The sequence below is a fragment of the Sphaerodactylus townsendi genome, linkage group LG04 (genome assembly GCF_021028975.2).
Source record: "Sphaerodactylus townsendi isolate TG3544 linkage group LG04, MPM_Stown_v2.3, whole genome shotgun sequence".
In the NCBI taxonomy this organism is placed as follows: Eukaryota; Metazoa; Chordata; class Lepidosauria; order Squamata; family Sphaerodactylidae; genus Sphaerodactylus; species Sphaerodactylus townsendi.
In genome coordinates this window covers 45,043,547-45,113,502 of record NC_059428.1, presented here as the reverse complement: position 1 = coordinate 45,113,502, position 69,956 = coordinate 45,043,547, and the positions used below count along the sequence as shown (strand labels likewise).

General features: G+C 42.3%; 1 protein-coding gene across 2 annotated transcripts; it reads left to right on the top strand.

Moving 5' to 3' along the window:
• The first annotated feature begins 15,703 nt into the window (after positions 1–15,703).
• IFT57 (intraflagellar transport 57) lies at positions 15,704–45,264 on the top strand. Of its 2 annotated transcripts, XM_048493158.1 has the most exons (11): positions 15,706–15,940; positions 20,701–20,863; positions 22,915–23,033; positions 24,571–24,661; positions 25,759–25,827; positions 27,215–27,334; positions 33,638–33,709; positions 36,820–36,951; positions 37,417–37,479; positions 40,301–40,367; positions 41,178–45,264. In XM_048493158.1, the coding sequence occupies exons 1-11, from the start codon at positions 15,780–15,782 to the stop codon at positions 41,357–41,359; spliced, it is 1,239 nt and encodes a 412-aa protein (XP_048349115.1). In that variant the 5' UTR covers positions 15,706–15,779; the 3' UTR covers positions 41,360–45,264. The 2 variants fall into 2 exon arrangements, with proteins under 2 accessions (XP_048349116.1, XP_048349115.1); XM_048493159.1 differs by lacking the exon at positions 37,417–37,479 and having other exon boundaries at positions 15,704–15,940.
• Positions 45,265–69,956: the final 24,692 nt, after the last annotated feature.

Genomic DNA, 69,956 nt, shown 5'->3' with positions numbered 1-69,956 from the left:
TCCCCAGACTGAGAACCAAGGCAATCAGTGGTATGGTCCATTGATTTAAGTCAAATAGGTACCAACCTGCTACTCAGATTCAAAAAAATGTTGGGCATCAAGGCTTTCATGACAATGGTTGTGGCACATGTTAGATTGCACATGAGGCCATAGCAAAACTGATTCTTGTGGATTTTCAACCCTCAGTGGGACCACTAATATGTTAAACTTTCCATTTCTAGGTCCATTATCAGACCCCTCTCTTGGTGGGAGGGGTGGAAAATTTGTTCTGTTTGGAGTTCCGTCCTATGATGTTTATCTATTTATGGATGCTTCCCACTTAAGCTGCAAAGGGCAACTGGTTAAGGAGGCATGTTCCCTGCAAGAATACACCCTACATATTAATCTTCTAGAATTATGGGCAGTGAGATATGCCTCTGTTTTATTTGCACAGTAGGTGTTGGGAAAGAACATTGTAGTGGCTACAGACAACACAATGACCAAATTTTATATACTGAAGCAAGGTAGCATGGGATTCTTCTGACTGAACAAAGAGGTTTCCAGGATACAGACCTGGGCAACACAACACTGCTGTTATCTGTCAGCGATTCACATAGCAGGCCAGCAGAATGTGTGGGTAGATTCCCTGAGCAGAAAAGTCCACAAACACCAGGATTGGGTCTTAAACCCATATTACCTAAAATAAGTGTTTCATCAGAGAGGAGTACATAAAATTGACTTGCTCACTTTGTACTGAATGCAGTGGTCTGGGCTTACTGCTCCAGAGTGGGCTTGAGGTCGAATTCATTGGGAGATGCATTTCTATATGAATGGAGCAAGGTGTTTTTGTATATCTTCCCCCTGTTTCCCCTCCAGCAGAAAGTGGTCGCAAAGATTCAGTCAGACAAGATCACATGTATTTTAATTGCCCCACATTAATCCAGATCCCCTGATTCCTCACCCTTCAGAAGCTGGTACAGACCAGGGTTTACATGTTCCCAGAGAAGGAAAATCTCCATTCCTGAAGATGCATCCCAACAAGGTCATTCTGGTCGAATCCCCACTACTGTCTTAGCCAGGTTTCAGAACACAAACTAACCAGGTTTGAGGGACGACCTCCCCATTGCTTGTGTGGCAGATTCCGTTTCTGGCGCTCGTTCTCCCCGTTAATCCGCGTTCCGGCAGGACCTGGTTGCAAGTGGCATAGACCCCATTAACACGGTTCAGAGCTGATCCGAGGGGAGGGATAAGGGTTGAAACCCTGACTCGTTTCCCGCCCTGGAGTGTGATGCGGAATTCAGGCAACCAATCAGCGCTGGGATGCGTGCACAGTCTTTCCTTGGTTTCGTTTCCGCTTTTGAGATCAGCCAGCAGAAGGGGACACAAACGTTAAACAGGCAAATGTGAAACTTTGAATCGTTAATAGTTTACACAGGTAACGATTAACTGTTGGCACAATCAAACAGTTAAACGTTAAACTTTTACATGCTGGTGTTTTTTTTTATCATGCCCCTACAATGTACATTTCCACAGTGGGAAAAGGTCCCGCGCCATCAAATCGGGAGAGACTGGCGAAGCAAGCTCACCTGGTATTGGGGATTGCTAAGAGTTCTGCAACCGGGTGTGTCTGCTGTGTGCTTGCTGCGGTAGGGAGGGAGAAACTCCGATGAAGAGGACACAGTTTCACAACAAACAGGTTTGCATCTGCATGCAAATTTCAAGTGGGGATTTGACCACTGAGACCTAGTTTGGACCATCTGCCTAAAGTAGTTTTACCTTCTCACATGGGTCAGGATGTAGTGTTGCCCACTTTCTTTGCAAGCCAAAGTCAGAAGCTGAGAAGGCCCTCCATACTTCATATGTGTGCAGGGCCATTCTCTTTTATCTAGAAAGAACTAGGCATATATCTACAAAAATTGGTGCCCAGGGCAAGCACTGAAATTGTGCCCCCCCTCCACATGACTCACAGCCTGATCTATAGCAGGGATGGGATGAGAGTGCATGGGGGGGGGCTTTGCCACAAAGGGGCCCAGGGCAGGCAGCTGGGGTGGGGGGCTCACCAGATGAAGCTGTCTGCATTTCAATTTCCATTAATGTTGCAAGGAGCAGGCAAAGGAATCCCACAGTCGCACAGATCCAAAAGCTGGAGATATGTGTGCAACTTACACCTGAAAAGAAACAAAAAGTTTCATTCTCTGCAATCTTTTCATCCTTTAAATGAAACAACCAACCAGCAAGTTAAAAAAAAAACCCATAACTCAAGGGAGAAACAACTCTTATATACAAACTAACAGAAACTGACATAATAAACATTACTGTGCAAGCAACTTTGGAAAAGAGTGGAGGACGTGGGTAAGAGCTGGACATTCAGCAGTTGGACTTTTCCCTCCCAAGATACGGGTGCCTGGAAATGTAATCTTGCCTGCTTGCTTAGGAACGAAGCATACAAAATAGATGCTTTGAAGGCGAATTCATAATGGTCAAAACAACAAAAGTGAAGGAAGGCAAAATGCCCCTTCACAAAAAAGGCAAAGGACCCTTTCCTCCAACCTAATTACCTGGCCCAAGAGAAGTTCCCAGGCTGCTGGTGTTGCTGCCACCCCCCACAGAGCTTCTTTCTCAGCAGCCGGCAAGACTTGTCCCACAGGGACTTCCCACCCTTGCCACTTATACCACTTCTCCTAGCCAGTCTTCTCTCAAAGACCAAATAGCATAGATAGAGGAAGTCATGTAAATCTTTCTGGATAGGGAATTCCATAATATTGGGGCCAAAACTGAGGACTTTCCTCAAGTTTTTTCCCATATAGTCTTTGATGATGGAGGGTACCTGAAACAGACCCCTGAAGATGTCCATGGTGGTCACGTAGGTTCATATGAGATTAGGAGGTCCTTAAAATATTCTGGTGTAAATCTTTCTGGATAGGGAATTCCATAATATTGGGGCCAAAACTGAGGACTTTCCTCAAGTTTTTTCCCATATAGTCTTTGATGATGGAGGGTACCTGAAACAGACCCCTGAAGATGTCCATGGTGGTCACGTAGGTTCATATGAGATTAGGAGGTCCTTAAAATATTCTGGTACCAACTGCATAGAGTTTTAAAGGTCAATACCAATACCATCGGGACTCAAGACAAAGCGAGTGCTTGTATAGCTGGAACAAGACTGGAGTGATATGGTCCCTGCGATCCACTCCAGTTAACGTTCTGGTCACAGTATTTGTATCAGTTGTAGCTTTTGAATGCTCTTCTAGGGCAGCCACACATAACCTTCCATTTTTCCTTCCCCCTTTCTCTGCCCTTCTCATCTTTCCCCCTCTCTTTCCTCATTGTTTCCCTGTATCCACCTCCTTCTTGTTACTGCTGCTTCCCTCTGCTAGACACCCACTCAATTTAAACAGCAAATACTAGTTCAAGAAGTATGGCCTGAGTGTAGATGAGGCAAAAACCCTTCTGAATTTCTGTGCCATACTTTTACACTTAATTTTTAATTGTAAGTTTTAAACTATTTATACTGCATTTATTATGCACTGTTTTATTAAAGGTTGGAAACCACCCTGAGCCTGAAAAGGGAACGGCACTATAAAAATCTCTTATTTTATTTTATAAGATTTTTACACTGGTTCAGTTGCCCGTTTTTGCCATTTATCTTTTCCTAGAGCAGGGAAGCAGTTAATTTCTTTATTTCACCTGAATTTGTTAAGAAATAAGACCATTTCTAGTTGGAAGTCATTTAATTTCGTATCAAATCTGAAATACAGGATATACTGTGAATTGTACACTGCAATTAAAGTATCTGTGACAAGGTATTCAAGGTGGTTAATAAATAAAAGATAATTTTAAAACTGGAAAATGATCTCTGTTTATCTCTTGCATTGAAAACCTTATTGGGTGTTGTAAGTCAGCTGTGATTTGATGAGACTTTCCACCACCAGTTAGTACTTCAACACCGATCACTGACTTTGGATTCTTTCATTAAAAAATCTTCATTTCTCTTCCCTCTTTTTTTTTATACTGAACTTCTAGCCTGAAAAAGAATCATCAGAATCACAAAAAGTGTGCTTGCTATTCTTTGATATTTTGGATGAGTTTGGTAGTGTTTGTAAGGAGAAAATCTTGTTTTTTTGTTTTGTTTTTAACAGTGTAGATCATACACTTCATTGCTTCCCCAAGTCCTTTTTATGAAAATATAATGGTCTATTATTATTTTGGCCTGATTAAGAACAGCAAACATGTGCATGTACAACAGTATGAGCGCAGGCTTGATACAGCTTTCTCTCCTTCATATGACAATAGCCATTGAGAAAGATGTTTTGCCCAGGGGCTTCAAAATGTCATTCTGCCTCCATGGAGAAGTTTCCTGATTGTTTTCATTCAAAGGTTATTGTTCCTCTGATCACTTTCTGAAATACAAAGCAAGGGCTGTTAGAGCTAGTACTGTAGGCTATGTCTCCAGGGGCATTTAATTGCAAATCTCTGTTCTGCCTGTTTGGAAAGAGTTCAGCCAGCTATACTTCTTTCATAAGATTTCATTGCAAACCATTTGAAAAAAAAAAATGAAGGCAAAATTTTCAAATAGCTTATTTCCTCCCCCCTCCAGAATGTTTCAGCTATCCAAGTTACCAAAATTAGTAACAAAAACAATAGTCTTTAAACTAACTTTGCAAGAAATAATGGAATAATTTGTAAATATGAAATACATTTATTTCAAACAGCACCAGCTACCAATACAAATAACACTTTCAAGCCAAGTTTCAGCTTAATATTAGTTATCACATTAAATCTGTATACATATCATGAACTTCTCCAACATAAGAGGTTCCATACGAGACTGTATGCGGTCCTTAACATTCTAAGCCTGAAATCCACTGGGCATTATCCTGCCATACCTAAGAAGGACTGTTCTTCATGCTCTTCATGCAAGAACACTAGGGGGAATATCTAAGAAAGGTTTTCAACCATGTACACATAATCATGCAAAGCATTCATTTCCTTTCTGAGACATGACTAATATGGAAACAGGGAATTAGGATAATTCTTTGGACACACCAGACACTCTGCATATACAGTGGAAAGACCTAGTTCAAAAAGCTAGTAAAATGTGGGCCAGACAATTCTACAATTAGGTGGATTTGTAATTGGTTGACCGAAACCAAAGGGTGCTCACCAATGGCTCATCTTTATTCTGGAGAAGTGACTAGTAGAGTTCCATAGGGTTCTGTCCTGGGTCCAGTGTTATTCAATATTTTTTATAAATGACTTGTATGATGGAATAGAGGGCATGTTAATCAAATATGCAGATGACACCAAATTAGGAGGGGTAGCTCATACCCAGAGGACAGTGACAGAATTCAACATGATCTTGACAGATTAGAGAGCTGGTCCGAAACTAACAAAATGAATTTCAAAAGGATAAATGTAAGGTATTTCACTTAGGCAGAAAAAAATGAAATTCACAGATATAGGATGGGTGATCACCTGGCTCAACAACAATACATGTGAAAGGGATTTGGAAGTTTTAGTAGGCCACAGGCTGAACATGAGTCAATAGTGTGATGCGGCAGCCAAGAAAACTGACATAAATTGGGACTGCATCGATAGGAGTACAGTGTCTAGATCAAGGGGTGTAATAGTACCACTCTATTCTGTGTTGGTCAGACCTCACCTGGAATACTGAGTCCAGTTTTGGGCATCACAATTCAAGACAGATATTGACAAGCTGGAACAAATCCAGGAAAAATGGTAAGAAGGTAAAAGTTCTGGATTCCATGGCCTATGAGGAGTGACTTGGGGAACTAGGCATGTTAAGTCTGGAGAAGAGAAGGTTAATAGGTGATGTGGTAGCCTTGTTTAAATATTAGAAGGGATGTTATGTTGAAGATGGAGCAAGCTTGTTTTCTGCTGCTCCAGAGATTAGGACAAGGAGTATTGGACTCAAACTACAAGAAAAGAGATTCCACCTATACATTAGGAAGAACTTCCTGACACTATGGGCTATTCAACAGAGGAATACAGTGTGTCAGAGTGTGGTGGAGTCTCCTTCTTTGAAGGTTTTTAAACAGAGGCCGGATAATGGCCATCTGTTTGGAATGTTTTGATTGCATGTGAAGTTAACTTAATCAAATACCTGGGCTTAAACTTTCACTCTAGGCCTGGGTGGACATTTCACAGGAATTGAGTTCTAGTAACTACAAGAATAACTATGGAGGCTATTGTGCAATAAGAGGCTTTAATGCTAAAGTGTGCCCACAGCTCCTTTATGGAGCCCCATTATGGATACAATCTTGGAATAGAGATATGGAGTGCATCCAGTCCATCTTCTTGTATAAGACTATGGGTTTGCTTCACTCAGTGCCTTATGCTGTACTTTACCTGGAAATAGGGCAACACTTATTTGAGACAAGAGCATGGTGTATAACGTTTAAATTCTGGTTACATCTCTGCTTTAGGCGTGGAGATCAGAGTCTTTCCTCTATGGCCCTAACCAATCTGCACTCTACTGACGGGTGGGCCTATATTGAGCCAAAGCTCTGCGCTCTTGACCTATCGCTTGACACTCTGGCCATGTTCTCACCAAATGAAATTCTTAAAAGCATCACAGCCAGATTGTATGAGTCTAAACAACAATACCTGCTTGTCCAGGCCCGTAAATTATTTTGTCCAGGCCCCTTTTCCTAGGTATCCCATATGGTCCTGGCATGGCTGAATATTTATCTCTCCTTTCTGAGCCCAAACTTTGCTGGGCCCTCTCTTTAGCCAGATGTAGTATCCTGATCTCTTCTTTCAGACAGGGAAGGGTTAAAAAAGTACCACATTGTGAAAGACTGTGCACTTGTGAGATGCATTGTGAAGAATCTGTGGTCCATGTTTTGCATCACTGCCCCCTCTATGCAGAGGCAAGAACGTCGCTATTATTGCCGTATTTGAGCGGCACATATAACTGGACTGACCAGCAAAAGACAGTATGCTTATTAAATAACAACTCTGGAGCCATCTTAGAACAGACTGCAAGGTTTCCTAAATTGGTTGTTACTAAGTGATCTCAATCTAATTATGTAATATATAGTTTTTACTCTTTTAACCTTTTTATATTTTTTTTCCTGTGTATTAATTAACATGCCATTAATAACATGTATGTGTGCCATATTACTCGGTATGTACTGTTACTACTGATACGTCATGAGATTCAAGTATATTAAGGGTATCAGTTTGCTCAGCTTAACCACTGGTCCTGTTGTATCCAGACTTCTATCCCAATAACAGCTGTACAAGCTTCTGTCATTCAGCCAGTGGCTTTGCAGTTTCAAGAAAGTATATTCCTGTGGGGATCTCTTCATGAAAAAGAGCTGTTCAATTTTTGTACTTGGAGGTTTTGATCCAGCAATTGATCTTGCTTGTTATAGTGGCAACATGCATTTCTTCCAGCGAATTGCTTTTGCCATTACCAAGAACAAGGTAAGATACCGTCTCCAGAAAATTGCCCGGTTAGTTCTCTGCAGTCTTTAAAAGGCAACATATAAGGTTATAAATATTTAGGAAGTAAATGGTGCCTTTCTTTCCCAGATTGCAAATGCAATGTAGTAGAACCGTTCTTTTGGATGTTGCACAGGATGTGCTGTTTAAGTGTATATGCTTTGATAATGTTTTTGAAGGATACATGAACTAAGGGGCAAGTGCATCATCCTTGCTTCACTACATATGCTCATTCTCAGTTGTGCTGCACTTCCTTATTTCTTACATCAAACAGTCCAGGTCAGGGGCAAAAATCCAGATGCTCACTAGCCACTGATGCCTAACAAATTGGCCTGCGAAAGACTGTAGCTTCCAGGTGAACTTGAGACTTGGCACTATTGCTCAGTTAAGCACTGTCTGGAAGGGGTGCGTGCGTCTGTGTGAACGTGCACGGAGTGGTGACAGGCCAGAATGCACCAATGACCTCTCACAGGCTTTCTCAAAACGCTAGTTATCCATCCCTTCCCTCTGGCTTCTAGAAAAGCTCAGAAGTTTCATACATTTTGGACCAAGAACTCAGTGAGTCAGCAAAAGGAAATAAAGCTCACTTCTCTAACAGTTGTAGCTTTATTTGTTAGTTATGGGAGTGGTATGGTTGTTTGCTTCATTATAATGTTATCTGGTAAGCAAATCAGCTCCTTTGTGAAAGAGATAAAACTAGAAACGTGGCCTATTGGAGATGAGCTTCTCTGACCTTCACTTAGAAATAGATCTGCCAAGCCCCCTATTGGAAGCAGGAAATCCCTGGAAGATATTGGAAGATCCATGATCTAGTTTGACCCACATGACCATGGTCGCCAAGCAATGTATGACTGTTCACATTTGACAGAAAATATAATGCTAACATGGCCTCCCTCATTTCCTGATTCTGTCTGTGTGACAGTGATATGGTTATGCCCATATAATCCTACTTCCCCTATATATTTTTAACATCTCAAGAAAAGTATGGACAACATCTCAAGAAAAGTTTACCCTGTAGCAAAAAAAAAGGAGAAAAAGTAGTTGTTCAGGATTTTTGCACTTAGATATACGCACAGTCATGTGTCCTTCCCCCAGCTGGATATGGTTTGGAGAAGAGGGTGGCATTGTACATACCTGCAGGGAAGTAGTGCACACTAAGCTCTGTAAGATGCACCTATACACATACAGCCACTAGGATGCAAAGTGGGAGAAAGGTTTGAAAGGGAAACCTTCTTGGTGCTTTTTCCAGGCAGCTCTACAGCTATTGATTTACTGAAAAGCTGAAATACTAAGATACAGAGTGATTGCAGATAAAGCCAAGGCAATGAGTACAAACAGTGAACTGAGATTATACAGCCATGGTTGGAGACATTAACAATCTCTCGGGTTGTTCGATAGACAAGATTCACATGCTGCCATGAAGATAGCAAAGATGCCACTGAGTTGGAAGGCAGTGCAGTTGGACCTGGCTCCTCCTGCGATTGTTCCAACCAGAACAAGGATCTCCCAATGCCTTTTACAACTAAATATCAGCTATTAAACCACTCTAATTTGTTTTGAACCCAGACCTGGATGGTCCAGGTAGGCCTGATCTTGTCTGATCTCAAAAGCTAAGCAGGGTTGATCCTGGTTATTACTTTGATGAGATTCCACCGAGGAATACCAGGGTTGCTATGCAGAGGGGGGCAACAGAAAACTGCCTTTATTGGTCTCTTGCCTTGAAACCCTTCTTATGAGAACCTGAGCCCCCCAGCTTTCATGTGTGACACAGTATCAGTATATTTCAAATATCTATGAAAAATAGGATTGCCAACTCCATGTTGGGAAGTTTGGGGGGGAGGGGTTGACCTGGATGAGAGTGGGGTTTGGTGAGAGGAGGGACTGGAATGGGATATAATATAGTCCACGTTCCAAAGCATCAGTTTTCTCCAGTGAACTGATCTGTACTGCCTGGAGATCAGTTATGATAGCAGGATATTTCCAGCTACCTCCTGGAGGTTGTCAACTCTAGAAATGTTTTTAGTACCACAAGGTAGGGGTGGAGTAAATGCCCTAACAAGACTTCAGGATCTGCTAGGCAACCAAACAACCAAACAAAATGGAAAAGACTCAGTGCAGCCAAAGCCCAGATAAACAGTAGGAGTTTCACATAATAGGTCAGTAATCAGATCACTGATGCTTTTGGACTTGTCAGTCAATAGGAGGCATTTTCAGTTCATCTCCAGTTTTTAAGCTAACTTTAATATGTCCTTTTGATGCAAACTGAAGTAGCCATGCAGTAGAAATGTTTGTTCCTCTAGTTATTTTTCAAGCCTCACACTGCAGTCTACACCTTCCCCCTTACTCCCCGCTTCCTTGTTGCCAGCTCTTTCCTGCTTCCTACTCATCCAACTGGCACCTTCGGGTAGCCAGCAAATGGAGGTCAAAGAAAAGAAGCTCAACCACATGGGCTTATTCAAAACACACCAAGTTCTAAATTCTCATATTGATATACTGATATCTCAATATAATAACAGGCAGTGCTTGGTCCTGCCATGCACCCAATGTTCCCATGCACTCACCACCACCCCCATTTCCAGGGATGGTATGAGTTCCCCCCAGTGCACTATAGGGGTATCAAAGAGCAGATGCGGGGGTAGATCTAAAGCAAGAATATCATAATAGCAAGAAATATTAAAATAACAAGCCCCTCTCTCTTCTTATGGCAGCGGCAGCAGCAGCAGCAGAAGCAGCAGCAGGAGGGTGTGGGGAGAGAATATCAGTTCTAGGACACAGTTCTTTTTTTCAGCAGAGTGTGGTCCAGGGAACTGCTTTGCCTCCTTCATTTTGTAGGGGAAATCATTTTAGGAAAAGGGCTACAATATTGACATAACTGCAATAACAGCAATATCGATTGAACAGCAATTTAAAGGACTTTAGCAAAGCCAGCAGTCTTGCGACTTTGTGACTTTAAGAATCAGTTTATGGGCAGAGTTAAGAGAACCAGGAAAACTGCAGAGGCTGAGAGAATTCAGCAGGCAAGCTGCGTAGTAGCAGTGACGTGCCTCCACAAGTGTGAACAGAGATATGTGAGGAGACCCTACTACAACCCCGCTGTGCAGCAAAGAGCCCCAAGCTAAGTGTTTCATGCATATGTTGCATTCTATGTTGCATTTACATTCATCACACTTTTCTAGGCCAACCCAGATCATAGAAGAGCATGAAAAGTCTTCATGGTAACACTGCAGAGACAAAATGAGAGCAATGGTTTGCCCTTAAGCCTTCGAAGGGCAGAGGTGACTGTTATTCTTCTAAATCTTTTTGACCATGCATCCAATTATCTGAATCTTCTTTGACGATGCTTTTTTCCCTCTCAATATGGACTTAAGGGGGAAAAGAAGTCACTGAACGTTTGGGTTTACTTTTTCTTTTTTTTAGCATGTGTGTAGATGTGGGAGTAGAAGGAACAGAACAGCAAAGAGAAATCTTAAAGGAAGTAAAGCAAACAGATGCCTCTTTCTCAGAGTTTGGGAAATAGATGAAATATACATTTCTTACACCTTCTCAGTTGAGCCACTGTCCTAAACAGCTGACTGTAAAACATCCATTGGTGTCTCCAATGTCTTTTTAAGAAAAAGGAAGATCAGATTGAGAATTGTGAACTCATGTTGGGAAATTCTTGGAGATTTGGGGGTGGAGCCTGTGGAGGGAATTGGGATGGGGGTTTCAGCAAGGTATAATGCCATAAAGACCACCCTCCAAAATAGCCATTTTCTCAGGGGAACTGGTCTTTGTCATCTGGATAGTGAAGAGACCTCCAGGCCCCAGAGGCTGGCAACTTTACCTATTTAATTCAAACACACAACAGGTGAGCATTATCACAAGGTCATGTCAAGGCCAAAGTCCACATTTCTTCCTACTCTTTCAATTATAATATATGGGAGATGTCTGGGGTGTTTTTTTTTCATAAACACAGTGCAGAAAAGATGGCCCTTGATCTGATCAAGCTTGATAATGCTGATGATTTCCAACCATTTTGGTGGGCGAAATCGTGAAAAAAAGAGAACAAGTTACCAAGGCTACCATTGTGCTTGCCATACCATATACATTACCCTATGCATCAGAGATGCAAACCCTTCTATGCCTCCTCAGGAATTTACACTGCTGCATGTTGAAAGAAGTTTCTAACAGAAAAGTAAAATTAGCTAATTGGTCAGCTGGGATTCAGCCTATTGGCACCTATTCGGTAGAACCGGTAGCTAATTTTTAAAATCTAATTCAGAGAATGGTTGTAATTCCACCATTGAGTCCTTTCGGAACTGGTTGTTAAATTATTTGAATCCTACCACTGGTTGTACTAGGGATAAAAGAACCCATTTTCCTGTTTTTGTATTCACATGTATTCGTGCAGGCAGTAATGGAAGTGCATGGAAACAATCTGGGTTGCTGCCATACCTTCGCACGGAGACACATCTATTTTTTAAAAATTGCTTCCCACACATGCGTAGCTATGCAGTCATGCACAAATGAACCACCACAGCCATGCCGAAGTCCCACAGTACGATGAGCTTCACCTGTGTCGCTATACAGATGCAAGCCACAAAATTTTGAGAAAGGAAAATGGTGGCAAATAATGTGCCCCCTGCCTGGAAAGGAAAATGGTGGCAAATAATGTCATGGTGGCAAATAATGTCCCAGGGATTTTTTAAAAGGATTGCTTGTTAGGTGATTTTTTTAAAAACCCAGGTTGTGGGAAATAACACAGGGCAGACTCATTTTGGGGGCAGGATCTGTGTGAAGTCTCCCCCCAAAAAACTGGCTTAATAGTATCCTACGCCTGTGTTTATTGACCCATGCGGAAGGGGCCTATGTGTATGTGATTCGATCTTGTGAGTATCAAAATGTAAGAGACAATTTGGAGCTACACTGAAGCCGAAATATTTTGTTACATATTCATTCATCCTGTCTATTTTCTGGCACACTATTTTCCAGCTGAAGTTGCGAAGAATCTCTTGAGGGCTGAAGTGGTTGGAAAAGAAGCATTCAAAACCTTTGATCACCAGAGGATCGTTGACAAATCTGTCAAGTTCCATGTACCTCTTCTAAGTCTGTCTGTAAGACTTTTAGTTCATTTGGAATAGTAGCAAGGAGTCTTAGGAAATGAGGCTCATTCAAATGACAGCACAACACAGTTCATCTTTGTGGGTATTCTGTACAGTCCCACATTGGGACTGCACTTGTGCAGGCCTGCCACGGAGTCATTACAAAGCTTTTTTTCTTCACTAGCTGTAGCTTTACAGATCACTCACTTCCCCTTTTCTACCCATTTAGGCAGAAACTTTCCCACCAAAATGGTCAGGTGAGGGGAGGGGAGGGGAGGGGGAGAAGTGCTTTCCTCTCAGTTCTTCTCCCCCTGTCACAGCTGTACAGGTATGATAGAGAACAGGTAATGCAGTAGTCCAATCACAGCCCACAGCATGGTAGGAGAGAGGGATATATGTCTGCACAGAAATCCACTCAATGAGCTACAGTTACAAGTAAATCCAACATTGTATTTCATCTTTGTGGGTATTCTGTGTAGTGCCACATGGGGAGAACAGCAAGCTTAATTACCTTGGAGGTGGGCATGAGGCTGTCTATTTAAAGAACGCCTGCAATACTCCTATCCCTACAGCAGAGTCCTGATGAGAAACCACATCAACTGAATAATGTTTGGTAAAAGTCATCGGGGAGGACGAATGGCTGCTCCACAGAAGTTGAGGATGTCAGCATTGAGGATCCGCACAGCTGATGCAGCAAGCGCCCATGTAGAGTGAGCATGAATGGAAAGAGAATTGTGTCACATGCTGTGGATATCATCTTGGTGACCCTCTCAGAGAGAGTCTGGGATGCAAGAAAGATCTGATGAATAATAGCAGTCTCACAGGATTAAATTACTCAGTGATAGCAGAGTGACAATTGAACATGATTAATGCTAATTTTGAACTCACCCACAATAGGAATGCATTGCTTGACTTTACATGATGGCATAAGAGCTCTGGGAATAGTTCATAAAGTGTGGTTGTTCTTCCTGGAGCATGATACAAATTTCCCTTGTGAAATATTTGCAAAGTACATGGCATTGGGTTTTCAGACTGTCCTTAACAATTCTATGAAAGAGATCATTCTTTTATTGCATGAGAGTCAGGTTCCACTGCATTACCACTACTAGGTCACAGTGATAAAAGATGTATTTAGGGATGGGAGATGGAAATGACAAAAACAACGGGTGCTTCTTCCTTTCTAATTCTTAGGTTTCCAGTCTTTATTTCCATTTTTATCTCGCCCTACCCTTGCCAAATGCTGGGCTCAGGGTGACTCACAGCATATATGTAATCCAATATACAAAAATAAATTAATATAATATAATAACCAACGAATCAATAAAGAGTTGTCTTAAAAATACAAGTGTTTGGTGCCCATCAAAATCCTACATTCCAACAGGGTCTCATACAACACATCCATCTACATCACTGCAGCCCATCCACTCTTAATTGCAGCCCATTCATTAAAAGAAAAGAGGAGGGAAGGAAAATGACAAAAAGGGGAAAGCAATGAAAAAGGGAGGAAGGGGAGAACAGGAAGAGGCAGTTGTAGCAGTTGGTTTCCTGTTGACATCTTGCCCTTGCTATTGTTTACTCCCAGCTTTCATTTCATGGGAAGTTGCATTTCAGTATAGAGCAAAACAGGGCATTTCTGTGTAATGATTACCATCTAATAAGTTGCCCAATTTTAATTCATTTTTTCAGGGGTTCGAGATTTTTTTTGTTCAAGAGCAAATAGCATTGAACCAGAACTCAAATCTATACACCATCATCTAACACACCATTTGTAATAGAATAATTGTGGCATGTGGTTATATGTCTAAGAACTCACACACATTATAAAGTTTACATGTCATCCTTGAGGACTTTTTGATAGATGTGTTCCCAAGGAGAACCTAGTTCCTAGTCAAAGACAGTCCCAATTCTCCCCCTTGCCCCATCTTTCTGCTCTGAAACAGCCTGTTATTTGCCCATTGGAAAAACTTATATTGATGGCTATGTGCATGTTGCCCCAATGGGGCCACCAGTACCTCACTAGAACTAGTTCTGGTAAAAAAAAAATGACATGGGGGAGCCTTAAATCCTTTCTCCCTGAATGTCATGGTCTTGATTTGAATTGGGATCCTGATCATCTGGAAATTAGGTTCCTAGCATGGAATTCCAAGTGTATTTCTGATCCAAAGTTAGGACTGCCAACCTCTGGGTGGTCCCTGCAATTAAAATTATTTTCAGACTAGAGATCAGTTCCCCTAGAGAACATGGCTGCTTTGGAATGGACTGTATACCCTGCAGAGAACCCTGCCCCAAACTGCCCTCCACAGACTCCATCACCAAATTTCCAAGAATTTCCCATATTGATGCCACATAGAGTGTATAGAGGCCAAGGAAGTACCTTGGAAGTACCCCAGCACGGCTGAAGAGGGAGAAAAGGCTTTATTGATCACTCCATGCATGATTTAGAAACCTCACTTAGCCATGTCACCCCTATGGACTTTGTAACATTACCTGGCTCTCACCACTGATGATTATAAACAGAAGTGTTAAAAGCAGTTTTACTTTAACACAATTTTTATCTCACCTTACTCCAACCAGAGGCCGGGCTCAGGTCAAGTTCCGTTTTCATCTGTGAAATATCCAAAGACTAAATATTGGAAAGGTGAGTGCATACTGCAGAATGTGAGATGTGTTTTTTTGTGGAATAGATGAACCTATGCCAGGGCTTTTCTGGACACATTATAGACTTGATGCGTGGTTATTTGTTTGCTTGCTAAGCTGTGTACATGAAAGTAACCATGCTATTGCAAGTACTTTGAAAGAAAACTCCCCCTCAAATGACTTTAAAATAAAATGTACTGGGCAAATGCTAATCATGTTGCAGCTGTTAAGTGGGATACTTTTTTTGGGGGGGGGGGACTTTTTAACGTGCCAAGCACTTTAACGTGCCCATTCTTTTTATAACATTTGTTTTTCCACTGGTGGTTATCCTTCCTTTTCTCTTGGGCCCAGAAACTGCATTGTTTTGTAACACTGTTCCAGTTCGAGCCGAAAAGGACGAATCAGAAAGCAACCTTAGATCACAGTTCTACAACCTCACGCATGCGCATCCAACAGGGAGGGAGGCTCTGATGAAGGACGCGATTGGCGAGAGACCATTTGCAAGGCGGGGCCTGTTTCCGCGGTTACGCCGCCGCTGACGTTTCTGCCTAGGCGTTGTGGTGGCAACTTGGAAGCGGCGGAGACCGGCGGGGTGCGCTTAGGGTCTGCGGGATGGTCATGGCGGCCGCGGAAGAGGGGGACTCGGTCGCCGAGCGGGGTCCCGGCGCGGTTTATCGCATGTTCGTCATGATGGAGGACTTGCTGGAGAAGCTGAAGTTGCTCAATTACGAGGAGTCGGCGCTGCGGAGTCACAACATGAGACCCCCTTCCAGGTGAGGCGAGAAAGCAGGCCTCGCTCTTTGCCTTGCCCTTTTGGGCCTCCTCCTTTCTGGATACTGAGTCGAGGCCACGAATGACTGGGGCGGGGTGGGTGGGGGATGGGGGGTTAAGAATGTCGTGGATCTGGTAGATCATTTGCTTGTTCCTCACTTGGTGTAGTTTGGAGGGTTGGAGGGGTGAACGTGTGAGCTAACTCGCGTGTGCAACCTCATGTCCAAGACTGTCAGGTGATGGGAAAGTTCTGTGATAGTTCATTTGCACATGCAGGTTCTCCTCTGAGTGCAGGTTCTCCTCTGATATCTTTTGAGGTTTATCAATATGGTTCTCTCCCACATATGCATACACAAATGCTGCATGGTAGGTTACGCTGAGGAAAAACCCCTGACTCAAGGTTAGCTGTAGACTTCATCACCAAGTGGGGATTTAAATTTAGGACATACCCAATCCTAGCTCAGTATTCTAGCCAATGCACCACTCTGCCCCTTAACCATTGAAAGTAGCCCCGTACAGTAAGTCCAGTGGGACATGCTCGCTTCTATGTGTGTTTAGGGTTGTAGCCTGAAATAGCAATAGGATTTGCAAGGCATGTGTATTTCATGTTTGTTTCAGCTTCTGTGTTCTTTATTTATTTATTCATAAAACTTGCATGAGTTAGTGTACAGCTACAGTGCAGTACCCATCTGCTTGAAAGAAAGTTCTGTTAAGTCAGTTGTCTTTCTATGACATGGTTAAAAGATTGTGCTGGAAGTAGTGTCTTGCATTGAATAGGTTGAATGTATGTGTTTTGGAGCGCCCTTGAAATGTGGGACATCTGGTATTCTTGGTGGCAGAAAAGTGCAATAGCATGTGATTTTGGGAGATGAGGATTACTCTGGACCAATGTGCCAAGTGCTGGTGCTTGCTTTTCTTTGTGAATTAGTAACTAGGGTCTTCATTGGGGGTCATGAGACCTACCTCTCAGTTTCATTGTGTAGTGGAAAGTAATAATGTCAGTTCTTTGTGGATAAATGGGGCCTTTAAAAATATGCAAAGTATTCTATATATTGTTCGATTTCTCTAGTAGTGTTTGTGTCCTAAATGTGTGGACATCTGTCTGCTTATACATGATTTTCCTGACATAATGATTGTCCCTGTGGATGGCTGAGTTGCATCCTTGGAGGAATTACACCCCTTAAAGTCCATTGACTTCAGTGGACTTAGAAAAGTCACATTTTGCTTAGGATGGCATTGTGAGACTGCAAAATCAAAGTTGGTTATGAAAAGAACAACAACAAAGTATGTAATATTGGACCTGTTCCTAGTTTCACTGTGTGTATTACACCGTAAGTTCTAGTGGAGCTGCATATGACCGGTAAGAGGAGTTATCAGTTAAGTTGCCAAAGAAATATCTGCCAAGGATTGTGCTTTATCACTTTTGATGTGTATGGCAAGAGTTTAGATGTTTCAGAGTCGCACTGAGAGTCTTAAAGGTTGAAGTTGTCAGTAATTTGAAATTTTCTTCTTGAGAATTTAACTACAGTCCATTGCATCTAGGTCTGTGAAGTATGGACATTCTATTCTAAATCTGTTTAATTTTCCTTGTCACTAGCACTCTTCCATTTGGAGGCAGAAAAATAAAACAAAGTATTAGTTATATTAATTAGTTTGATCATACTATTATGCTTGTAACTTTGTCATTGTAGCAGTAAACATGGAATAAATTAAAGTATGGCCACTCAGGCTTTCTGCAAACTCAGCTCTTAAATATCAATCCTCTAGTGGTTCAAATCGAAGCAATATTCAAGGAACAGTGTGCATTATTCATATGATGCCCAGCATTGATTACAGGCTCTTGACAGTTTGACCTTCCACTTTTTAAAACAGCCTCTAGACCTTGTCCGGGAGGGAAAGGGTATGTTCAATTCTCTGAAACTAAAAGTACCTTAGAACATGGAGATTAACCTGGTCAACTTTTCCTAACATTTGAATACATCAATTGCTTCTTGATTTGTGTTTTATAATCTTTCTGATCCCCTTCACCAGTGCCATCCATGTCATCATTTCAAGTTGAATGGATGCTCAAATATAATAAAAGTAAGTTGTATCATTAGTATACGTAATTCTCAATATGGCCAAATCTGGGCATTCTTCAATCCGGAGACTGGAGATGTGAACAGACAAGTCAGCTTTTTCTGTAAACCTGGGAAAAGCCTTAGGTTTACAGAAGGCCTGACATCTAAAGTATACACACACTATCACACTGGGGGGTGGTTTAAGACCCCCTCCCCCCAGTAATAGAAGCCTGCACCTGTAGCCTTAAGAAACAAATGCCCTCTGTGGCTGTTGTAGGCTTGCTAACTGAATCCTTGGTTTGTGTCAATTCAAATCAGAGGGGAGGAGGCAGGCCCTTTCCAAGGGTGTTTTGACTGTTGAGAGAGACTCTTGGGTACAGGCCTTCCAACAATCATGGGCAAATTGTACATGTGACTCACCTAGGCCTGGCAACTTACCACTGTTTAACAGCAGCCACCACTCTAACGCCAGTATGATTGTGGTTAGATGTTCAAAGCAAGGATCTGGGAGAGTAGGGCTCAATTCCCAGTGATCATTGAGTGACCTTGAGCCAGTCACATGCTCTCAACCTAATATATCTCACAGGATTATTGCGAAAATAACATGGAGGGGAAGGCTGTTAACTGATTTGTGGCCACATAGTGGAGAACATAATGGTTCAAATGAAGTAAATATAGCTGAAAATGGGGAAGCAGAAAAAAGCTGGAATGGTTGGTGAATGGATAGGAGAGGAGGAAACAGGGGAAAGTGAGGATATGGAAGGGAAATTAGAACTGGAATGGGGTGCTGGCTACAGGGGAAAGAGAGGTATGTCACCTAAATCTTTGAGGGTTCCCCACCATGCACATGGTCCTGACCTGGAGGCAGGCACCATACCACACATAGTCTTTTGGGGACAGAGGCCACCAGGGGAGAGAAAGAGAAAACTAAAGGTAGGAAGGCAGATAATTTAGGTTGGCTGGTAGCTGGAAAGAAGCAGGAAAAGTAGTGACACTATGGGGGGCTTTCAAGCAAGTGAAAGTATGGGAGGGGGGGAAATGAGATGCCTTCCACAAGTGCTTGGAGATGCTCCCCTTATGTCTGTCTTGTTTATATATGTAGATACAGAACTTACAGGTTTTGCGCAAATGTCACTGCATGCAGTATGTGTTCCAAATGCTTCTTTATGAGTCATTAAGGAGAATGCCAAATGGGATTTTTGTATTTTGGGGTAAACTGCATTTGTTTTAGTAGTAAACAACTGGTGACATGATCAAAAAAATTATCTCATGACTGGTCTCCTTGTGGGTTCTGTAACACTGAACTGACCAACATAAAAATCATCCCTTCTCCTTGCAACTTGCAGTTTTCCAGTTCACAGAAATTGTGCCTTGATCAGTGATGTTACACTGCTCATGTAAGTTAAACTGCTCACATGAGCAGGATTTTTTTTGAAGCAGTCGGTCATGGAAAATAACTGACTCTGCAGAAATGTGTTAAAAAAATATTCGTATTAGAGCCACAAAGTATCTCAGTACATCAGTTAACAGCCCCAAGGTACCATAATGTTATTCTTTCATTATCTAGCAATATTGTGAGAATTTAGAAATGCTATTTATGAAATAGTAACTTTTTGTAAAGTGTGGAGGTAAGGCTATCACTTAAACCATAAATGGGTTTTAGACTTTCCTGTGGCCTGAGGAGGCAAATGTAATGTGTTTTGTTGAGAAAAATCTTTTTGTGAGTTTTCATCTTGGTGTCAAGAGTGGCGAAAGATTTCAGACTTTCCCCAGAAGATATAGTTTCATTGAATGGTTACATGTCCTTATGTAGAGAAGGTATATATAGAATTAACAACATGGAGTGTTCTTTATGCAAGTTTTCTGGCTTTGTGTCAGTATTTCAAGTCTAAGGCCAAGAAGCTTTTTAAAGAATCCTACCTTCACTTCCTATGTAACTTTAATTATATAAGGATCCTTAACAGAAATAAATACTATCCATGGGAAAATGTCTTCTCAAGGGGTTATGGCTAGCTAAATGCCAGAGGTGGTACATACATAAAGCTTTGAGCAACCAGCTATCCATCAAAAAAGCCCTGCTTTCCCAAAGACATCTGAAAGAGAACAACTCTAAAACATTTCAAAAATTGTTGTTTGGCCACAACATATGTAAGTGTACTTTTAGACAAGTATATATTTTGTTTCCTGTCTCTTAGAGACTGAGTGGTAAGGGAGGTATAGTTAAGAATGTACCATTACGTTGTACTGTTTTTATTTATCGATTTTGGTTTTGTATCACTTGTAAAAAGCCTGCTTTTTTAACGATATAAAACTGTGTGAATCTGTGCAGCATTCTTCCACAGAAGGTGGAAGAACTCTACAGAGATTTATAAACTATCAGATAATAGGATTCTTTTTTGTCTGTCAAGTGTTTGGCTAGGGTATTCTTGGGAATTGCATTTTTAGCCTTTGAATGACACTCATTTTCAGTAGGTTTTACATACGCAGTAGAAGGCATAACCAGTAGTGACATAAGATCCTGAAAATACTGCAAAGAAATGAGCACATCTGTCAGTGAAATGTCACCCTAGAATGTCATCCTTGGAGAAAGCAATTTGGGGGAGCGGGGATCAGCATACAGAAGCACTGGTTTAGCTAGAAAAATAAGATTTTTTTTTCTAGTCTAGGCAGACTAATCCTTGCTCCTTTTTATTTTGAAACAGGCACTACTTTGCATTGCCCACTAACCCAGGTGAACAGTTCTACATGTTCTGCACTTTGGCTGCTTGGCTGATTAATAAAGCAGGACATCCCTTTGAACAGCCACAAGAATATGATGATCCAAATGCAACCATATCCAGCATACTCTCAGAACTGCGATCCTTTGTAAGCTGTTACTTTAAGTAAAAAACAATGGTTCTGAATTAATGTTTGGATTCTCACAGTGTTATCAGTATTTTTGTGGGCTCAAGGCTTATAATGCATAATGGACGTATATCTTCTTTTAAAGGCCTCAGACCTTGTGGAGGCTTGATAAATTTCAAGTTGTTACATTTAGACAGAAATGCTTGAGAATGTTAAAATTGTGCATAATGTAAAATGTAAAACTGATGAATCAAATTGATAGGCAGTGGGGTTTAAGAGAAGCAAAGAGAAGTTCTTCCAAGGACACCTACTTAGCTGTGGACTCATTGCCCTAAAAATGTTGTAATAGCCCCTAGTAAATGGCTTTCTGAAAAGATTGAATCTGCTAGTGTCAAAATCCTCCCTTTACAAGGCTAACATTAAATGATATTGCACATAATATTAAAGGTTAGGGAATTTTCATCACTGTCTGCTTCAGGTATGGAAGACTATTGAGAGCCAGTGTGGTGTAGTGGTTACGAGTGGTGGACTCTAATCTTGAGAACTGTGTGAGTGACAGAATGTTATCGGGTGAACTGGATTTGTTCCCCTACTCCTTCACATGAAACCTGCTGGGTAACCTTGGGCTAGCCACAGTTCTCTGAGAAGTCCCACTTAACCTCACAACTTGTCTTTTGTGAGGAGATGAAGGAGTTTGTAAGACTTTTTGAGATTCCTTTCAGGAGAGAAATCCAAACTCCTCTTCTAAATGGGCTATCAGTTTGACACGACATTTCATACATTGTTAGAAATAAAACTTAGCACGCACACTGTATGCCCAACAGTGCAATTTTGATCGCTGTGGCAGGCAGAAGTGGCATGGCAAAGGATGTGCCGCACCACCTCCAAAGGAGCTTTCAGGCAGCGGGGCAGGGAAGGAAACTGGAAATCCCTTCCACCACCCGAATTGCCCCATTGACTTGAATGGCTTGTTCTGCACAAAAGTGAGGCATAAGACCCAGAGCCTGGGACTAGCATTCCCAGCTGAAACATTGACTCCACCTCTGGCCTGCCCCTCCCCAATGCTTGCATCTGCTCAAGATGCCAGCATGGCTCAGCAACACCTCAGACTTCTGAGTTTCAAACAGAGGGGCAGCCAGCTGCTGGCACATTTGCCCCTATGCCAACTTGGCTGCCCCTTACACAGCAGAAGGGGCAAATGCTTCAGCGCATCCCTCCGCCATTTCCTCTGCAGTCCCCCTCCCCCATGTGGATTGGCTGCCTATGACTAGGACTCAATTCAGACATAATGCCGAACTATGATTTGCGCTAGCCCGTAGCGTAGATCTCAGACTGTGGTTTTGAGATTATGTATGTATGATAAGCTAATCGCTGTTTTTGGAATGGTTTGTCAGCTTTTGCTTCTGTTCTCTGATCTTTCCCTTTACTGAATTCATTCCCCTGATGCAGAATCCTATGGACCTTGACTGTATATTAAGATACTGTGCTAAATAACAGTTTGCACATGTTCTGCAAACTTACTTCAGACTACTGCGTTTTCCATTTTCAGCTCTGTAGCTGATCCTGCACCATTATTTGTCAGTCAGACATCATATCAAACCAAGATTAAGCTGTTTCTGAAGAAATTAGCTCTGATTCAAGAACGTGAAAGGAATGTTCAGAGAACAGCATCCTGTGACTTGTTGCCATGACACATTACTAAAAGGCTATGGAGAAATGACAAAGTGTCTTGGCTCTTATTTGAGCAGCACATTCATGTGGAAAATTAAAATGTAAATCTACATGAATGGCTTTTGAATGTTATGGGCGTGGTTTGCTCATCTATGTATATCTCAATTTTTTATTGCTTGAAAGCTTACAGAAGGATTTGTGAATGGGCTTCATTGAGCATCATTGTTTTTCAGGTGATGTGACAATACATAAATTCTGTCTTGTGACATTTCATTTGTGGTTTCTCATTCACACAAGCACATATAGTCCCTGAATGACTAACAGGAACACGTGAAGCAGCCTTTGGTGAAAGAAGAAAATCTAGCTAGTAAGCTGATAATCGTGTGTCCTTTTGTTTTCAGGGGAGATCTGTGGATTTTCCTCCTTCAAAATTAAAGGCAGGGTATGGAGAGCAAGCTTGTTATGTTCTTGATTGTCTAGCTGAAGAAGCCTTGAAACGCACATCCTATAACTGGAGAAGGTACAGTTGTTTATGAAAACACTACTGTTTAGATGAGTCAGGTGCTAATTGTACAAAATGAGAAAACAGAACAGCATGAGGAGGCCATATCAAAATGCTTTCATTCGATCTGGGTTTTCCATTCAATCAGAAATTCGTTGAAGTCCTTCAGCTTGGTAATATAATTTAATTTTAGACATGGCTAAAACTTCTCTTTTTCACCCTAAATCTTATTCTTGGATTGTTATTGCGCCAAATACATTTATTTAACACTGGCAAATTTCCTAGCCAAGGTAATCTCAGTTTGGGGCATCTTTGTAAATCTTCTTGTATTTCTTTCCATGTTACTGCATAATTCTCTTTGTATAAGGTATCATTTTGTCCATTCAGATTGACTTCCAGATATTTTACCTTATGAGATAGGACATCATGTCCAGTAGCTTTTCAATATCTGTTTCTTCTTGTTTGTTTTCAATCTATTAACTTTATATCCTGAAAAATAACCAAACAATCCAAGAATATTTGGTCCATCAAATATTTTGCTGATAGTTAAGAGTTACTTATAGATAATACTACATCAACTGTATAGCTTTTTATATTGAATTCTTCTCCATCTATTTGCAAACTTCCAATTCTTTGGTCTTGTCTGATCTTTGTCACCAAAAGTTCAAGTAAGCCAAAATAAATAATCATGGACATTGGACAACCTTGTCATGTTCCCTTTTCAGTTCCTCTGTAAGAATGCTGTTAATTAATATTCTTGCTTTTTGCTTGCTGTATATTTTCTGTTTCCAACTAAAAATCTGAGTCCACATTTCAAATGCTCTAGTGTTTGTAACATAAAAATCCTTGAAATTTTACCAAAAGCTTTCTCCATGCTCCCCAAAATGAATGCTGCTTTCTTCTTAGATTTAACAAATTCAGTAGCATCAAGTACAAATCAAACTATCTTTCATGCATCTTTTAGGTACAAAACCCATCTGATCTTCATGAATCAGTTTATATATACACTGGTTGCCATTGTTGCAAATAACTTGTAATCTGCATTTAATCACAATGTTGGGCTGTATGATTGTGGTAATTCTGGGTCTCTTTATGAATCAGTGTTGCAGGTGTTTCTTGCCATGATGGGGGGAAATTGCCATCAAGACTAAGTTCATTCATCATTTCTTGTAAAAGTAGGATTGGTTTTATTTCAAGCATTTGTAATATTCTGGAGTTAGGTCATCGGGTCGTAGTAAGGTTTAAAGTGAAAAATGAATCTAAGAGTCTTGACTTCTAATAGCTCATCAACTACTGTGTATGGGATTATTAAACCAGTAATTTATTCACCTCTCAAAATAATGGAAGCTAGTAAGGGGAGGCAAGGTCCAGTAAGAGGTATTGCATAGGAAATGGGTTTGTGTACTATACCTGAGTATAGCCTGCATTATTTCCTTTCCTGGCAGAAGCACAAAAGTTAATCACTACCAGGTTATGTTGTAAAAGATCTGCGGGTAACTGAAGCTCTACCAGTGCCTTGAAAAAATGCTGTATCTCAGGATTGTGTTGATTTTAGGCCAATATATCCAACAGAAGAGCTAGAAGAAGAAGCAATAACAGAAGATGATGCTGAACTGACCCTAAATAAAGTGGAAGAAGAAATTGCGGTAGGTATGCCTAATCATCTGGTGTTGAGCAAATGTTAAATCATTTCCTTTAATAAGTTAAGGAAAATCCATATTAAACCGAGTCAGAAGAACAAGGCGAAGGAATTATTTTGTTCACTTGTCCAAATGCACCTTGTGTCAATGATGGGAGAGTTTATGAGCTTTACTCATATCCATAAATACAGTGAGATACACATACAGTGAAACTGGGAACATCAAGCTATGAAAATGGAAAAAATGCTCTTCTAGTGCATACAACCTGTTGGTACAAACGTTGCTCAGTCGGGCTGTCAGAAATCTGGAGGTACGTGTGTAGTGGACAGATAATCTTTTTTTAAGGATTCAAGCAGATTAAAAAAAATAGCACTGTACAAGACTGGAAAGCAAATCGAGCCAGCTATACTAGAATCTGTCTCCTTGATTTGCTGATTTTTTACTTGTATAGAGTGCTGTTATTTAATAAAAGGTGTAAAACCTTTTATATAATTTCTTAACCCCTCCCTCACAGCCTGAAGACGCGCAGCTGACTCCGTGACACCCTTCTGTTTCATGTGGCCTTCGTCAGAGGATAGAGATCTGCAGGTCAAATCCCATTGACTTCAAACTGACACTTGGTTAGGCACCTGTTATGTTAGAAAAGATGTTCAAAAGGTGTTCATAACAACTGGTTCATAAGATATATATGACAGCTGTCCCAACTGACCGCAGACACGTAGTGTTCATGAAATGGCAATCCTGGAGGCATCTGGAAGCAATTCTCCAGCTGTCACAACAACTGGAATTTCAGATGGCTGTATTCAGTATTGTTATTTCTTATTGTAACATTTGTGTACGCACATACATACCCATGGAACAATCAGGCTGGTGTGTGGAATAAACATCTTTGGAAATGGCTGTAAGTGACCTTTAAATGCAATGAAGGGCAAAGCAATTGCCTTGGTCACAGCTAAAGGCATGGTGTTCATAAAAAGCAGGATATTGTAATGTTAGCTCATTATGTTGTCCTTCACTGATGTGTTTTTATGAAATATTTCAGGAAGTCTATGATTTTGCATTGCTTTATACATCATAGGTAATATGTTTTATATGTTTTTAAGGAAGAAGAAACAGACAATGAAGATAACTACATTGATCTGAATGTTTTAAAGGCACAAACTTACAAATCAGTAAGCATTTTTCGGTTCAGTTAGCAATATGAAATGTGGTATTTTTGCACTGAAAAAGTTCAAAACAACTACATTGGATGTAAACTAATTGTGGCTTAAGCTAGCCATTTAGAAAATGCAAAAACGCAAATTAACTGTAGCTTCAGAATTATAGAATGCCTGTTGAATTATGAGGAATGTTTGACTACATTTATTTTGAAGAGGACAACTAAAAACATGAAATGACATCATCCCAGGGAGTCCCCATCCCAGGGAGTCCCCACCTCTCCTGTTACTTGTTAAGTAGTTTTTGAAGTGGGTGGGGCTTGTGCCCAGCAAAGCTTCTGAATGGCCAATGAAAATAAGATTGGCTGTACAGATTTTTAAAAACATTGCTTCAGCAGCAGCTGACACTTCAAGGATCTTCACTATATATGTATGCAAGAAAGGATTTTTAACAGTATGCACCATTTGCAGTGATGTATCTCCCTTCGATGCTTCTGTCATGGTATTTTCCATAACACTACAATTGTATAACTGCTGTTTTCAGCACAAATGGTGCCACAGGTAAGAATTACGATATTGTGCACAGTATTACTGTTACTACAGGGTAACGGTTTAAATAATAAAAGCTTAAAGAAGCTCAAGTTGAAATAAAATAAAGTTCTGAAAAACTTTATTAGCCAACTCCGGGCAGAGACAGGATCAGGGGAGCTCACACAAAATGGCAGTGTGTTCTCACTTTTATAGTATTAATGACAGGTTACATCAAAATGGCAGTAAAGAATACACCCCAAAATGCCACATCATCAATCAATCATACAAAAGGTGGAGATTTTCCCTGTTCCCACAGTATTTTGGGGTTGTCCAAAGTCCCCATTGGAAGATGTCAGTATTTCACCCTTTGACGTAAAGTGAACTAGAAACCCTTGTTTCCTCTTATCATTAATGTTTCTTGTTGCCCTGTTCCTTTAACAAGGAATTTGATCATTCCCATAGGCCTTTCTATGGTTTTAGGAAGAGGGCAACTTTAAAGTATCTTCTGGGTACAACAGGATCTCAAAAACAGTTTAGTTTGCACATTTTGTATAACTGTGAACAAAGAGGCATCTTTGGAGCTTATTTGGCTGAGTTAGCATTATTAGTGAAAGAATAGGTTTGAGGCCTGCATGATTTCTTTGGTTCGCAGCTTTTATGGCTGCCATCTCTCCATTATAAGGAAAAATAATGGAGGGAAAGAAAAGTTATCTTTCCTTTATGAATCAAAAATCTTTTCCCTTTCTCTTATATTTTCCTTATTGCTCTCACCTTCTATCACTTGCTGTTTCTTTCTTTCACTCTCACTCTTTTTCCTTCTGCGCTTACATTACTGAGCATTGTAATTAGCTTTCTTGCCATATTTTGATAGGATATGAATGAATCAAAACAAGAAGAGATTTTAGAGTCCACAGTAGATGCAGCTGAGTGGAATCTCGAAGTGGAGCGAGTCCTTCCTCAATTGAAAGTAACAATAAGAACAGATAATAAGGTAGGTAGTCTTACCTCCACTTGTGTGTGTGTGTGTGTTTGGCAGTCTGTCCTGTTTTTTGTTTAATATATTGCAAGGGTGGAGCACCTCCACAGTCTGTAATCAACCCACAGAACTTTGCAATGAGCTAGAATCCCAAATCTACTTAATTTGAATTCCTTCTCAATGGCCTTTCCTCTGAAAAAAAATCAGTTAAAAGTGAAGTGTGATTAAAGCATCTTGATTGACAGGAGAGCATTTAAAAATAGATTAGCATCTATAAATTATGTACTTGTTTTCCAGCATAAACATGTTTTCAAATTGAAGGGACTTCCTGAGCAGCAGAATAAATGTATAAGCAAATAGATCTTTGAGAGTTATGTTGTGGAAGACTTGGGCTCTCCAAACTTTATTGATTACTTTGTCTAGCCTTAGAGACTGCTTTACTTCAAGAGCAGTAAATCAGAGTAGAACAGGGTTTTCCTAACAGTGCAACTGCTGGGTAATTTCCCGTGAGGAAGAAATTTATGTTAGAATCACAATAGGTATTGGCCTGGCATTGAATCATTTTTGCCCCCATGGCTTTCTGCATCATGGCTTTCTGCATCATGGGATGTTGCCCCCTCTACCCCCACTCCCCCATCTTTGTGGTATATTCTGCCCACTACTTAGTCTTATCTAGATCCCCATAATCTTTTCTGCTGGAAAATGCCATTAGAAATTCCAGTCCTATAGAGTATGGCCGAATCTAAGAGAATCTTCTCAGCTTTTATTTTTTTTGAACACTGCTGTCTTTGGCAGACACCTTGTACAGCAAAAACACATGTAGGCAGAGAAACTGGCCCATCATGCATGGAACTCTTACCCCGAGCCTGTTCCCTGTGCAGTAGGCTCTCCTAGTGTTCCCTGTTTACTCATGAGGAGGCCGCTCAGTGCCTTGCAGCTGCTTGAAAGTCTCAAAGGGGCCTCTGGTTCTCTTGACTCTGCTTTTTAACAGCATTAAAGGCATACAGCTGATATTTTCTCTTCCCCCTCCCCCCATTCCCTTCTGCACACACATGCACACTCTCTCTCTCTATGTATCTCTGCAACCATTGCAAGATAAGAGAGAGGCTTTTTAAAAACAGAGCCTTGCCTGAAATATAGTTTTGAAAGCCCTCCTGACCATCAGGGAGGGTGGGGGGAGGTGGGGTAGAGCCCAAAAGACACCTGCTTTTTCTTTTCTTTGAACAAGCCCTTTCTGTTGTTACTTTATATCAAAAGATTGATCTCTAAATATGTGCACTTTAGAGAATCAAGAAGGAGCCAGCAGCTTGGAGTAAGGCTGGTGGGGGTAAAGGGGAAGGATCCAGGGCACCTGCCAACTGAGGCTGTGCTGGTGGAGGAGAGACTGAACACAGATGTTAGACAGGGATTAGCAGGGATGGGTTCTTTTTAACAAATCCCCACCCCCATCACTAACAGGGTGTTTCCTCTCATTTCCCCCATTCCTTATCCATATTTCATCTCTGTGCTTAATTCAGTGATCTTTTGTTGTTGTTTTAAAATTTACTCTGTTAAATGGTTTTCTTTCTCTTGCCCAGAGTCACATAACTTAGCATTCATGTGTCCTGTTTGAAGGGGAGGAGGGGGCAGATGACCACAAAAAAGTATGCTGGAGTCCCTCCCCCCCCCCCCCGAACTGTAAAGCTGTTATGGATTGTTGCTTCCCAGACTGTGGATAACAGCTGTAGTTCTCTTGATCTCTCAATCAGTACACTTAGGGAAACAGGAAGGAGCCGACAGTATGGAGGGGTGACGAAGGGGAAGGTGAGCAAAGCAGTGCAAGCGAGTAGGAAGACTAGCCAGGGTGGAGAGATGTCCAGGGCAAAGCTGTGCCTACTGGCAAATCTCTCTGCTCTGGTAGCAAAGGAAAAGTTAAAATTGTGCTAAAAGTGGTCTTGCTTGCTGCAGACAGAATGAAAAGTGAATGTGGGGCTTGAAGAAATATGTCCGTACAAGAAATCTTGCTGTGACGGACATTTGCCCCACCATGCACCAAACACATTTTGTGTAATTGGCCACTGTTTTCTTCTTTTTGCTTGTAAGATTGTTTGTTGGGTCCTCTAATATTCTCTGTTGGTTCTTTTCACTTGCTTGGGTTCTCTCAGACTTTCTTTGGCTGCCTGCTATTCATATTCATGGGTATAGTTTTTGCTTCCAAGGCATTGACTCAAATCTATCTCTCTGACTGTACCATTTTGTCTAGTGCATGTTTTAAAAGTATTTTTGATATTTACTCTTGAATTCTTGCTGCTGTTTCCCATTGAATATGTTGAAGATGGAACTATCCTTCTTTCCATAAAATCTTCCTTTCTTCTGTCAGCAGCACTGTGTGTTTTTTGTTGGTAAGCCATTGAAACCTTGGCAGTGTCTTCAGTGTCTCCCTGCACATCTGGTACATTGCCAAATCATTCCAAAATACGCCCTTTCCTCTTGAAATGTGTTATTAATTTCTCAGATCTGCCTTGCTTAACTAAACTAATGCAAATATGCTTGAACTGAGAAGAAATGTAGACGAAACAGACATAATTTTAACTAGTGCTGAAACCAGTATGCAGTGAGGCTGTTAGCTGCTCATCAACATATGAGAATAACTTCATCTTAGCTACTAGACTGATTAGGAAGTCAGCATAATATTTAAGTCATCACTAGCATGATTATGACAGTAATCAGTTGAGTGTGCTCAATATTGCCTAGTGCTGTTGTAATATAAAACTCATAGGGTTTGATTCTATGATGCCTTTCACTAAGTCTTCCAAAGTCTCATTGATGGAAATTTTTCTATTGGAAGGGAGTTTGATGGAAGGGTGTCAGGAACTAAACCATAATCTGGGAGGTAACAGTAGTCCCCTGTGCGAGCACCGTGTCATTACTCACAATGGCAACTGAAGTGTTTAACTGCATGTAGACTGTACCGCTATATTCTGTGAGGAGTGTGTGTGCGGGGAGGTATGTTATTGAATATTGCTCTATTCCAAAAAATGCAGCATATTAAAAACTGAGAGAAAGCGAAGTTAAAGTCATCTTTACTAATCCTAAAACATAATTCAGTAAGAATGTAATGCATAGTGGCAACTAACTCCTAGCCAGTGTCATGGCCCCTTCTGCTGTAGCTGACAGGTCATCCAAGGAAGAGTTAACTGAGTCTTGCAGAGAGATGCCAGCTGAATCAGCAGCCTGAACTAGCCCAGGCTTCTGGCTCAGAGCAAATTAGCAGGGCTAAGGAAGATTCGAGCAGCTCTGGGTCTCCAGATGTAAGTCAGCGTTGCAGACGGAGATTGAGAGTGGCCTTAAAGGAGAGGCACCACTCAGCAAGACTGCAGGCTAGACATTACCCAGAATCTTTGCAGGAGCAGACCCAGGCAAGTAGCTCTGGGGAATAAAAGGCCTTTGGCAGGAACTGCAGCTATGGTTGCGAAGTGGATTTGTCCGGGGCCGCTCCGGCTGCCACCCTATTCCTGGACATTGTGAGGGCACCAATAGGGTGAGGGGTCCTACTCATCAACGGTCCCTCAGCCCCGCTGGCGACAAATTGCCCTGCCGCGCCTCACGGGTGGTAGAAGACGCCCGGCCCCTCAGCCCTGCCTGTGATAAACGGCCCCACCATGCCTTGCGAGGGACAGAAAACGCCCAGTTCTTTAGCCCCATTGGTGATGAACAGCCCCACTGGGCCTCGCAGGGCCAGGAGATACCAGCATCAGAGGCAGGCAGGAGGAAGGGCTGTGGGGCCGAGCAGCTGGCGGCAGGCACTCTGGAGGTGCAGATAGGCTATGCGCGCATTCGGCAAGCCGGGGCTGATGCGGCGTCCCTGCTTGCAGAGCAAGGGGCAGGGCCCCCAATTAAGAGCGGGGCTGGGGAGAGCAAGAGCGGGATTGGTGGCAGCTGTGGAGATTGGGGTGGGGGCAGAGGTGGGATTCAGGGGGTTCCGAAGGTTCTGTAGAACCTGTTGTTAAAATTTAAAATATCACTTTTTAAATACTTAAAATATTTTTATTAAGTATTAATATTTTTAATACTTAAAATAAAAAAGTGATATTAAAAATATTTTAAATACTTTTTAACAGTCATTATTTGAATCCCACCACCATTGGAACCTGTTGTTAAAATGTTTGAATCCCACCACTGGGTGGGGGTGAGGAAGATGGGCAGGGAGGATAAAAGGAGGAAGGGAGAGAGTCCTGAGAAAGGTAGTGTGGAGGTGCTTGGAGAGGGGGAGAAAGGAGGGAACATGTTGGAGAACCAAAAAGAGAGCGGTGCAGAAAACAAGGAGGTGGAGTGGTGGAGAGCCGGTGTATGACCAGTCAACGTGTATTTCAGCTGGAAGAGTGTCAAAGAGGTTTCCCTTCAGTGCTAGGGATAGCGAGACCTATCCTCCACCCTTTGGCTGCAGAAGTTGATTGAACTTACAAACTCCCCTGCTATCGGGGGCGAGGATGGGCAGGCTGTCACCTAGGACAGCACAGGTGGGTTGGGACCCGAGATCGAAGTCACCCCCAGGGAAGCAGGACACCAAAGGATTCTACCTGACCTTGTCTGCACGTCACCGCTGTCTCCAAATCCGACTGACAACAGATCGGTTTCTGACCGTAATTCCTGGATTCTCCTGGCTGCTGTATGTATTCCCGGCAATTGACTCCTGGTCTGATTGACTTCTATTTGGACTCTCCCATTGACTTGGCAACCTTGGACATTATCTTTTGTTGAACTGCAAGCAACCCAGCCCTGAACCTCTTCAGTACTGCATGTTGCTGTGGCAACACACCAGCCCCACCAAGCCTGCACAGTTTGCAGCCACCCCTCAGTACAGCAGGAGGCCAATAGGACATACCTCTTCCAAGATGGATCAGGCAGTTGCTGATGCACTTGCTGACTTGGCTACTCAAAGAGGTGGGATTGAATGGGAGATATACAGTATTTGTTGTAAGCAAAGCAGGGAGCAGACTTTATGAAGGTCCTTATAATTGGAATAACCTTTCTAATAGTGGGATGGTATTTCTGGAGGGATTGACCGTTGGCGCCTTGGGTTTTTTTGCGTGAGTTTGGGATTGTTCAGTTCCATTAAATCAGCAGCGGGAAGTTGGTTTCTGTGGGCTTGGTTTGAGGAAATTTTGGGCTTTCTTTTGGCTTGGTTTGATGAAAGTCTTTATATGGAAAGCCTGGCAGCTTCCTTTTGCAAGCATCTGAGAGGGGATGGGTGGTTTGCAGTAAGGGCCACTTGCCACGTCAAGAGCCCCTGAAGAGTCCTGAGGAGTGTAAGTCTTCCACAACCTTTCATTACCACGGGCCAATGGCAAGATGACATGGTAGGGCTTAACGCTTTGGCAGGTGCTGCAGCGCAGGCTGGAATATCAGTTGGGTCTGTGCAGAAGAGACTGGGGGAAGGGACTTTGACAAATCAGGCTTGAATCCTCTTCTGTGACCCAAGGCCTGATTCCACAAGCTAATTAAAGTGATGTTTGAATAAAGCCTTTGTCACTCTGTCTTGAACTGTTTAGTAATGAATACAAAGGTTTTGTTGTTTGCAAAATCAGTCCCTCACCATCTCCAAAAGAACAAAGTAGAATTGGAAAGTTGGAATCAATAGTACAGCCCAGGGCATTCTTTTAAAATGGTTTGTAAAGCAAGAATATTCATAAGCAACAAACCGCTTGCAAACATTATTTCATTTTCCCAATTTATACTTTGCTTTTCTACCTTCACCAGGGCCACCAAGGTAGCTAACATATTAAAAATATGTGTAATAAAAACATATTTTAAATAATTAAAACCCAAACAAAAACACATCATGACAATGGGTAAAATAAAGTTAAAGACAACAAAGCTAAAAACAACAAATTAAAACAAGGGAGGAAGGAGGTATCACTGAGGAAAATCTGGACAAAACAAAAGACTCTTCTCCCACTGGTAGAAGATGACAACAGAAGAAGGCAGATGAGTCTTCCTGGAAAGAGAACAATGGATACCATGCTCTGATACCATGATCAAGAAGGCCCCATCTTGGATCACCACCTGTCTATTATTAAGGGGGCGGGGGGAGCATCTAAAGTAGAGCCTTGGATGAAGACTTTAGTGGTTGGGTAGGTTCATAAGGGAGTAGCCAGTCCAACCCATTGCTTCAAACCCAGTGGCAGTTTTATTTTGGGATGGAGAAGTGATACTATACCAACACAACTGTTTGGGGCTGAAGCTTCCCACCCTTTCCAGCAGTGAAGCCAACTTGACAGGGTTATGATATGGCAGGCATGAAATAAATCGTGTTGTGTCTTTTTACTTCAATTGTAGGATTGGAGAATCCATGTAGATCAGATGCACCAGCACAAAGATGGAATTGAGTCTGCTTTAAAAGAGACCAAAGTAGGTTTTTGATGTAATCAGTTAATTCAGATGTGACTTTTTGATGACTTGATAGCAGTTCAGAGTTTCTGACTAGAGAACTTCTCTTTCCTTGTATGTAGTTGCTTATGTTCATGGTTCACTTGTACCAAATTATTCTGCACGTAAGTTATTTGTGGTTTTTTAGGAAGCAACATGGTCCTCTCTGTTTTCTATCAGGCACCATCAAGTACTATGGTTTGGGTTTTCATGGGCAAACCTGTCAGTGAAACCAAAAAGATTTTTGTTTGCCAATTTTCTGGTTTTTCTGTGAACTAGCCCTTGCCCACAAACTGGCTTTCCTTTTTATATAGAAAAAGTTTGGGAAGCCTTTAGATACAGCTGGCAGTGAGGAACAAAACATTATTTGGAGGCTTTGTTGTGGTTACAACATAGATAAATATGGTTGAGAATGTCTTAGCAATTGATGAATGTTCACAGTTCCAAAAAGTACATTCTAAAAACATGCTGTTTTGTTATTAATAACTTATTCAAGCTTTATTATTATTTTTTCCCTGTGGGGCAAAAGAACTTGCTTGGGTGATTCCCACCCCTTCCTTCAGGGAGGCAGGACAGTTTTTCTTACACTTCCAGTCACCCGGTTTCAGTTTTTTTCCTTCCTCAGAAAAAGAGGCAGAGATAGGCATAGGCTCTAGAGCTCTGCTGTTCTTTCTCTTATTCTAAAATCTATGTTTCCTTCTCTATCCACCTCTACACTCTGTTCCTTTTCCTGTATAGCAGAGGGCAGAAAGGAGCAACTTAGGCTGCAGTTGAAACACAGACAGAAACCTTCCTGTCAAAAAACCCTAAAAGCGGGAAACTGTTCAGAGGATGGATTCTTCTCAGAATCAGAGCTGCAAGCCCCTCTCATAGCCACTCCAGCCTTGAGAACAGGGGAAGACACAGCTTGCCCAGGAACTTTAAAATAGGTCTATCCTGGGGCTAGAGCAGTGCAACAGGAAAGTGCATGAAGAAGAAGCACCTTCCCCACTCCAATCAGATGGAAGGCTCCACGATGATAGGGGAAAGTGGTGCAGGAACAATTAGTCACCAGGAGAGGCCCTTAATGACAGCCCAGGCAAGTGTAGGGGCAGCAGCTCCTCCCCAAACAGATGCCAGCCTGACTCCCTCCAACTTGCCCAACATTGATCCCCACCAAGGGTCTTCTCATGAGTAAAGGAGAACTAAGCTAAACTAACAGTAGAAACTGGGGCCCTAGTTTATTGCCTTTCTCAGACAGACAGCGGGGGAAGAAATGGAGACTCACCATCTCAACAGGTGTTTTATCCCCAGTTAAGATCTTCCCAGCCCTTCCTCTCCTAGAGCCCATTCCAGTCACTAAACTCTTGGAACTGCAACCTGGCCCACTAAAGTGGCTAGGAAAAAGGAGGAGAGAGTCTCAATCACTCTGACCATGAAACCGGGGCACTTCATGGCATCCCTAGACCTCACCGAAGCCTGCCTTCATGTGCCAATACTGAAAGGGCACATAAGATTTCTGCGGTTCACAGTAAATGGTTCTCATTACCAATTCAGGGCACTTACTTTTGAATTACCTAAGCATCTTAGGTATTTTTGAAAATCCTTTTGCCCCCTGTCATCAAGCTAAGAAAATAGGGGAAACATGTCCACCCATACCTGGATGACCTCCTAAGAGCCTCCTCCAGGGACAAGTCAATAACAAATACCCAAGCCACCATCAACCTATTACCTATTAATAAGGAGACAAAAGACCTAAAGATTCAGACCATGGGTACTTGAATCATCAAAAGCAGAGCATCACCTCTAATGCAATTAGCCAAACGAATGGGGCTACTAATCTCCACAATAGACTCTATTCAGTGAGGAAGACTACACATGAGATCATTGCATTCTATTTCCATTCCAGATGGATGTAATGCACAAAAAGGACCACAACCTGTGGGTCCCACTACAAGTCAAGACCAGCCTGATATAGTGGACGCACCTTCCCAACTTAAGGAAGGGCAAGATATACTACATCAAGTCTCACCTACATATGTTCACTGATGCCAACCTCTCCAGCTGGAGGGCAGTTCTGAATGGATAATCAGTGTAGGGATTCTCGTCCAACTCAGAAACAAAACTTCCAATCAGTGTGTTAGAGGTCAAGCCATCTACCTAGCACTACTGTATTTTCACAGAACAGTTTACGGGAAGCCCTTGATCATAAAGATGGACAACATCTTCACCAAAATGTACTTAAACAATGCTATGGAAGGTCCCAAGCAAGATGTCTTCCTGCCCCACAGGGAGAATGGACTGTTGGATAATCACCATGAATGGTCCTTCTTCTGTGGAGTCAGGAGGACATAGTGACCCTCCCAGAAGTCATTGTCATCATCTATCCAAACAATAAGCTAATGAGGTTTTCCTTTTTAATATCTTTTGCTTCTTGTCTCCTGGTTCTACTGTTATCAGTTTGTTAGTTTCATGTTAGTGATAAGCAGAATTTATTACAGTTTTCTTAAACTGCTATCAGAAGGCACCAAACTGAAGCTGGGCGACTCCCACCACAGTACACAGGAAGTGAAAAACAAATGGTCTTGCCTCCCTGAAGGAAGGGGTGGGAATCACCCAAGCAAGATGTCTTCCTGGGTCTGCAAGAGAAGAACCACTCCCAATGAGTATACAACAGCCTGTTTTTCCAAAATGTGTGTGAATTTTTAAAGAATGAAATGTCTTGCTGTTTTTTAAGCTGTGAAAAAATTCCAGAAACACTGTTACTTAAGAAGCTTAGATCTAGCTATGGCTGAGCAGTTGAAATAATTCTGCTTGTTTCAGTTATACTTTGACCAGGATTCAAAGATTCATGCTGCTTAGTTCTGCATGCCCAAGGGGTCTTTGAATTTGTGTTTCCTGAGCAGTAATGTGTGCACATGCACACACTCTTACTGTTACATACCCAGTTGCCTTTGAAACAGACATCAAACATCTCAGCCCTTCAAAATATCAAAAGCACTTGGTGATATGGAGAAGGAAAGTCTTCAAAGGAAAGGAGTAAAAAAACAAAATCCACTGGGTATGCCGCCTAAAATAACCCTTTGAGTCTGACTCATGTTAAACCATTATAGGGCTACCATGACAAACTTCACAATGAAATCAGCAGAACCCTGGAAAAGGTTGGCAGCCGGGAAAAGTACATCAACAACCAGCTGGAGCATTTAGTTCAAGAGTATCGTTCTGCCCAGGCCCTTTTGAGTGAGGTAAGAAGCTGATCTTCAATCTTAAACTGTGGAAAGTTGATTTCTGTTAAAGACTTTACAAGTCCTATTTTATAATTTAATGAATAATCTCACTGTCATCTCAATATTTAATATTCCCTCTTGTTTAAGCTATTTGCATTTTAGTACTTGCTTTTGATCAGTTATAGATCATATCAAAATTGTAATTTTGTACTGTGAAGTTGGGACACCCCAGGACCATGAGATTTTCAAGGCAAGGAATGAAAAGATGTCTACCATTGCCTGGAGTTCCTTGGTGGTCTCCCATCTTAGTACTAACTGTGTCTGAACCTGCGTAATGCTTTGACAGGCCAGGCAGGGCTATTCAGTCTGCTAGATCTTATCAGAAACCTGTTATGTGTGCAGTCATACTCAGTATTGTTCATATAAGAAGATGATTTTGCAGAGCCTATGCATTTTATGTTGTGCAATATTTTGTCCTCATAGGCCAAAGAAAAATATCAACAAGGAAGTGGAGGAGTAACAGACAGGACTAGAATTCTGTCAGAGGTAGAGTCTTGTTTTTTGTCTGTTAGCAGAGTTTCTAAATGCCTGATGAATGCATATGTTGTGTGTGTTATATCAAGATTTTCAAAGTACAGTTCCAAGTCAAGCATTTTGAATAGGCATGAGTAGAACTCTTGAGTAGACCTGCTTAGGATTGCTCTTAGTGTTTTATGTCTGAAATCATGAGCATGATTCAAGAGGGAAAACTTATAAATAGTAGTTTTACCAGTTTCTTTTCTTTTCTTTTTTGAGCCAATTCACTCAGTTTCGTAGTGCATTAATGCCTGTTTCTAAAAATACGTTATTCAGAATGGGTGAGTTACTGTTCTTAATCTTCACAAAACTTTTTAATGAACATTAAACATTATTTTTGTGCTATAATTAATATAGAATGACAAAAGTTCATAACTTCACATATCTAGAAGAATCCTTGATGAGTATGTCTTTAGCTCCAAGCCATAGTGATTGGAATATATTCCCCTAATCCATTCTGTATTCTTGAAAAGTAAATAAGAGTACACATGTGTCTTGACTGCATGGTAACTGTTACAGAGTGAGAAACTGTTGTGTATGAAAATCCCCCCTTTAAAAAAAAAGACCAAGGCTGTTGTGACAATAGGCTTTTAATGCATTGTGATCCTTTCTGGGAATTGCTGGGACCCATGGTTTCCACAAGCAGTATGCAAGAAGTCTTTGGTTATGTTTCTGCAGTGACTTCTGGATTTTCATATTTTCTTGCTTGGCCTTGTCTTAATGAATCATTTACACTTGAACATCATGGAATGAGTAGTGAAAGAATCTATGAAAGAGATGCTGTTGACTCAATGTGTTGCTTTTAAATAAGTGATCTGATAGCTAAAAAGTGATCAAGTAGGGTTAAAGTAATCATATTTTGGTAATTAAAGCATGCAGCATTTTCAGTTTCAGTTGATAGTAGCTTATTTTGAAATCTCCAGCATAATTAAGCTCTGTTCCACAAATGTGAGGATGGAAAATGAATCTATGTTCTTCTGAGCTTCTGTCCTCCATTACAATTCTGCTTGTACCTCCTTGTGCACCCCATTGTGCAACTTAGCTGTAAATTGCGTCTGTCAAAAATACAGCATGGTGTTCAGCTGATCAGTAGGCTGCCTGTTTGGGAGGAGGGAGTGTTGGCCGTACAGGCCATTTAGGTTCGTGCCTGGTGTAGCTCTGCATTCCTAATAAGACACACTTCAGTAGAAAACCAAAACAGGGACACAAGCTAGCTAATGTGTCCAGCTTATTCCAAGATTCAAACAGTTGCATAAGTTTAATTAGCTTGACTTCAAAGGGGCAGCTGCCATCACCTGTCCATTCACATTAATCTGTTCTTCCTTGTGACCATTCTACAGTCTGAAAATTAATGGATGGTGCACTAGTCTTTGTAGACATAGGCATGAACTTGAGCAAAGAAAAAAAATCAATGCCCGTTTCTCTGTTAAATACCTCTAAATATTTAAAAGATATCAGGAGGCAGGGGGGCGGGGCATCTCAAGTAGTAGCATCCCTCCCTGGTGCCTCACCAGGCTTGAACATGACAAACTAGGGAACCAAATAGGATGCAGTCAGAAAGCTTCTCCCCTGGCTACCATTAAGGGCCCAGTGTGAGGAGTGTTGCAGTTTGTTGAGCAGCTAAGGGAATGACTGAGCCAGATTTGCCAGCCTGTCCAGGTACAGCCTCATGCTCTCCAGAACCTTTAGGCTATCTGAAAACTAAACTTCCAGACAGCAAGTCCTTGTGTACCCTTGAGCAACAAGATTGCTGAGCAGGTGTCCAACGCTTATTCTTTGTTGCAGGCTGATTCTGTCCTGACAAGTAGTAAGTCTGCCCTCTCCCCTCCACCCCAATTTTAAATGCCTTGTGTAAAAGAGGCATGTTGCTCTCTCAGTGGGAAATAAAATTCTGCTCCCTCATTTAAGCATGGTCGCCATAATGCACATTGAAAGCTTGGAGGGATAAGAAAGTGTTCAGGAATGTAATTAACTGATTGTTATATTGTAGCTATTTTGAATATTGTAGTGTAAAGTCTGGAGGGGAAGACATGTTTTTGTTTTTTATAAAAACAGAGCAATGGCCCTGCAGGAATGTCATTCTAACCCAGGGGTAGGGAACCTTTAACACTCAAAGAGCCATTTGGACCCGCTTTCCACGGGAAAAGAAAACACTTGGAGCCGCAAATAATTTTTGACATTTAAAATAAAGATAACACTGTATATATTGGTTTTTTTAAATCTTTTACTTCACTCATTCTGAGAAGACGGCTGCGGGCAATTGGTGCACTCGCCCTGCTACCTGCAGGGCAGGGCAAGGATCAAAGCGGCTCAGCCTCACCCGACTGCTTGCTTGAGAGCGCCGCCCCCCCACTCCAGCAGAGGAAAAGCCTGCAGCGTGGCCCAGCCGTCCGTGGGCAATTGGTGTGCCCGCCCTGCTGCCTGCAGGGCGGGCAAGGATGAAGCCGGCGGCTTGGCCTCGCTGTCTGCTGGGGAAGCAGACTTTTGAGAGGGGAAGCCCGCAGACTTTTGAGAGGGGAAGCCCGCGGCGCGGCCCAGCCGTCCGCGGGCAGTTGGTGCGCCCGCCCTGCTGCCTGCAGGGCAGGCAAGGATGAAGCCGGCAGCTCGGCTTGTGGAGCTGCAGTGTAAGGGCAGAAGAGCCGCATGCGGCTCTCGAGCTGCAGGTTCCCTACCCCTGTTCTAACCAGTATGATTGTTGGAATGTAGGCTCTTTATTACTTGTAAGAATAGTGCAGAAGGTTTGGTTTAAAGTGTCCTAGGTTTGAAGAATAATCCAGTTTATTTATCTTAGATTACTGAAGAATTGGAGAAAGTAAAGCAGGAAATGGAAGAGAAAGGAAGTAGTATGACTGACGGAGGTAAGTTCACTGGCTGTTTTGTTCCACAGACAAAGCACCCAACTTCTGTGTTACTTAATTTCCATGTATATGTGGGTTTGGGGGGGGGGATCTTAATACTGAAGCAGTAGCTGGGAAGCAGTAGCTGAAATGTGATTGGTTCTGTATCTTGTTTGGACATGGAACCCTTTAACCCATCTCTATAATCTGAATCTTGTAAGATGGTCCAGTGAGCATTTGTGATAACTGATGTAGACTGAATTAGGCTATGGTAGTTGGAAAGATAAATGCTTGGCAAATGTCTCGGGTTGTTCGTTCCATTCTGAAATTCCCATAAGCACAATCCTTTATGAGACTAGTGACTCATTCTTTCAAAAAAGAAAACATAAAGCTTCCCTGTGTGCAGCTGTGCTCTGTCTGTAATGCTCTGAGATTTGTGTGGCTGCTATAACTCTGGGTACTTGGAGAAATTGATGGAACTTCTGCTGGTACATATTAAAGAACAAATCTGTAGAGGGCCTTATTTTTGGCAATAACTTTTTGCCAATATAAAATGTAATATTCTGACTATAAGCACTGAGAGCATATGTACTTTTTAATGCACATTTTCAAATCCCAAATGTCAAGAAGGTGGTAGAATTATCTTCTAATTTTCAAAGATCTTGCATGTGAAATGATGAATCTGTTAAGTGATGTCTTCAGAGTATTCTTATCTCTTTGTATGTTTAGCTTTGTAGATTAGCTGAGGAAGTGAATTCTTTGGGTGGGGGAGCCTTGTGTGGCGGATTGACAGAAAAAATGTACTGTTTTGCATTTTTCTTTTTTGAACAGCTCCTTTAGTCAAGATTAAACAAGCATTAACCAAACTGAAGCAAGAAACCATTCAGATGGACATACGGATCGGTGTAGTGGAACACACATTACTTCAGTCAAAGCTGAAAGAAAAATCAAATATGACTAGGGATATGCATGCAACTATTATTCCAGATTCCTCAATTGTTGGAACCTATTAAATTCACTTGCCACTGTTAGTTTTTTGTAGGCTAATAATATTTTGTATATAATGTATTTTTTACAATATGTATGTCGCAGTATACAAAATGCTGAATGTTAATTCTGTTTGTATAAATTGATTTTGTTTTCTATGAAAATTTATTACACATTTCTTTTTTAAAAATGCTTTAATAAAATATCATTAAAAATCTTCTGGTAAGGTTAAGTCAAAGGAATTGGACTTAAGAAAAGGATAACTGTTGAGAAAATACCTAACTCGTTGCCTCCAAGTAATAACTGTTATAAAGATGGAATTCACGTTCATTTGAGGGCTTGTATCCTAAGATCAATGGAATGGCGCTTTTTTAATGTGCGTTTTTTAATGTGTGTTCAACATCCATCATTTATTTGATACTTTCATCATAGCAGTACTGCATCTGTTTCATGTGATGAGTACTAGGCACAAATATTTTGCAATTCAAGTTCTTATCCTTGTGATACCAAAGTCTCTTATTGCCGAGTTAATTTCACTGTAGCTTTTCTCAGAAAAAACAAGATATTTTGATTTAATAGAAGAATTGTGATTATTACGAAGCTCAAAATGCATACACTTTATAGGAATGTTAAGGAATAACACACTGATTTTCTTAGCAAGCAATCCTAAGCAGGTTTACTTAGAGTCTTACTCTTTTCTATTTAGTGGAGCTAACTCACACCCAAGAAAATGATCTTAGGACTGCACTGAGTCACCTGATCCAAGACCTGGCCATGTAGCGGTGTTTAAAATTATCCAGTAGTTTCTCTACCCTCCATAAAAATTCTCAGATTTTGGTCACAAACTTGTAATCCCTGAGCTTCTGAAGGTTGTGGGGGTGAAAAGCTAGGCTCCAAAGCCTAGAAGTTTGACACTGTGGCTTGATTTCAGGTAACTATCCTTAGCCGCCTCGAGTCTCCGGAGATATGGTGGGGTATAAATGTAAACAATAAATAAATACATATTGTAAACAATACATAAATATAAAATAAATGTAAACAATTAATAAATAAATGTAAACAATTAATAAATAAATGTAAACAATTAATAAAAATGTAAACAATAAATAAATAAAAACAAATAATATTTTTTCTCGAACAGTAGAAGAGCAATGCTGTATTAACACTTGCTGTTCTGTCACTATTCACCCAGGCTAAGATGTTCTAACCCTGCTTAATTTCTGAACTTTGACAAGATTAGGGTTGCTTGGGACTTTCCAGGTCTTGCTGCTTACCTCCCTGCCTTAAGGCCATTTATTTCCACTTTCTGTCTAATGATGTTTAACCAATTACCTGTCCACAAATTGATCATCCCTGTACCACGACTGTCAAGTTTACTCAAGTGTTTTCAGCTGGTTTGATCAGAAGTTTCTAAGTGTATAATGTCTACCTTTATGTGTTTGACCTTCTCAATTCTAGAAGATAGATGAGGCATGACTTTCCTTTTCAAAAACTGTTAATGCTTTCTTGTTAATATTTGTTTTCCTTTTTGTGTAAAGTTTGTTTTTAATAACACATTCCATCAATTTATTTAGGACAAACTTAAATTTAGCTGCTATGTAACTTTTAGCTGCTGTCTTCTCCAGATTTCTGTTAAAACTTAGTTGTCATGCTACTATGTCCAAACCTGGGGCCAAGTGACAGGTTGTATATGTTTATACGGAGATCAGAAAATTGATATTTGAGTTTTGAAAGACCTGCTGAGTCTATGCAATCCAGAACTGATCTTTTTTTTTTGCTTCTGCATCCATAAATTCAAACACATTCATTTTGTCTTTTCCCTAGAATTTTGGAAGAGCCTTTGCTATGAATGCTCTGTAGTGTGAGTTTCCAGCCAAGCATTTTAAACTTGTATTGATTTCAGCTACATTTCTCCTATTGAAATCAATGGGACTTCAGACTGCTTGAGTTAGCTCTATCATGCCCTATGTATAATATGCATAAGCCATATTCATCTTAGTGGGTCATAAGAAAGCCTTTCTTTCTTGGATTATGCCTCTGGTGAGACAGAGAAGGATTTGGGCTTCTCTGGGTGTTTTCCTCAGGCCCCTTCCTCACGGACCAAATATTCCATGGTGGGGGTGGGATGTAACTGGTTTGGGCAAGAACTTCGCATGGTTCCCGCCTCTCAACCGGGTGAATCCCGGGGGGAAAAACCCATGCCGGGTTTAACATGAATCATGCTTTCCATGATTCTTTTCATGAAACCCGGCATGGAGGCACGGCTGAGCGAACGGCCCCAGCAGGGATCCGGGTTGAAGGCGGCTACACCATCCCTTTTCCCCCCCTGCCCCTGAGTGGCCTCACAGACGGGGAGTGACCGTCGGTTGGTTGCAGCTGCGATGCCAGCCGGGCTGGGGGGAGGGGCCCCGGAGAGGCGGGGCATGGGAGGCAGCTGCGGCTCCGTGCGGAGCTATTGTGGCAACCCGCTGTGGTCCCGTGGGCCCCTTCCCTGGGCTGTGTGAACGGCCTGGGGCAGTTTCAGGGCCAAGTATCCCAGCTACCTGCCGGGATATTTGACCCGAGCGGAAAGGGCCTAAGAGAGATTATCTTACCTCAGAGAATCACTGGTTGAAAGCATCTGTAAAGGCACTTTTAATAAAATTCAGTCTACTGAATATCAGTGTATAAATTTTAGCATCAAACCTTTTTTTTGGGGCGGGGGGTGTCCATTAACATAACCTGTTTGTGAAAGGATGTTGCTCTGGTTTCCTGTATAAATGCATAATGGCTTAAAAATAAGCACTAAAATATAATCCTTTGTGTATTTGGCCAAAGGGCCAATTGGCTGTTCCATGATGTTGACAAAATTATAAGGAACCTTACATACCTATCATTTATTTTTTAAAAAGGTGATCGGAAGCTGTTCAAGAAGAAGAGTTGTCTTTTATACCCCCCACACACTTCTCTCTACCTCTAAGGAGTCTCAAAGCAGCTTATAATTGCCTTTCCTTTCTCTCCCCACAACAGACACTTTGTGAGGTAGGTGCGGCTGAAAGAGTGTAGAGAAATGTGTCTAACAAGGTCACCCAGCAGGCTTCATGTGGAGAAGTGAGGAAACAAACCCAGTCTATCAGATTAGAGTTGGCTGCTCATATGGAGGAGTAGGGAATCAAACCCCATTCTTCAGATTAGAGTCTGCCATTCTGAACCACTATGCCGTGCTAGCTCTATGTTCTAGACAACAGAATGCCTAACATCACTGGCATTTGGTTAGGACATTCTAGTTAGAATCATAATCAAAATTGTCAGCAAGGTTGAAGGAGGTGTGGTATATTCAGAGCAAAAAGGTCCCTTACTACTTAACCTGTAAATCAGGACTCTTGTGCAATATTCAAATGAATACCACACTTGTAAAATGTACCATAGTGTATGTAACTAATATAACCTGGTGATTCAGGAGGAAAGTCCCAGTGCTCACCATTTCCTGGAATTTACACTTGGGGGTTGGTTTCCTGGAGTTTACACCATGGGGCTTCCCACTCCATTGATTTCATCCTGTTCTTCTTACACTGCTGGGAATTTGATTGAGAGTTAGGGTTAGTATGTTGCTCTTGAAATTTTCACACACACAAACACCACCGCAAAAAAGAAGTGCAGGAAGGTTTTTGCTACTGGTGAGCCTAAAACACAGTTTTCAGAGTACAAACAACCTTGTTCTGATGCTTGGGTCAAACATATCCTGAACACAACTCAGTTAACTTCAGTGAAGCATAAATGGTGTCAAGGCTGAGTTGGAGATGGTTTATGACTGAATCTACATGCTTAGTTCCATGGCAATCAAATGCTAAGGGGGCCTTTTTCATGCAATCTTTCTTATTCATTGACAGATAAGACTTGCTCAAGAGTAGTATCTGAAGAAAATTCTGTACAATAAAATGATTGTGTACAACTGCAGAGGTGTTGTCTTCTCACTTTCACCCCTTCTGATCAACTGAGATCATACTGAGTAGGAAAGCTGGACTCTGAGGCCGTGTTATGTCAGTTGTTTCGTACAGGGATGAGCTGCTGATTTGATCACAAACAACTGTTACTAGCCTGAACACAAGCAGTAGGCTTGATAAGGCATCTTGCATCTAATCTTAGACTGTCCATAGAAGGTACCATATTTTCAGCTGTTCGTTGTTACGCTCAGCTTTTTTTCCCACCCAGAGTGTCATTTTGATTTTGTCCCTCAGATAACAGCCCCAGCCAAAGGTGGGGGTTGGTTCAATGGAACTGGCATGACCTTGCACCAGCATGTTTGCCCACCCTGCCAATACATTTGACAAATGCACCGGCGGAGTTGGCAACTGGGGGGCAGGCAGGAACTGCAAACCTTGGAAGCACCCAATCCAAAGGGGGGGGGGATGGCTGTTCCAGGCTGCATGGGCATCCAATCGGATTCCAGTGCAGGGGTATGTGTGGACCAGGGCATTCCTGTAGTAATGAACATAATGGGACTTAGGACACCAAAAGGGTAGTGTAAGTCTATTCAGCTCCATAGTCGGCTTTTGGCCAGCTGGGGAAGTTTGTTGTTTTCCCCCCTCCCCTGCTGCCCAAAGGCCCTCTGGAGGCAGTGTGGTGGCACAGTAATGGTGCCACATCTTGGCACCTCGGACTATGGTTGGGGCTGCCCAATATCTTTTGTTGTCTCCACAGTGTGCAAAGGGTAAGTAAAGCAAACCCCGCAACAGCTGCTTGGCTAGTCACCTCTACTTGTACTTAAACCCCCAATTTTAGCAAATGGGATTTTTTTTAAAAAATGTGGATTAGTCTACAATATGTATTAGGTACCTGATCTTACACAGGGAATTAATGTTCAACCATTTTTGCTGCCTACTTAAATCCTCCCACCTTCCTTTCACAAACCTGTTCATCGTTTTCACTCAGGAGCTCCATTATTGTATTACGCTAGTTCTGCTGCACAGCTGCATTGAATGGGGAGATATTTCAATGGTGAAAAGAGGATTAGTAATGAAGAATGTGGAATCTTTTGATGGAAAGATTTCCTTAACTGAACGCTTCTCTCTTTATTCCGATATTCTTTTCTAGGTGTTAGGGCTATTGTACTCCATGCCAGCTTTAAATCCAAGCTGGTGAATGGTTTTTTTTTTTAAATGGGAAGATTGTACTATAAGAGTGAGGGAGATTATCATAACTGACAATGCCATGCTATGCAGAGTTGCAACCCTCTCAGCCCCTCACATCAATATATTTAGAAGGGTGTAACTTGGTTCAGAATCGCACTGTCAGGCTGCAAAGTTTGGGGTCAGAGAGATCTCTTCAAGTGCATAAGACTGAATCTTTGCGATAGGGCCGGTATATACTATTAACTAGTTTGCAGTGTGTTCTAGAAATAGCAGTTGCTTGGTAGTTTAATGGGATGTTTGTTAATGTGATCTCAGTAGTCAGGAAAGCGTAGTCCCTAAGTGTACAAGTTGCCACACAGGGAGATGTCAGAGTCAAGAAAGAATTACGTATGTTGGCAGGCAAAGCCATTCTCAGCAGCTGAGCCTTCTACCAGCTGTACCAACCAAAGCTAAAACCAAGTATTGCTAGTCCCAAATAGCCAAAATTATTAATCAGCTTTAAAAAAAACTGAAGTGGACATGAGAATAGTGGCATTTTATATTAATAATGAACACAACATTCTTTATTTTTGCCTTCTGGCTTCTGAGTCCTCAGTAAATACTTACGGCATGTTTTCAAGTAATTTCCCATAATCATGGAGTATGCAAAAATGTACCCATGATATACCATTTCCAGGCTTATTTTGGAAAACAATCTCTGTAGCAGGTGGTTTTTGTTGCTCTTTTTGGTGCCTTTTTGCAGTTTCAGTTTGTAGAGCCATCTGCATTCTGTATAATGAAAATCCCAAATTTGCAATTTGAATAAGTAATGCAAATCGAACACAACTGCCTCTATCTGATTAAGTGTAACTTACTCTGCTACAAACGTCCACTTTCAAAAGCTGGTCTTTTGGGACAAGAACTAGAATGAAAAGGGGAACGATGGAACAGAAAAGCAGGGAGATTCGAATTTGGTGTCTACTGTGAGTAGTTTCTGTAGCAAGGGCATGATGACTGTGTAGTGTGCTAAAGGTTCTCTCCTCTTGAATCAGGCCATTGGTTCTTCGAGGTCAGTATTGTCTACTCAGACTGGTCATGGCTGTCCAGGGTTTCATGTAGAGGTCTTCCACATTAATTATGCTAGCTGATCTTGGCTAGAGATGTTGGGGGTTGAAGTTGAGACCTTCTGTGAGCCAAATAGATGTTCTGCCATTCACCCACAGTCCTTCCTTACTCCTTTTTGACCTGTGACTGACTTCCTGGTTTTCATCTGGTACCAAAGACTTGTCCACTCACTGTCCATGTGAAATGAAATTATTGAAATTACACATTGTGCAAAACCATGAAGGAGACCCACACTAAAGCATACAAATCTGTATGTGTGAAATATATAAAAGGACTAGATACCTTTTTTAGCCTCATTAGCTCAATAAACTGCAATGCAAGGACAGCTCTTAGAGATCCTAGTATAAAGTTTGAAAGAATTCATGTTACTGTGGCAACACTTTACAGCAGCTCAAGAAGACACCACTAAAATAATAGGCACTTTAGATGAGATGGTTGTGCTTGCCTGATTTAGTCATGTTTGCCATGTATTCAAAGCTGTTTGGACAACTCACGTGGAGACCACATTTTAGCATGAGGCAGCTTTAGTTTTAATCATCAGTTTAGAATCTGGAACACACAGGATTTCAGTGTTGATAAGTGCAAAGTGAAGTACATCATAAATAATGTGAAATATAGATGATGATGGTTGTCTTTCATAATCCAGCAAGACAGCTTGGACTTCTCCCCATTCCGCACTTCAGAGATGTGGATTCTGCTGCAGCAGAAGAGACGGATGCTGCTTAGATCTTGAGAGTACGAGACCTGAATAGATGTAAACTAGGCATTGACAAATCATTGGATGTTTTTGTTTGTTTGCATTTCCCCTTGTCTGTCCTCAAATAACTTTGCACTTTTTCCTACCGGTTTTCCTCCATGACAAACGACTATACCGTGGGGTACTGTTTTCCCTGAGCCTGATTTTTATGTATAATTTATCACTATCTTGTGATCTAACCAGAACTTGGGAAGACATGTTGGTTGTGACCTTTGGCATTCTCTGCACTTGGAGGAAGCAGCTAAAGGCAAAACCAAATGGGGTGTGACTGGGCCATCATTCTTAACTAAGCTCAATAAAGTTCTAATGTATTTGTACAAGTGTGCTTTCCTCAGCTGTTGTACTGATATAGTCCAACGTTTGAGGAAGACATGTCAGGAGCAAGGGCTGCCCAACTGACGCTGGCTGTAAAGTTATCTCAGCAGGTCAGTCTCTGCCCTGCTAAAAAGGGGGAGAATTCTAATATGAATTAACTCTCCAACAGAAAATAAAACGGGCCCAAAGCAACATGTCCCTTGTATTGTCAAAGGCTTTCACGGCCAGAATCACTTGGGAGCTGTGTGGTTTCCGGGCTGTGTTATGCTGCTAGAACACGGCCATACAGCCCGGAAACCACACAGCACCCAACATGTCCCTTTTCTACATTTTATAAAAAAGAGATGGCAGGAAAGGAAGAAGCAAAGATAAAGCAAAACAGTTTCTATAACATGGTTTTCAGGCTCTCTGCCACATTTCAGTCAATCCTTTTTGCACCCGGCGAATGTTCGCCTAACATCCCGTCAAGGTTAAGCCTTCCAGTCTGACGTGAGTCTTGTAAACAATTCTGGCAGAGCAAGCTTGGCTCTCAAGGGGGCATCCTGACCTCAAATACTGCGCCGATATCTGTTCCCGAGAATGTGGGCCAAGTTCATCAAGCTGAATAAGTCTGTCACAGTTCAAAACGAGATTTTCTTGAGGCCTAGATGATCTAAGCAAGCACGGCTGCCACAATACTGCACAGATGACCACTTGATGGAAATTATTTACAGGCAACCCTGATCTATGTGCATTCTGGTTTCTATTGCAACTGCAGTCTGCCCTGCCTATTTAAACTTGAAATGTTATCATAGTTACCGCATTCTCAAATAAGTCAGCTCCATTCCTGTCATGCAGTGAAGTGATGCAGTGAGGTGTGGCCATCTTGGTATGCATAGTGCTAGTTCCCATTCATAATGATTATGCAAATACAACTTCCCTAGAAACCTGTCTATTCATATTATCATTTATTTCAGCACTTTCCCCCATAATATATCTTGAAGATGAGAGAAGATTTGTTTCTGTGGCGTGACTGTCAGCCATAATACTATCGGCTGTTATAGCAGGGTTATAAACAAGATTCTGAGAGAATCATAACAATTTGCAGTAGATTGAAAAGACATGACTTTCTTTAACAAAAAAATATTAGTTTTAGGCATGGAGGTATATTTATAGATGATCTGAAGAGAGGAGGCCTGCTTCTATTTGGATCAGCAGTGTCATACAGTCATCTGTGTGTATACAAGCATGTGAGATAGGGGGAATAGCATACACAAAACCAATGAATAATCCTGTATCACTTTGGAGATTGGGGACTGAAAGCTACAAAAAATTACTTTCCACACTTTAAGCACCACAGGCTATACATGACACAGTGAGGCAGACCCATCAATTTTTGCTGAATCAGTTTATTGAAAGTATTTTATTTAAGAAACAGTTCTCCAGAGTTGTGGAAATGACCCTTAAGATGCATTAGAGCCATTGACAGTGGTAATCCTTTAGGGCAGTGGTTCTCAACCTGTGGGTCGGGAACCCTTTGGGGGTCGAACGACCCTTTCACAGGGGTCACCTAAGACTCTCTGCATCAGTGTTCTCCATCTGTAAAATGGATAAATGTTAGGATTGGGGGTCACCACAACACAAGGAACTGTATTAAAGGTCGCGGCATTAGGAAGGTTGAGAACCACTGCTTTAGGAAGACACACACCATCTTGTGTGACATACATACTACTTAAGATAGGATTCAAGCTGATAGCTATTTCCATCAACTTGGTCTGGCCCCCCATACTAGCACAAGGTCTGCCCTTGCACAGAGCAGGGAATCTTGATTGTGGCCCCACCAAGTTATTCTGTCTTCCCAGAATCTTTTTCTAGGGAGTAGGTTGCACTGAACTCAGTGGAATTTACTATCAAAATGAATGTGCTTAGGTTTGTATTATACAATTACGCAACTGAATATCTCGGAACAAATGAGACTTATTTCCAAGCTGACAATGTCACTTCTGCTAACTGACAACGTCACTTCTGCTAACTGCATTTTCCATTTGCAATTGCCTTGTTTTCAGTGTTTTAGGATGTACACACTTCTGTAGTTGATGAGAAAATGAAATCCAAGTAATTTAACAAATAAGCTTTCAGGAGATTAAATTATTTTAACATTGTAGGCACAAGTCTAACTATTCAGCCCAACAGCTGTAGTGGGTCTCGAGCATGCATCTATATATTACATCTGGGAAGCCTCAAGCTGTTGAATTGTAGCACTAGGCAGCTGTTATTCACAGCTCCATGACAGCAATTCAACGTTCCTGTAAGTTTATGGTTCATATTTCATTTACATGTGAGATTGTCATTGGAGCATGTGCCCTTTAACTATCTTTCTTCTTTGTTCAACATATTAGCTACTTGGGGTTGCCTCTTTAGAAGCAAGGAACAAAAAGCAAGATGATGATGCAAAGTTGCTGCCAATGTTATATGAACTTGCTCACATTTTTAAAAAAATTATCCAAAGAAAGGAATAATAGAAAAGTCAAATGTGAGTATGATGACCAACCAGCCGTAACATTAGGAGTTCTTTCAATACAGGCATATGTGGTCCCAATTCTGATAAAGGCGGCTGTGTAAGGCAAAAGGGAATAGCAGTATTGGGATTCAGCAGGTTCGCACCAGTTCAGCAGAACCGATTGTTAAAATGGTGCTTGTAAACAATCAGTTGTTAAATTGTTTGAATCCCATCACCAGAACCGGTTGTTAAATTATTTCAGTCCCACCACTGGATATAAGCCTCATCTGCCTGTGTAGAGATGCCCCCTTAGGTTCTTTTATGTTTGCTCCACAGAACAAATAGCTTTTCGGGTTGGTGAAATGGTACAGGAGGAGGGCTTAAACCAGGTTTCATCATGCTTCAATCTTGCTTTGAATTGGATCCCCATTTAAAGAAAAAGGAATCCACTTGATGGTTCTTTTATGAAACTCCCAGCATTATTTCTGGTATGGTTATGTCAACAGGCCACGAACGTAACTCAGTTATTCCCAACTGATATTTTGGTTTGACCTTTTCAATATTAATCTGGCAGTGGGGGGTTGGGGGCTGGTGGATGAACAAAACATTACTTTCAACAAACAACTAGCAGAAGCTGCATTATATCTGGTGCAAATTTTATTTCCCCCTTCTTACAGGTATTAAAAATCTGGGTGCGTGGCCAGAGAACTCTTGGCTCATAGTTTGCAGCCAGGGAACTTGTATTAGACATTGATCAGGACTGGATCTGAATACTCTTGTTTTATTCATATAATTGATTTTTGCTTAAATTGATGGATTTATGTTGCTATTACTCTTTAAGGAGAAAAGTGGCACACAATTGCCATAAAAACATAAACTTGTATATAATGCTATTATCATATTCAGAATCCTTCACATAATTTATCTTAGTCATCAGTATCAAAAGACCCACAGAATAGATCATTGTACAAACTTTGGGAGAACCCTAAGATTTGGGGGGAGGGGGGAACCCCAACAATTAAAAAATGAGGATCCCAAATTACAACTTAAAATGAAGACACTAATATCTTGTGATAATACATCATGATACCTCAGTAATCATTTTGAGGCTTGCTTAGCAGACCCATTAACAGCACTGAAGAGGGCCCTTAGTGGCCACTTCTGGGAGAAGAGGGATTAAGACAACAGCATGTAGGCAGGAACAGGTGAATGAGGAACAGAGGGAGGAAGAAGCAGCAGAAATGAGCAAGCACAGGAGGGAGAAACAGGTGGTAAGTGAGCTACAGCAACAGAAGTGGAGAAAGGGAAGCTGTGGCAGTCGTGACGGCAGCAAGCACAGTGTAAAGGATTCAATGGTGTTGATGAGCGGGACAGCCGCCCGGCCTTGACTGCATTCCATAACCCGGGCGATGGGCCAGCATCTGCGGCGGAGACCTTATCTTTGCGAGAGAGATGAGAACTCCGCTCCCATGGGAATCCGGGAGGGGGGATGGGATGGACAGAGTTATAACCTGTGCTTCTGGCGGGAGACTCTTATTCCTGCTTTCCGCGTCGCTGTAATGCAGTAGAGCTTTTCTAGGATGTCTGAATAAACGGTCTTTTACACCAAAAAAGCCTTTTATTTCTGCTTCTATGGAATTCCTTACATTGTGGCAGGAATCCTAGTACATCTATCTTCCTAGTGCAGTGGACCCCTGGTCTCTCGGCATGGAGAGTCTGCATATTCCTGTTGAAGGCGCCGCAGCCCCAAAGAGGGCTCCGAAGCTTTTATTCTGGATTTGGAGGAACCGCGGCTTGGTCTGCGGCTGGTAACTCTTTTCCTCGTCCTGTTATCGACGACGAGTCTTCCGCTTACTCCGTTGGGGCGAGGGGCGGTGAGGAGATGATCATGTGGACTTGCATGAGTGGATTTGATGGCTGTCTATGGATCGGCTGCGCCTGTGGATCCCGGATATCTGCCACGCTTTCCGCGGTGTGGATTCACAAACCTCAGATGCAACCTATACTTGACGGAGGAGGCGGGTCTGACCGCAGCATTTCATCGCGTGGCTTAACACAGGAGTCCATTGAGCGATTCCTGGACTTCGTATTTTGGTGATGCTCCCAAGGGCGAAGTCCACAGTAATGGCATAAAGCACTGGGGCCACGATCCCGGAAGACCACCGTTGAAACGGGACTATGCTGCGAGAGGGGATTGGGAGGGTATCATTACCAGCTTCGATCGGACCCCCCCAGATCCCCGGATCAGCAGCTGCTGCGGAGGTACCCCGTGGAGCCACGGTGGAGCACCGATGTCCTCACATTCTGATGAAGAGGAATCCGAAGAAAGCTCGCTGCATTTCCCATCCGGATCTATTTCCCCTCCCATCTAAAAGAGAGCTGGGATGAGGAAGTGGGCCGCGACTGGGCGAGATGCCCAGAAGCAGCATGGGCCGTGAGCGCCAGCTATGGGAAGAGGAGCGAGAGCAGCTGCAGCAAGAGCGTGAAAACCTGCAAAGAGACCGAGAACAGCGGTGCAAAGAAATCCAGCTTCGGGTGGGCTGATTGCCAAAGCGGCGGCTGCAAGCGGCAATATGTGCAGAACCTATCAGTCCATGATAAAAGTCCTGGAACACTCCAAGCGCACTGGACTTACAGTAGCCAATCGGCGGAAGCTGCTCAGGCCTTCTAACGTCGCATCGCCAGAAGTGTAAAGAACTAACTGCAGCTGTTCAGCGAGAGATGAACTGGCCAAACGCTGGAGCGAGAGAAAGCAGCTTTGCATCAGCACCAGGATGCCTTATGACCACTTAAAAGGAGAGAGTTAGCGCTTACGCCTTGAGAGGGAACTGAAAAAGCAACAGAACAAAGATGCCCCAAGTTGGAGCTCCACGCTGTCACTGGTACACAGCGCCAGCATGACAGGTTTATCGGCTGCTGGGGGCCTGCTACTTTCGGCGCGTCATGCCACCTTCCAAGGACCGGCTCCCACGGAGCACTGCAAGCGGCACCGGCATTGGTACCCCCCACCTCCACCGATCTCCGGCCCCCTCCTCGCGCCGCTGCCTCGACCTCTTGCTTAACCCCTTGCGAACCGCCCCAAAGCGATGACGCCAAAGGAGCGATGGAGAGGATATTACAGACCCTCCAATACCTGCCCGTTTCACCGATGGGACCGGCTTCCAAACTTCCCTACTTCATCCTACAACTTCGATGCCCACATGGAGGACTATGGCGATTGTGTACCCGGTCTGAGCGAAAAAAAATACGAGACATCGGTTCCGCTCTTAGATGAGAGGCGGCAGCAAACGTGGTTTGTGACTCTTTTGAATCTGCAAGATGAAGATACTGCGCACGCGATTGCGGCGTTCCTCCAAGCCTTAAGAGCTCGTTTCCTGAAGATCCGGGTGCTTGAAAATGAAGCCATCCAGCACCATCAAATCCTATTCAGCAAGGCAACCGCTTTCGTTTGCAGAATTTGCCCATTGAATTCCGTATGCGACAGCTGCTGAACTCCACCTCCTAGTGTAGCCTGGCGCGCCATGAAATGTGAATACTTCACCGGATGCTGCAACCGACGGCAAAGCTTCGCGAAAGCGGTGTTTCCCTAATTGGATCCCCGCAGACTATTAAGCTGATTGGATCAACTTGGGATCCCAAAGTGGGCGTCTGGTTTAGATGCGCTTCGTGCCAGGGCATGCGCCACCAAAACCCGGCGGCTACGGCAACTCTGCGACTCCCAAATAGCCTCCAGCAACCTCTACGAGACCACCTCCGGCGCCGTCAGCCGTCTGGGATTGTGTCTTTACTCACGGAGGACAGAGGTCATCTAGCAGCCGTAACTGCCCGAAAAACGGAAGCCAACAGCTCGGCCCATGCGCGCCCATCCTGCCAAGCCACCACGCATAAATCCAGGGCCATGCTTCAACGGCAATTTCGTCTAAGTTTAAGGCAGTTACCCGTTGGGCGGCACCCAGAGGAGGGGAAGCAGCGCTGTTTGCCTCTTCCCATCCCCCATGGATATGGGTTCCAACTCGAATCTCTGCGGTGAGTGAAGCGCGAAGCGCTCCCATTCACGACATTCAAAGCGTTTCCTGGCCAACCCGTAGCTAAGCATGCACCATGTATTATAGCCTTCAGCCCGTAGGTTCTGGGTGCTGTTCCCCATTGTTTTATCACGGCCCCACGGGTGGTGAACTTGGTCTAGACCGAAGTCCCCCCCTGGCTAAGCTTCCATACCGCTCTCACCCAAATGGGCCGACTGGCAGTCACCTCGGTGTCGAGGGACCGGCCCAGTTCAAAACGCATAACCGGGTCCTCCTCCCACTCGCTGACCATTGGGAGAAAAATTAGTTTTTATTCTGGCCAGTGGCCTAAAGAAACACTCCATAAGTTCTGGGCATGCCATGGTTGTTACATTCCAATGCATGAACCAAAATTCACCATTTGGAAAGAAAAGGATCTTAGAATTCACTGACCCTCCCTGCAAGGTGAACACATGGATTGGGGGAAAACTCACCTTCTTCCTGGCTTATACCCCCCTTGGCTTCATCAGCGATGCATGCCCTAATTGCTCTCCCCGATTCTACCGGCATTTCCAATCCGGCTTACCAAGATTTAGCCAGAGTTATTTCAGGAGCAAAGAATGCGATCAGTTACCACCCATAGGGGCGCTGACTGCAAAAAAATCGTTATTACAACCAGGAGCTTAACTGCTAAAGGTAGAATCCTACCCGCATGAAGTCCCAATGAGGAGAGGAAGAACCGTGCAGCTTCTTAGACAAGAACTTCGCTTCGCTGAGTTCATCACCTGGCCGTGAACTACCAAACACTGCATGCTGCTCCTGTATTGTTTGTTAAAAAAGATGGGTCTTCAAAGGCTCTGCCACGGATTACCGAGGACTCAATCGCGGTTTCCCTGGCCAATAAATACCCTTTGCCATTAATCAAGGACCTTTTAGATGCATTGGGCCAGGGGCGCATTTTTACTAAATTGGACTTTATAATAGCTTACTACAGGGTCAGAGTTGCTTAAGGCTATGAACATTTGACTGCATTTAACTTACGAAATTTGGACAGTATGAATACTTAATAATGCCATTCGGGTTAAGTGAGTTTGGAGCTTTGACATGGCCCGCGCCTCAGCGAAGGAATCCTTCGCGCATTTATTATACAAAGGGAGTAGTGGTGTACTTAGATGGCGCTTTTTAATTTATTCCCCAAACCATGGAAGAGCATGGAAGCGTTGGTTAGGAAGTATTGACATCCTTAACTCAACTAACTCCCTCTTTGCCAAACTTCTTTCTAAATGTTGTTTCCCACCAAAACCTCGGGATCGACTATTTTGGGTTGCGAGGATCTCTTCGAGGGGCTAAAAATGGATCCTGCTAAAATTGACGCCCAGATCCTCCAATGGCCTGCCCTTCAAAGTGAATCGAAGTGAACTCAGCGAAATCTTTCCTAGGGTTTGCTAATTTCCTATCGTGGACTTTATGCACCAATTTGCTAGACGGACTCTCCCACTCTCAGACCTCTTATGCGACTAAGGGTAAAGATCCACAGGCTGCCAAGCCCGGGCCCCAACTTTCCTGGTCTACAAAGAAGTGTCAGACAGCCTTTCAGCTTTTTAAAATCAGCTTTTACTACCCGAACCTATCCTGGAAACACCCTGACCCAGATCTTCCATTTGTGGTTCCGCGATGGATGCCTCCGGACAAAGCGGCTTGGAGCAGCCCCTGTTGCAGAAGAAATAAAGATGATAGGCTGGTTCCGTGGTGCTTATTTATCAAAGAAATTCTCGGATTGCTGGAACTCAACTGGACTGGCAAAGGGATAAAGAGACTGCGAAGCCATCAAAGTAGCACTCTCCACTTGGCGCCACTGGCTGGAGGGGCCTAAACACCCCTTTAGGATTTTGGTCAGATCACAAGAACTTGGTCGCCCTCTCCACCCCCCTCAAGATGTCCATAAAGCAACTCCGTTGGGCGATTTTGCTTTTCTCGTTTCTCTTTTCGGTCCATTTCTTCCCTCGAAAAAAACAATAAACTGGCTGGATCGCGGCTCGCTTTGCCTCGAGGGGTGGAGTGCCTTCACGGAATATTCAGCCGCGACTGTTACCACCATACCTCCCAGTAGAGACTTGGCTGTCACCCGATCTCAGGCGTCCACTCCTCCTTCTCTACCCATTCCTCCAGCCTGGTCTCTCCTTTCCCTCGGAACGCTTTCGAGGCGGTATGGCTCGCAGCGAATACCAGCGAGGAGGGTGACTCCCAATTTCTTCTGGAGAATGGTGTTTTACGGCGTGAGGGATTGTTGAGGTACGTGCCTCCCTAAGCAGGTGAAAGCAGGTTCCCCGAGGCTCTGTCATGATGCCGCTTCCGGGCTGGACATTTTGGCTTCCTAAAAACTCTGCATTTTGGCCGCCCGTCAATTTTTTTTTTTTTTGTGGCGCTACGATGCTCTGGAGACAGGTCGAGACATATGTTAAAGGTTGCTCCTTTAGCGAACGTGGGCCAAGACGTTCAGGAAACCCCATGGTCTGTTAGAGCCTCTCCACGGTGGCCTCCTCGCCTCTGGGAAGTCATCTCCATGGATTTTACATTCTGGATTTGCCAGAAGGTCAAGTGCAACACGGTCTTTGTGGGTGGTGGTGGACTTATTTTCTAAACCAGCCCATTTCATCCCATGTGCTTCCACTCCCCTCATCCTAGGATTGGCAGCGTCTGTTCATTCCCAGCATATTTATCGTCTACACTCGCCCAAGTTAAGATTAGGGTCTCCGGAGCACATGAGCCCCAATTCATTCTCAAAGTTCTGGAAAGCTTTCTGCTAGGTTTGTTAGGGGGCAGCCTCGGCGGTGTCACTCTCAAATTAACGTTCAAAGTGGCGGTGAGAGTCAGAAAGTGAACAGAACCCTGGAGCGAAATATTTACGCGTTAGTTACACCAACTACCACCAGAACAATTGAATTAGCGAGTTAGCATTCCGTTTACAGAATCGCCTATAATCACGCGTTCATAGCAGTACAAAAAAAAACCCCGCCGAAATTGTGTCTGTAGTCGGTCCTTCCTCTCCGTTGCGCGGCTTCTCTTCGCGGAAGCGTTGAATCCTCAGGAGTTTCAGCAGTGGATTTCATCTCTGGCCGAGGGTGAAAATGGTCCTGTGGACGCCCTTTACAGCAGACTAAAGACTCCCCAAAAACTTCAAGCGGATATAAGCACCGCTTTCGGATTTCCCCGCTGGTGAAGCCTGGGTGTATTTGTCTGCCAAAAATCTCAGAGAGGCGTGCATAGAATTTTTCCAAAACTGGGCAAAAGATTCATGGGGACCTTTTTCAGATTACTAAAGTGATTAATGATGTCACTGCCGGTTGGACTTGCCTAATTCTCTAAGTAATATCCATCCTGTCTTTTGTTCCAGTTTGCTCAAGGAGGCTCCGTTTCCGATGCCTTGGCACGACCAGCCGTGGAGGGTAACTCACCGACTATAATTGATGGCCACAAGCATTACGTAAATTGGCGCCATCCTGGACTCTCGATGCTTTTAATCGCATAGAACGCTTGCAATATTCGAAGTCTCTTAGATTTGGGATATTCCTCTGGGTATAATCAATGGGTTTATTCCGAAATATGTGGCAGCCTCAGCCCTCATTTCTGCTTTTCCATCGCACCTTTTCGCAAGACAAAACCTGGGGGAAGTACTGCAAGGGAGGCAGAGTGTAAAGGATTCAATGCAGTGTTGATAGGCGGGACAGCAGCCTCGGCCTTCGGCTCCGCATTCCATAACCCGAGGCGTGGGCCAGCATCTGCGGCGGAGACCTTATCTTTGCGAGAGAGATGAGAACTCCGCTCCCATGGGAATCCGGGAGGGGGGATGGGATGGACAGAGTTATAACCTGTGCTTCTGGCGGGAGACTTTATTCCTGCCACGTCGTGTACGTGAGCTTTCTAGGATGTCTGAATAAACGGTCTTTTACACCAAAAAAGCCTTTTATTTCTGCTTCTATGGAATTCCTTACACACATAAGTGAGCACGGCAAGCAAACGAGAGGTAGTAGCAACAGGAAGATGAAGAAAGGCAGGAATGGGGGAGAAAGAAGTGGGCACTAGCAGAGATGGAAGGATTTCCCTTTCCCTGCAAATCCCTTAAAGGTCACTACTTGTTCCTTCAATAATCCTGGTAGATGAGTTGGTATTACCAACACTGTGAGGAACTGCATGAGAAATTGGCAATTTGGAGAACCCATTCTGAGGTATGAGGATGAGGTATGAGGACAAGAATGAGGTATCTGCCCATTCAGGTTTCTGTATACTCAGAAGCTGGAGCAAGTTACCTTTCTCCCTTTTGCGTAGCTTGAACTGCTCAAACTTCTGGAACATACTTAATTCTGATCAGGCCATTTTTAAAGAACTGTGTCCTGTGGGTGATTTGCAAAATGATTTTTCCCTTACCTATATGGAAAGTTTCCTGAATATGCAGATTCCTCATTCTTGTCTGTGGATGGCCCAGTTCTATTACTTGCATTATAATAATGAAGGGCAGTGATTTTATTATGAGATACAGTGACAGGCTTAAGACCCCAGCAGAATCATGGTGTTTGTGTGTGTATAATCTATTTGGAATCTTACATGCCCATAATGCCCACCATAAAGCCCCTCTTTCTCTAAAGTATCAGTGTCTAGAGCAGAGTTCCCCCCTCTTCTAATGCTTATTTTGTCTTTATTAGGCCATTTTTTCCTTTTAGTTAATTTACTAGGTTATTTTTATGGATCTCTGATGAGTCCTCCAAGTATGTAGAAATGATTACCTTGCTGTGTGGCTTATGTTATTCACATAATCCACAGGTTACTATTAGATATATGGTGAGTAAGGAGAGGATTAAGATTTTCTTGGACAACTGAGTGAGTCCATGACAAGATTTGAAACAGGAACTTTCTTGTTCCCAGTTTTTTCTTGCTCTGAACTCTGCATTAGCCATCAGCAGGAGTGCTATGTCATTTTCCAGCCAGGGACTTGCACACTTCTGATATCTAAGAAGCAGCCCTTCGCTGCCAACCTCACAGCCAATGATTGCTGTCCTGCGTGAATATCAGTCGGGCTCAAGGTCTCTTGGGTAAACCCAATCAGGGACTGATTTCATGGTATAGAAAAGTCTGAGATTAGTCCTTGAAATTAAAAAAAATCCAAAAGGTATCTTTATATTTTTGCAGGTGCAGTAAGGTTTAACTCACTTAAGCCTGTTTAGTAGATATGAAGGGTGTGTGGCATGTAGAGAATATAGAAAATAAGGGAGGTCTGGAGTTTCCAACTTAGACAGATTCATTTCACTGGTGGTGAATAATTTCATCAGTGCCTATTACTACTGCCAAGGCTTGTAATTTTCAGGCCCCATAAAACATCTGAGCTTGTTTTGCCTTTGATCCATATATAACATTTACTGTTTCATCCAGGCTTCTGTATGACTCTGTATTATCTGAGATTTGCAGATTTGCTTGGCATGCCTGCAGAAAAATGTAAGGCAGCAAAATGGCATGCTGAAGACATTTTTTTTAAAAAAAGACAGCCAACCAATAGGCACAATGCCCCTCTTTAAAAGCACAAGCTTAACAGTGGGCTCAGCTGTGGGCAGCATGAAAGCCTGATCTGAAAAAAGCAATTATCCATGTCATTTATTCTACTGATGGATCAATGCAGGAAGCCACAGTAGCATTAAAGCTAAATCAGTCACTTCAGATTAAGTCCAGGACCAGTGCTTGTGTCTCATACAAGGGATTCAATCCATATAATTAATACAATTAAGAACTATTTTTGTCACTCAGCTATATGAAATGTTCTATGATGCTATGTTCTATGATGCCCAATGTTCCTCAGTAGGGTGATCAGTCAGTTCAGATTGTCCCAGCAAATAAAATTTGTATTATCAATATTGTCCTATGCATACTTAGTTGGGATTGGATCCTGTGGAAAAGATCTGCAGGCACAAACGGGGAGACTGTTTCCCCCCCCCCCTTGAATCAGCAACCCTTCAACCCCTTTTTCATGCTGTTTCCAATGTGTCCCCCTGAAGCAGAATGGGTGGGCGAGGACAGTTCAGATTGCAGCAGGAACGAAAAGCAAGGAAGCAGCAATTCTGTGTATGGACTTCAGTTAGGATCTAGCCCTTGTTGCTGAACTCAAAGATGCCTCACATCAAACTCTGTGAGACTCTTCTGAGTAAACATGTAAAGGATAGGAGCAGGCTGGAATTCAGTGCCTAATTACTTGGGAGAAGATCCCATTGAACTCACTGGGATTTTTCTGAATAAAGACAAATAGAATAGGCTGTTCTTCCAGGGCAGCAAAGGGAGAGGACGACATAACTGAAATGTGCATGATTGGATCATATTTCAGCCAAAATAGTTAACTTATCTTCTCACCAAACTGAATAATCCAAATTAGTGTTTCCACTTTCTACCGGTTATCATAACCATGTAATTGGTTTTGAAAATGCTTTCTGGCAGAGGTGTAGTTCCAGGGGTGACGCACAGGGCCCGCGCCCCTGTGTAGGGGGGCAAAGGGCGTTCCGGGGCAGGAGCGGGACAGTGCGGGGCAGGACAGAACAGAATGGGGGCGGAGAATGCACCGGTGCACCAGGCACTTCCCCCCCTTGCTACACCTCTGCTTTCTGGTCTATATCAACTGATAGGGCAGAGGCAACCCTGAGGGAGGAACAAAGAGGAAGGTGTGGCATAACCCAGAGAGTTTCCATCATAAGAACTGGGGACTCAGGCCTGGAAGGACGTTAGCCCTCTTGCTAGTTAATTGGTGTCAGGAGAGCACAGTAGAGAGGAGGAAAATCTAGGTTGCTTCTTAACCCCTTTGCTCTCTAAGTTGCTGTCTATGAAAGGTTCTCTGGAGGGTGTGTTGGCTCTGCCCAGCCCTCATGGTATGGCAGATACTCACCAAATTAGAGCTAGAATTTGCCATTTTTTTTAACTTGGGCTGCTTTTTTTTGTAAACACAAAGTTGTTGTCATGAGAGTCCCAGATCTCACTTAACTCAATTTAAGGGGATGACTTTTGCATCAACACACACTGATTTCAGGCATGCTGAAATCCTGGCACCTCTCTGTCTGTCGGTTATACATAGTTTTATACAGCAGCTAATCTGCTGCTGAATTGAATAGCAAACATATATCTATGACGACTACTCTCTTTTTTCTTTGTGAATAAATATATACGTAAAATACTGTTTATTTCTTCTTTTCTTTCCAAGGTGTGCATTGCTTCCAACAGGAATGTAATTCCAAGCCCCTTTTTAATGTCTTGTGTTGGAACTCTAAAGTATTGTGTTGGACTCTAAAATAGTTTCAAAGGTTAGAATCATAGAGTTAGAAGAGGCCACAAGGGCATCCAGTTCAACCCCCTGCCATGCAGGAATACAGAATCAAAGCACCCTTGACAGCTGGTCATTCAGGCTATGTTTAAAAAACTCCAAAGATGGAGACTCCACCACACTCCAAGGCAGTATATTACACAGTTGAACAGCCCTTACTGATTTATGCAGTCCTGAGGAAGAAACCCTTATAAGTTACTGATATAGGATTCCAGGTTAGTTTGAACAAATTAAAATATTATTAAATATAGTTTCTTTAGCTTAATGGTTCCAAGAAGTAATCTGTCTTATCATTACAATGACTAAAACAATTTGAGGCAATGACTTTTAACTTTCACTTCACATAAGTCTAGTCTCTCACTCTCTTATATCTCTGTAACCGTATTAGGATTTGCCTCTATATCTTGTCTCCCAGGGTCTTCTATCTGTCTTCTACCTATTTCTTGGGCAATTTTGTACTTTATATAACACTAGGAAGGATTTTAGTCAGAAATCTGCTTTTTAGGCTGTAGATATACTGTTCTCTGTTTACTTCAGCCCCTTCTCCCTGTCTCCCTGACTGGCACACTCTTTCTCTCTTAAAAAAAAACTTCACTGCCTCTCAAGTGTCAACCAATCACCTAACTCTCTCAACCCCCTTTCACCTCCCTTCCTTCTACAACTTAGCTCTCATTTAAAGAAACACATGCACAACATTTTAAATTGTTTCAGTATCTTTCACATCTGGTTTGCATTGATAATGCCAGTCTCTGATTTGCCACACTACTTCTGATGTTGCATGGATCAGGGCCATGTGGTTGCCCAAATGGCTGTTTTGGGAGTCAACCAATAACAAACCTTGCAAGCTAGTTTCAGGCTCTAAGCTCTAGCATTGGTGTGGTGATAGAAACTAGAAATAGCTGTGGTTGAGACCCAGCACAGCTAATGTAACTTCATTTTCCCAATCTGCAAGTTCCCTAAAGAACACAACTCTATACAACATATCTTAACCCCATATATTTGCTGAAATGTGATTATTTTTGAAATGGAATTAGAGTCAGCAGGGTAGGCGAAGAAAAGGTTGTAAAGGCTGCTTTTGCAGCAATCTTGCAATATGGTGTCCAAGATTAATGTTACCACCTATGGCTTCTCAATTTGCTCACGGGCAAATGGAAGGAAACTTTAAATGATTCTTCTAGGTTTGAAAGATTTTCCTGTGCCTTTCTATAAGGCTTTTTAAAAAGTTTTTTTTTATTTTTTTTAAACAAATGGAAATTGACAAAATAGAAAAAAGAAACCAGAATCAAATCATAGTTAGTGTTAATTCTTGAGATTAAGAGATAAAACCAAGTTATACATATAATATATAAAAATAAAAAACAATTACCAGTGATGGCTGTCATGTTCCTAATCTTACAATGCTTATGCTTATGCTTATGTTTGTTGGAAAGAATTATTCTTTATTGAATGACAGGTATCACAATGGAAATCCATTGACCAAAGTAAGAGATCCATTGACCATTAGAGATCCATTACAGATCCATTGACCAAAGTAAGATGTAGGTATCGAAGCATCCACAGTTATCCCTCTCACCCCCTCCTGCTGTTAACCTCCCCACCCTCTTAACACATCCAAAGCAGTTCTCAAGCAGTGCAATGGTTCCCAACTGGGTTATCTCCCAAGCTGTGAAACCAGGTTCCTTTGAAGCTCACAAACAAGGCTATGCTGACCTTCAAAGTAGTCAAAGCAATTACACAGGACAGTTGGGTACAGAAGAAAAAAACCTATTAGATAAACAAATCAGTAGGAAAACAGTTTATGTAGGAAAATGTAGGATATGGCCCAGATGCCATATCCTACCCAGGGGTTGTATCTATATCGGCTCCTGCAGCAAACCCAGGCACTGCCTCCCCCACAGCTATGCCCCCCCTACCTTCATCAGGTGGGGCACAGTTGAGGGACGGCAAGCAGAGCTTACCCTGTTCACAGTCTCCATGTGGACATTGTGAATTGGGTGAGCCCCGCTTGCTCCACCCCTCCTCCACACAGAGGTCAGAAATGGGGTCAGCCCCATATGTGACCTCTGTTTGGAGGGGGGGCAAGTGAGGCTCACCCACCCCACTCTCTCTCCACATGAAGGTCAGGTGATGGGCTGGTCCCATGCCTGACCTCCACATAGAAGGGGGAGCAGCAGGGCCTCTTTGAGTTTTGCTGGGACCAGGCTTGCACCTAGCTCTAAGCTGTGAGCTTAAAGCTGGATCCAAGCCCCAGCCACCCTCAGACTGAAGCTGGCTGCTCTGGAGCCTCTAGCTTTATACTGTTGGCTCCACTCCCCAAGCTCCACCTTTGGAGCAGAGCTAACAGTATAAAGCTAGAGGGATTGACAGCAGTCTGCTTCAGTCTGAGCTCAGCTGAGGCCAGGCTGCAGCTTAGAGCTGGGTCCAAGCCTGGCCATAGCTCAGCTAAACAGGACGTAACAATGGCTATTTTTAATAAAATTTCAAATGAGCCAAAGGATATAAAGAACACTGAAAAGTGACTTCTATTATACCTTTCTAAAATTTTTCTCACACAATAAAAGTTGTATTGACATATCATTTTTCATAATGTGATTAATCATTTATGTGTTACCCTTTAAACCCCTTTTCAATCTAATATATAATATATCCTCAAAGTTAGTGATAATTTATATATATCATTTCAACAGTATCCTTCATTTTTCACATTTATTTATTTATTTATTTGTTTGTTTGTTTGTTTGTTTGTTTGTTTATTTAATAATATAGGAAATACACTTTCCATGTATCTTGACATTCTTTGGCTGCTTATTAAAAAAGTTCATTAATTTTGCCATTGTTGCACGTTCGGTCTAGTTTATTTTCGCAGTTCTTTTGACTTGCACATTTTTCTGCTTTCCATTTTGTTGCAAGCACTACTCTGGCCACTGTTATCAAATACTGAAACAGTTATTCTAAAACTTTGGGAATATTTTTGGCAATATATCTAATAACATACTCATAGGATTCATTGCAAATTTGATAGTTAGGATATTCTGAATTTCTGCATGATTCAGAATGCACAGCATCTTTCCAGAATTTCTTTCCAGAATTTAAAAACTTTTCTGTACATCCACCATTTTTTAAAATTATTATTTTTCAATTTGTATCCCACCCTCCCTTGCAGGGTTCAGGCCAGTGAACAACAGCATTAAAACAGCATACAAACATCAATAATCAGAAAACTGTAAATAAACAACAGATGGTGACATCCCCTCTTTCTGTACCCATTGATATGGTAAAAAAATATGATAGAAAGAGCTGTACTACAGCTGTACTTTTCCAGCATTTCCTTTCATAATTCTTGTTCAAGTTCTCAATATCCTTTGCAGTGATGTACCACCAATAGAACATATTGTACCAATTTTCTCTTAATGTTTGGCTGGCGGTAAATTTTGCACCTTTTGTCCACAAGGTTTCCCATTGCTGATGTGGATTTGCCCCCCCCCCCTTCTCGATTGGGCCAATCTTGAAACTAATTAAAATATAATAGTCATTGTATTTTTTGCCTCCATCCTTTTCTTTTTTTGCCAAGACTCGATTTCTCCTTGACACAGCTATCATATCTCCATATGTCATGAAGTCAGTGTTTTTCACCAAATTCTTATCATAATAAGCCTCTACAGGTGACAATAGTGGAGATACTGGAGGGCTAATTCTTTTTTTGCGTAGCTTTCCAAATTGTGAAGAAACCATCTCTGATTACATGGCTTCCATTTTGTACTATATTTTTTCCTCATTGATTTTTCTGTCCATAAGCAATTGAGTAATCCTTCTAACTCTGCTGTTTCTAATTTTATTACACTGTAGTCTGAGTTTCAAATCCAAACTGCAGTCTAAACAAGACCAGCTTCTTGATAATATAATTTTATATTAGGTACGGCCAGTCCTCCTTTCTTTATCTCATCTAATAGAACTTTTAATCTGATTCTTGGGGGTTTTTTTTGCTATTCCGTATGAACTTATTTATCTATTAGTGCCATTCTTCAGGGTTTTTTCTTGTATATGATAACATTTAAAAATTTTAAAAATAATTTTGGCAATATATTCATTTTTACAATAGAAATTCGTCCTACCTGTAACATTTTTAGTTTGGGCCATCTTTGCAAATCCTCTAGTATCTTCATACGTGTCCTTTTTATAATTATCTTTAAATAGTTTATTTTGTCCTGTCAGATTTTTCCCAAGTGTTTAACTGGATTTAAAGTCACATCACTACGTATAATATTACTGATTTTTTTTCCTGCTTCATTAAAAATTTCAAAATTATTTTAGTCTTCTTATTATTGATTTTATAGCCTGAAAGGGATTCAGTTTTTTCAATATGTTATTATATATATAAAAATCTAACAGTGTGTTTGTCCCTGATGGTCTCCCTCAAAAGCTGCTAGACGGATCGCCCCCAAATTTTCACATGACGTCCCTCCCTGTTGCTGGTAGGTACTCGGACCTTCAAACCGCCGAAAGTCCATACCTGAGCCAGGTAAAGCGTCTTTTTCCTGGCGCACCAGGCCATGAAGTTGCCTCTGTTTAACTGTCACCCTTAGAATGTTCGTGCAGCCTGTCTTCCTCACCTATATTCGCCACAGCTCTCTTTTACTAAAAGCGAGTTGGAGTTTGCCTTTTTCTTCTAAGAAAATCTCTGCGGAAGAGGCTGGAAATGAATAACACAACCTGCTCACGCTTCTTTTGCACATGGCCCTTTAAGGGCCCAGGGAGCTGGCCTCACGATCCTGAAGCGCCCTCCCACCACCCTGCACCTCTGCTGCCTGACTGGGATAGCCTCCTTGCCCCAGTTCTGCCTTACCCAAGCCATGACTGTGCATGTCAACCAGCCTCATGGACAGCGGGATTCGCACTCTGGACAGTTCCGTTGTGGAATGGGAAGGGTTACCTTATACTAAAAAAACAAGACAGCACCATATGACGATGTGCATTGAAAAGGGAAAGAGGGATTCCATTTGATCACCCCAAAAGGCTATGCTGGGGATCATTGGCCCTGCATGGACATCTGTGTGGGTTGCGGACTGTGATGAGAAGGACAATTGCCACAGCAATGCGTGGCTGGGCCCGCTAGTATGTTATATATATTGACAGCTTTCTATTATGCTGTTAATCTTTTATGGCAATGTCAGATCAAGCATAGAAGAGAGGTTTCTCTTCTTCCCTAGATTCCAAAAAATTAGAGAGACTATCTCCCAGGAACTAGGATTGAGCTATTGTATACTGTGATAGTTCTGATAAAATCATAAGGTGAGCACGCTAAAAACATAAAATGCACCCATGGAACCTGCACATGAGGCAAGAGCCAGTCAGTGCTCAAATGCTCATAATGGACAAAGGTACAAACACAGAAGCTGGAATATATAGAAGAGTGTAGGAGCTAATGCAACAGCATTGAATTTGTTAGAGATTAGCTTTTCCCTCAAGCACAATATCACTTACAAGTTACTGAGTTTAATTTTGCTTGGTAAAGCCCAGAAGACTACTGAGGGGAGCTCACTGCAGCATACCTAGCCATTATTCAAACAACTATAAAGTAATTAAGTTTATTAGCTAATAGGTTGGATCCAGCACAGAAGTTCAGCTAGTTCAAGGATTTCTACCTGCAGAATTGGACTTTCACTACTGCTCCCTCTTGTGGCAGCCCAAATGCCCCCCAAAATACTCTCAGAGCAGTATTGATGGGCACTCATTTCTGGCTGCTGCAAGGGGCAGGAGCCAAAAAATGGCACTGTGCGGAAGTCCACGCACCCTCTGAAACACTATTTCTGCCATATATTCCATCACTCTGAAACAAAACTATTTATTTACACTACTTTGGGCTATTTGTTTTTCTCTGTCCCTTATCAGTAGTCACCACCATCTGTCAGACATATTTGTTACCCAGAGGATGGTTCTGGCTCGCATTAAACGTAGATTAACACAGCCAAAAACTTTCAGCCTTTTTGTTTTCATAGAAGTGATGTTGTTTTCGTCAAATGCTTTCAAGACTTTCCATGCCAATTTGTTCTCTATTCATTCTTACTCCACAATTTGTTAATCATTCTAATGACCCCTCATAGTGCAGTTAGCTTCCACCTGTGTCAATCTAAATGCTGCTGTTTTCTGACATTCCAGAAAGGATCCTAACCCAGGAATCAGTTTTCTCTCCAATAAGCTCTTCTTTAATCTGAAAGTCATGATCTGATGTGAATCTCTTTGCCACTGTTCTTTCTGTGTTTGAAAGTTATGATTATGGCCATGCCATGCTAGGCTCATCTGGACTTTTATTTATTTATTTGCTCCCAGCCTAAAATAAAGTGTTGTGAGTGGAGGGAGCCAGGACGGGCATGATACAAGCGATGAAACTGGTGTTTGTGTATCTGAAGTATGTTTGTGGTATCAACACCTCTGCTTATGTAGATTTAAACAAATAACATCACGCCTTCTTGCTTTCTTTTTATTGCATTGTCAAGTTGGCAAATAGAATTCAGTTATACAATCCAGATTTGAAATAGTCTCCTTTTGAGAGACCGTGGTTCAGTTTTTCAGCTATTACTGTCTACACGTAAATGGATGTTTTGATAACTGAATAGTGTAAAGATAGCAGGAAAAATGCAAATCAAATTGTACCAGTGAGGATGCTTTTTGGTTTGTTTGCTTTAAGGCATAGGTGTCAAACTCGCGGCCTTCCAGATGTTATGGACTACAGTTCCCATAATCCACTGCCAGCATCATGCTGGCAGGGGATGATGAGAACTGTAGTCCATAACATCTGGAGGGCCATGAGTTTGACACCTGTGCTTTAAGGAATAGTTGCATTGGGGAATTAATCAGAACTTGGATGTCCTGTGTCAGTGTATCCATTCATACAAGCCATGTTGCAACTGTATGAATTCCAGCCACTAATCCACTCAGCAAACAAGTGAAATTATAGATTTGGTCTGTATGGCCCACACAGAGACACATTATTCATACTGGGAAATCTATTTTGTCAAGTACTGTGATTCACCATGGAGTTTAGAAAGGCTTCTGATAGCCACAGCCAACAGTCTATCAAATTTATTCTACCATGATACACTGGGTTGGATCCCACTCTCTTTTCTGCACCATCTCTTTCAACTCCCCTCCTCACTGTAGCCACTGTCCAATGTGGCTTTTGTAGTTTGTAGGCTTACTAGTTGCCTGCTTGTGGTATGCAGCCTTCTGCCCCCAAAGTCCATCTCCCATCCTTGCCCAGTGAAGCAGTGGGAGAAAAAAAGGGGGTAGGGAGAGATGATGGCATGGACACCCAATGCTCCTGGGGATTGCCAGCACAGGGCAGCCAACCCTTGTACTCTGTGTCCCACAATTCCTTTTCAATTATCAGAAAGGTCCCCTTCCTCCTTCTGCCAGTGGAAATCTGGAAGGATATATCCCACTGTCTGGCAACTGCCACCATGCCTAAACAGTGGCCATTGTGATGGTAAACAAACATTCATTCCTCT

Bases quoted from the DNA above. Each gene is read 5' to 3' on its own strand.
- IFT57 (XM_048493158.1), top strand. From the start codon at position 15,780: ATGGTCATGGCGGCCGCGGAAGAGGGGGACTCGGTCGCCGAGCGGGGT. The intron at 15,941-20,700 runs GTGAGGCGAGAA...ATTTTGAAACAG, and splicing joins AACATGAGACCCCCTTCCAG to GCACTACTTTGCATTGCCCA. The intron at 20,864-22,914 runs GTAAGCTGTTAC...TTTTGTTTTCAG, and splicing joins TCTCAGAACTGCGATCCTTT to GGGAGATCTGTGGATTTTCC.